This window comes from Mytilus californianus, unplaced genomic scaffold (genome assembly GCF_021869535.1).
Source record: "Mytilus californianus isolate M0D057914Y unplaced genomic scaffold, xbMytCali1.0.p SCAF_6, whole genome shotgun sequence".
Lineage (NCBI taxonomy): Eukaryota > Metazoa > Mollusca > Bivalvia > Mytilida > Mytilidae > Mytilus > Mytilus californianus.
The window spans coordinates 105,326,903-105,392,639 of NW_026262712.1; the positions used below are offsets into that span (position 1 = coordinate 105,326,903).

Genomic DNA, 65,737 nt, shown 5'->3' on the forward strand with positions numbered 1-65,737 from the left:
TTACCTAAGATTGTTGAGGTTCTTTTTTTCCACGATGTAATTAGATTTTTACTCTTTTCATATCTAGTATCGATCCCAATTCAATTTTTCACAACATTTGATATTCTTATTTTATTAAAAAATCCTATTTGTTTTCTTCTGTTTATGTATCATTCTTTATGAGAAATACATGACAGATACAGTGAAAATGGTATTTCAGGATTGGCACTTTTTATACACTGTTAATAATCCTCACTATTGCCAAAAAAATTCAACATCAGGTGTTCCAATTTCTTAAATTAACAATGAAAATGAAAAGACATATACTAAAAAAAAGTCAAGAAAGTAATTATTATATGAGTACCCATTTTGTTTTAATTGTGTAAACAGTTTCATACTAGAAATAAATTTTATTGAAAATATTACAATATATTTTGACATTAAAATGCATATAACTGATGCATTGATAATGTTTATTGGAGCATTTTTGTTATAATTATGTTTATTGGAGCATTTTTGTTATAATTATGTTTATTGGAGAATTTGTAGGAAAACATTATCTGATCTCACGGTTTGTTAACTTATAAGAATATAAGGCAATTTGTTCGAAGTACGGTAAACAATGGACGTAATTAATTGTAATTGGAAATGTCATTGGAATTTCAAATCTGTTTCAGAATATAATTAGTTACATTACACTAACATGTAAATTTGGGTCAATAACATAAATACATTCAATGACATGAACATTTGTAATTAATTTAGGTCAATTACAGTTAGTTTTATTTTAATTACGTCTTTCTAGCTGCCATTTAGTAGTTCATTTTGAATTGAGTATTTTTTTTGCCTCTTCAACCTTTTTGTTGTTACCACAATCATTTAAAAAATTACATCCAGATACAATTTTTTCTAAAACATGGATGCAATTGCCAATCTTTAATTCCATGGCTTTACATCTCATAATGAAAACCTTTGATTTTGTATCATTTGATATTTTACGAAACTTCACGTTTTTTTCAAACTCAGACGTGGGAGAGAATGCACTTGCTTTTTTTATGCAAGCTGCTAAATATTTTGGTAAAGTGTAGAGTTCTGCTTCCAAAATGTCATCTATTAACTTGTCTAATGATTTGTATTCTTTGTCACCTGTACGGATCGCTAATGCCGTGTCAATCTTTACCAACGATAGATTTGTCTGGTACTCATGTGTCAATGGTAAAATGCGACGAGCTGTTGATTCTGTAAAACAAAGTTATGTACATTATTCATGGTGTGCTTAGGATACTTCACAGCACGGTTCAGACTGTAGGAAAATTGAGATGCTCATGATAAATTTATCGGAATACCATCAATCTGATTAATATCAGATCTTTCACTTCGCTCCGATTGTGAAAGAACTGAATACAGTGAAAAAGACGTCATGTTCAGTCACCTTTAAGCATCAATTCAAATTTTATAACAACCAACAATATTAACCTTTTTAAGTAGGTCTGGAGTGCTTCGCAATATCATACATTTGCGCCTTTTGTGTGTATGTGGGTGATTTTTAGGGGGAAAGACAGAATAATTTTGAATCATATTGTTATTTCGTAAGAACTTATTAGTTTTGTACTTTCATTTGAGTTCTAGTTATATATTATAATTAGTAGTTGTATCTGAGTCTCAGTCTCGTGCACAGCGAAAGGTACACATACATGAAATATAAAACAAAATATATTTAAGACAGACTTATGTCATATTAACATTTACGGGATGTATTTTGTTAGAAATATAATAGTTTTTGATTTTCAAATTAAAGGGACAAAAAAGGTGCATTTCCATACCTACTCCTTTTATAGTTTTTCTGAAAGCACATTAGACCACCACAATTGTTTGTCAGGATGGGTATTTGACCCATTTACATCTTTGTATAACAAATTTATTTTAATATAAAAGTGTGGCCAATTTTTTTAAGAAAGAAATCAACCTTGAAATATCGTTTTTCGTAATACTTCCTTTTAATTGTAATAATTATCAAACAATGCAAAGCATAACCATTATTTGGCTATAGAGGTATGAAAATGTATGGTTCTGTATCCTATCGATACCATGTACTTATATTTTGGCATTGTACAAGGTTATGCTTTTCTTAGGCTGTTTATGACTTTATACTACATCGTTGAATGTGTACTGATTGATACTTTTGTCTGATAGAATATGAATCTTTAGTAATTGTGTTTGACCTTGAACTAGCTTTCAGTTACTGCGTGTACTCTTAGATCGGCCCTTTTTTTCTTTTGTATTTATATTAGTGTGTTCTTTTTGTTGCACTTCGTAACACTCTGATGAGTAAAACCATTTAACATTGTTACGTTATGTATGTTTTTATGTTTGAATGTTAAACCGCTGTCTAAGGTTAGGGTTCACAAACATGTTTAATCCCGCCACATTATTCATGTGCCTGCCCAAAGTCAAGAGCCTGTGATTTAGTGGTTTTAGACGGTTTGCTGCTGTTGTATTTGTTTTTTCGTTTATTGTTTTGTCGTAAAACAGGTCCCTTGTTTTCTCGTTTGAATGTTTATTTTTTTAGATCACCTGACCCAAAAGGAGCTAAGTGAGCTTTTCTCAACACTTGGCGCCCGTCGTCCGTCGTCGTCGTACTTTTAGTTAAACATATATAAAAAAGTATTCGATTGAAAAAATAAATAACAGTACGATTGACGCTGATAAATAGTGTACGCGTTCCAAGTCCCAACATTCCATTTGGTACAGATTTTTTCGCATATCATTTGTTTTGGAAGAATGAGATGAAAAAAAAATACTAACAAAAGAACTTCTGTTTTTTTACTGTACTTTTTATGCAATAAAATGAAGATTTACCGGTCAAAAACAATCCCTCGAAACCAGGTAATGTGTGTCTTAGAAAAAGAGCAAATGTTGTTGGGTCTTTATTAGGAATTTTAATCTCACGAGCGTCCTTTTCCTTAAAGTTTCCGGTCAACATTGTCCGGAAAACTGGCGATTCTGTCATTAGCTGTTCTTTGTTGACATAAAGCTTTTCATTGCCAACTTCGATTGTCAAATCCGGGAAATGGAACGCTGATAACGATGTCTTCGACAATCTTTCTTCCTCATTTTCAGTTTCTGGTTTCATTCTTTTGGCTATCTCCATAATGGATGGAATAACTAGAATAAGACAAGGATATATGCCAATAAAACAGACCAGGAAGCAATTAAGTTTAACTGTGAGCCATTGCTATAAGTATTCAATAAACGGGAAGTTGCTAAGAGATTGATGTAAAACCGCACCACACGATATAGCGTACCCAAGATTGATACTAGTACCAGATTTCAGGTAGCTTTGAAATGTAATTCATGAGCATTGTATCCAATCAAATTTGTAACACCTATTCCAACTTTGGACATCATTTGACAGTATAATAAGCGGCTTTAAAGCATCGTTACTACATATAACTGTAAATTCAAAAATTATTGCGTTCGTTTATTATTGCAACTTCTAAAGAATGGATAAAAAAGCGAGATTAATTACTGGGATTTCAGGAAAATCTGCATACAGCTATATGTATCAGATATCAGATTGTGAGTTCTTTTTATTGCAATACTTAAAGGCAATAGTAGTATACCGCTGTTCAATAGTCATAAATCGATTTAACTGAAACAAATCCGGGTCACAAACCAAAACTGAGGGAAACACTTCAACTATAAGAGGAAACAAATCGGAACAACTGAAACACTGAACTGCTACAAAAACAAACGCCAACATACCTAGAAACGGACCATGTGATAACAACTGCCATATTCCTGACTTGGTAGAGGACATTTGAAGAATAAATGGTGGATTGAACCTTGTTTTATGGCTAGCCAAACCGCCCGCTTATATGGCAATGTTAAAAATACCGCAAAAATTACAACATTACGTGACAGGAATACAGTACAAATAAATGCAAGAACATTCAGGACAGAAACATACATAAATAAATAATATAAAAGTACATTTCAACATGTAAACCACCGAATTACAACGAACACCAAAAATTAATTTACGACAGAACACAAATTTTTCTGTATTAACAGATATTCATTTGAAGTTCTTAATCAGATAAGAAACATATTTAATTCGAATAATTTTTGAAAGACAGTTGATGCCCTGGAAATTGCATTCTTCATTAGCATAGGATGCTTCGTAAAAGACATTTTTAGATATCCAAGTGCATACAATGTACGCGACGTTTTAACGACATTAAAAGTTTGATCTTTTTACTTTGATCTGTGTCTCATTTCACTAGAGTCTTTTCTTGGTAAAAGATATGTCGATGCCAGAATCGCAGGATACGATTATCACATCGACGAAACGTAGATCTCCATTCGGAGTGCGACTATCCGTTTTATCCGTTTTGATTGTTTCTATTGATTGATCTCTTCCTTAGAAATTAATACATGTTCTAGTTTAGATTATATAGAATAATATTTCGCCATTAGCAGTCATGCAGTTTGGTTCAATTTCGTCAAAATAAGTTAAAACAACATCTCTGATGTATTATTGGCTTCGAGACAATATTTCAACGCATTTGAATCCGTCGGTTCATTCATTTAAAAGAAAAGAATGTCAACATTGAAAAGTGAAACAAGGGAGACACAATATTTATATTCATATTTTTATCGGGTTATATAACCTCAAGGCAGTCTTGTCTAAAATACGCCCGAAATGTTGTTACATTATTACGAGTCCGTGCATTGTTAATTATTTCTTTTGGACTTTTTGTAATTTGAATATACGTTAAAATAAGTTATAAATCAAATATGAGAATTTGGGTCAAATTGGTGAACATGAATTTGACAGCTAATGTCCTTTTAATATATACTACAAGGACAAAAATGAACTGACTTGTGTAGGACAATATCTAATCACCGTACGGTTTTAAACAGTGAGCAAACCCTGTATCGTATAATAATCTATAAAAAGCTCCGGTATGAAAAAATGGGTAACAATTAAAAAAGAAAACCATCGGCCCGATTTCTTCTACATCAATGAATGATGAATATGAAACACGGCAACCAAAGACAACCACTGGATAACGGAATCCTAGCTTTTTACATACACATAATGTTGCGGGTATAACATGTTTGTGAGAGTTCAATCCTATCCATAACCTTGGGCACTGGGACAGTGGTGAAACAATACGATATACGAACACACTATAAATAATATGTTTGAAAGGACATATCAGATTGGTACATAGCACACAAACAAATCTACAAAAAGCGGAAAATAGAAAATCGATCTAAGAGTATTTTAATTACTGGAAGTAAGTTCAAAGCCTAATATTAACCAATAAATTAAAAATCCAAGTTTAAAAAATTAACCAGTACCAATCCAAATGCCTTTCACAAAACTTTCTAATTTGCGTTTTCAACTATAAATCTGTACGCAGAACTTTTAAAGTTTGGTCACTACTGAGTCTTGTGCACACCAAAGTATGATATTGAAATATTAAAAATGAGAAAATGTGAATAGTTATGTAAACATACAAGGTTTTGGCAAACCTTGAAAGTAATGAGTTATTAATTTTCTGTATAGAAAATTCTCTGTCTTTTTGTTATTTTAGAAGTGGAAAAGCAAAGTTAAGAACACAGGAGCCAGTCACCAGTAAAATAACAACTCATGTTAATTATTCGTTGCTATCACATACCGTTTTTTTTAAATATAAAAAGGAATGAAATGTGCGATTTTTAATAAGAACACTGGAGTGCCATACAATTTTGAACCATTCGTTTACAACTTTTGATTTTGTGCCGACCGAGATCTTAAAGTTGTGCAGACAACACACAACCTTGAATCGTATGTGCACAACTGTCATGGTCATGCGTTTTTATATATATTCCAAATCTATTTGGAAGATTATATTTAACATTTCAACTTATTTATCAAAAACAGAAAGGAGATTGCAGATTTAACTGATACATATTTCAAGAAGCAATGTATATTGTTTTTAAGTAATACTTTAAACCCCAGGTTTGGGCGATCAAATTCCATTGACATAGTAAATTTTCTGTTGCAGTTAGTTGTAAGTACCTTAACAATATCTATTTGTATCGACTTCCATCCCCGTTTTTATCTCTCCTCTATAACGGGGCCATGTGGACGATTTACATCCTTTTGAATCCATCGTCTGTAATCTTTCACATTTACATTCCGGTACCTTTTGATCAATTTATACTTATATACAGGATTTCCGAGTCATGGTTGTTAACAGTGCATGGTTATATTGAAAATTTTATTGTTTAAAAGGTAAAAAGAGAGGTGGACGATACCAAAGTGATAGTCAATTTCTTAAGTCGAAAACGAACTGAAAAAAGCAGTGTGAATTGACTTGAATATGATTTCGACCACCTCATTTCCCTCAAACAATATAATGGTCGTTCCATTATTTATCAACACATTGTATCAAAGTAATTCGATTTTCGATGCGGATGACACGTGTTGCTAAAGAGCGGAATCAAGACGTCAAAATCCTTTTGTTTGAATCAATTGAAAAAGATCTAGAGTAAAAAATGAAATCAGAGCCTTTGTCGTTTCTTTTCCAGAGAAACAAGATCCAGGAGACAAAGCCGTATTTAATTTATAAAAATGCCTATAAGATTTAGTGAACAAACCTATTGCTTGTAATTCGTGTTTTAGAAAAGTATGATTTTCTGATAGGATAAGTTATATATATATATATAGCACGCCATGTACGAAGTCAAATATGTAATGCACGAAAAGACCAGCTGTTTAATCGATTTGGACCCCTCATTTTCAAGATGACACCAAGTTGACATCCATAAGCCAGTACTTTTCTTTTTTTAGAAGTAACCATTTTGAATTAATAACTTTTCACCATTAGAATTTCGAAACATATTTTAGACAAACTGATTTAAATAACTACATTAGTTTAAGTATAGCTTTATGATCTTGTTTTTTTAAATTTTGCAGTTTTGCATTAAATAAAAAAAAAAATTAAAAAACTGAAAACTTGGATCACATATGTAAGAACACTCAAAACTCTAAATTCTAATATCTGTCAGACAAATTTTTACGGACCACTGAATGCTACTGAGCCACTGAACCACCAAAAGGGGTGGAGTGGCAGGTGTTCATTACCTTATACAACAGCTATTTTTTTCTCGATATATTGAAATTGTTAACATGGTTAATGGTTGAAAATTATAAGCTGTCTAATATTTGGATGTTTGGTTTTAGAGAGATACTTTCATTAAAAAATGGTCTTAATGTTTGTTTAAATGATGGAACATAAACCTTACGCAGAAACCAAACTTATTGATTCCTTTGACATTGTCTTGTCTCTGTGTTCTCCACTCCTATCTAATTCAAAGGCTTTTTTTTTTGCTACAAAATGTATTTTATAAACATGTCATTTGGGTAAATCCTCTGCTCATATTTATGTTCCCCAAAAGCTATGTGCAAAATTACCATTTTTAGACATGACCATGACGGTAAAGTGAAATTTATGCACTAAAGTGCCAAGATTATGTTAACCTGTTAATAGATTTTACATAATTTTGAAAGTCTTAAATTAAATAATGTTAATATGTTTTGTAATTACAGTGACCAAATAATGACTCTTTTCATACCTCTTCCTTTAGTTTGAAAATAATTATCTGAAACATACTGTTTGATAACTTTGATTGTGTCAATACCTTTCTGTGCATTAACGTTAAGCATATTTTGAATCTTCAAATACAGTCACGCCAAAAATTAAGCAACGGTTTAATTAGGGTTATGTTTCAAAGAAGAAAGTAAAGAGACGTTATCAGTTGTAACTGAGTTGATAATAATTTTGCACCTTCAGTCAGGAAATGATTTAACAATGAAACAATATCAAAGTAAAATAAGATCACTCGGAGAGAGTCACATAAAACACCATTATTTCAAGTCTCTGTTAAACTCAGACAATTGTAAAATTTTCATTTATTTTTAATAAAAAAACGACTATGCCTTTGTCTTACATCTTTACTTGGATAAGACCTTTGACATGTCTGAGAGCTATCATGAAAATGTTACCAATTTAAGTTTTAAAGGTGTATTTGAAATATAAACAATATGATTGGATCCTTCTATCTTTCCAATAATGAACAGTCAACACGAGGTATAAGATTAAGGTAATTTTCTTCATTACCAACCACTGGGTCGAAGCCACTGTTGGTGGGGGTATCTTCCCCGCGAGTATCACACGTCCAGTAGTCAGCCAGTAATTATCATGAATCATCACTAATATGGTCATAATTATAAATAAAAAGTTAACAATTGAGTTTTTCGAAATACTGAGGATTTTTTTTACCCCAGAAATAGATAACCATTACTGTACTTGGCAAAACCTTTCGGAACTTTATACTTAATTTGGACTTTGTAACTTCGAGCGTCGCTGATGAGTCTTTTGTAGACGAAAGGAGCGTCTATCGTACACAATTTAGACCCTGGTATTTATAATGAGTTTATTTCAACAGTTATATTTGATGCGTTTCCCTCAGTTTTAGTTTGTAACCCGGATTTGTTTTTATCTCTATCGATTTATGAGTTTCGGACAGCGGTATACTACTGTTGCCTGTATTTATTTCAACAGTCATTTTAACCAAAACATTAGGTTCAACAATTATAGTTGTCCGTACTTTGATTTTTTTCATGAATTTTAGTACAAAATCACCTATAACGGTACCACATCAGTAAAAGGATGAACAATTACAACTTAATCGAGTAACTATACCTATAAAGTAAGTAATTCTACATTTGAGAGTTATTGCAGTTTACCGTTACCAGGAACGGCAGCATATTCCAAAATCAGAAATCAATATGGTATAGAAGTTATCATTCCAATAAAAGTATAAAGTTGTCAAGAGCATGTAATGATCAATGTATATTTCACCATTTGAATAAATACTGTAAAAACCTAAAGAGCTGTTTCAGATAAATAAAGCCCTTTCTGTTATTATTGCGAAATGTGTTTCAACATGCATGTACGTACAAAAGACAATAAAAAAACTACAACACCGTCGACAATTACTATATATATCTATTATAATAATAGACTATATGAAAGAACTTATAAGTACTAGAAGAAAGCTCAGTCCAACCTAAAACAAGGACAGAAGAAACAATGAGGCAAACAGAAACATCTTGAATCCAAACAAGACAGTAGCGGCTTTTGCTAATAGAAAAAATAGGCAAACAGACAAACAACAATCTATAAAATACTGGTGACTACAGATTGAGCAACATGAACTCAGTAAAAAACCGTCGATGAACTCATTTAATCCAGAAGGTCAGTATCTCGTCGTCGTGTTACTCTGATAAAAGATATGCGGTTATTATTATATTTAAAATGTGTCTTATCTAACCGTACGACATTACCAAAGTATAGACAAGATAATTAAAAACAAACCTTGAAAATGATATCTTATCAAAATAAGATGAATGCAACACTAACCCCTTTAAAATATATATAGGCACGAACGTAGGTACTCATGGTAGGCAATACATAAAGCTGCTATACACAGTAATGATAACCGTTAGTTTTAGAAGACGATCGTGATTTAAGCAATAAGAATAGAACATAGCACAAAATAATTTTATTATCTAATATTTTTATCATTAAAATACAAACCAAAATCCCGTAATGCCATTATTCTGTCACTAAGTGTCACATCACTGGACTTCTTTCGTTTCCAATGAAAATATACAACATGACGACTTGAATTCACGATAAATACACCAATAATACAGTTGTTTTTCAATGTTTACAATCGATGGTCGTTGAAACAAAAGAAAAATTGAAAAATTAATGTTATGAAATTCTCAAACTAAGACTCAGAGTGACTTTTTGCATTACATTTGGAATTGCTACTTACATTTATTGTCGAAATGCGAATCTGTTGCAGACAAATAGGTACCGTTAATGTTATTACTTGGTCTCTTGTCGACGTGCCACAACAAGGAAGTAAATCGCTTTTTATTGACAAGTTATATAAGAGTTTTATTTTTGCAAATACCTTCTACTTTCAACTGACATTATTATCAAGTATGATATCTATTTAAAAATCCATACACTAGTCATGCAAATCATATGAAATAATTTTAAAAATTTGTCACTAATAACTCATTTTTTTTTCAGGAAGATTATATGAATATCAATGACTTGAATTGGATTTTTTACACTGGTAGTACCCATGTACAGTTCATTGTTGAAAAACAAAGGTAACAATTTGAAAAAAATGTATTGTTCTGGACTTCATTTACGAAGATGCTGACATTGAACTGTTTTACGATGACATTAGTGATATGTTTTTAATATTTCTAAATTGTCCCACTGCATTGTTTCAAACAGATATATGTCCAAAAGGTCTCTTAATTAGTGAATTGTGAATGAAAAGTTACGAGTTATCATTTCTTTTCTCGTAATAGATAAAAACAGATCTTTCTGAAATCTGTGTAGGTTAAAAAAAAATTGATGAAATGAAATAACTCTACATAGTACATATCCTTATATTGATTCTCTTAAACGAATTTGAAAACTCTTTCCCCGAATAGAGTGCTATGTGAAACGAGGAATAAGACATTGAATTTCTCGCACAAGTAAAATATGTAAATCCCATTAGTCTTCTTTTATTTTTACAAATTAAATGATCTACAGGAAAAGCATACACACATACATTTTGTTGTACTAAATTATTTTTCTCAAGAAAAAGAGCGGCGAAAGATACCAGAGGGACATTCAATCTCATATGTCGAAAATAAATACACAACGCCATGGCTAAAAAAGAAAACGAACAATAGACAAACAATAGTACACAAAACACAACATAGAAAACTAAAGACTAAGCAACACGAACCCTACCAAAAACTGGGGGTGATCTCAGGTGCTCCGGAAGGGTAAGCAGATCCTGCTCCACATGTGGCACCCGTCGTGTTGCTCATGTAATTACAAACCCGGTAATAAGTCTAATTCGGTAGGTCACATTCGGGGAAAGGGTACGGGATTGTAGTTACGACATTTGGAACATATCCGTTATCAGCTGTGAAACGGATATTCCATAACGGTCAACCAAATCGTGATGGCGTCCGTAAAACTTACGAAGGGGTGACTTCGTCTTCACCATTTTGAGCTCTTTGTTTAATAGCATCCTTGTGAGCAGCACACCTCTATCAAGGAAATCATGATAGGAAATATAAGCCCTGGAATATCGTATCAACTGGGAGATATATACTCCGTATGCAGGCGCTGCTGGAATGTTGCTACATAGAAATGGAAAGTTCAAAATTGGGAAGCTGAAATCATCTCTTTTGTCGTAAAGTTTTGTTTTCAACTGACCCTCATTGTCAATTTCTAGATGTAAGTCAAGATATGAGGCAGACTTAACTGTATCTGTTGTATCCTTTATCTCAAGTCCGATGGGATAGATTCGTTCAACACAGTCACCAAATTTTGAATTATTTAGTGAGAGAACATCGTCTATATAGCGGAAAGTAAAGTTAAAGGATACTGCTAACGTTCTTTCTTTCCTACACAACAACAGTGAATGTCTCAGAGTGCAGATTTAATATTTGATTTTAATGTTGGACTCTGTCTCGTTATTGAATTTTATGTTTTCATATATATGCATTTATTGTACATTACAAATGTGTCTTAAGTGTCACAGATCTTAAAAAAAATATACAGTTTTAAAGGAAGAGAATTCTAAAAGTCCCTTGATTTCACATTTCATTGTACTCATGTATTTTCACTCATCAGTAGAGTAATAAATAATGATACAGCTAAACACATGTATGAAGGGTGATATACTTAAAATAGTTTACTATAATTGTCAAGGTCTTTATACAAAGGAGAATCGGAGAGATGTTTTGAATTATTTGAAGTCAAAGAATTTTAATATATACTGTCTAGTCACACATTTTATAGAACAAGACGAATTAAACATTAAAAATCAGTGGAAGGGAGATTGCCTTTTCAATTCATTTACATCCAATCAGAGAGGTGTGGCCATCTTTTTTAATGAAAACTTTGATCTTCAAATTCACAAATTTAAAAAAGATGAGAGTGGAAACCTTCTTAGATTGGATATTACAATTGAAGAACAAATAATTACCTTAGTTAATATTTATGGTTAAAATGTAGACACTCCTTGCTTTTATCAAAAGGTGGCAGACATTATTGAGGAATTTGATAACCAGTCTCGTATTCTTTGTGGTGATTTTAACTTAATTCAAAGTTTCAATCTTGACACTCATAATTATGTTTATATCAACAACCCAAAGTCTAGAGAAAAATTATTACAGATAATGAAAGACTTTAATCTAGCTGATCCATTAAGAGAATTATACCCCAATATGAAAGGTTTACTTGCAGAAAAAAAATCCCTTTAAACAATCTCGTTTAGACTTTTTTTCTGATTTCCGATAATATCTTTCACTTTGTTAGTGATGATAAGTTGATATTAGTTACAGGTCTGATCATTCACCAGTGATCTTTTCTTTCAAGATTAATGAATTTATAAAAGGCAGAGGCCTTTAGAAGTTTAATAATTCCCTTCTTCATGATACTGACTATGTTAAAGAGATAAAAAATAAAAACTCACAAGTACAGTAAAAGAACAATATGCCATCAAGATATATAGAAATGAAAATTTACAAAATATTGACAACTCTACCATAGATGACCAGTTATTTTTCGAAACTTTACTAACAGAAATACGTGGTAAAACTATTTCATATGCATCTTATAAAAAAAAGGGAGAGTGTAAAAATAGAAAATGAGATTATTCTAAAATTAAAACAATTAGAAGACAATGCACTAACAGAAGAAAATCTGGAAGAGATTGATCAGAAAAAGGCAGAACTAAACATGTATAGACAAAACAAAAAGGTTTAGTGACAATATCTTAGGTCAAGAAGTCAGTGGATTGAAGAAGGGGAAAAACCTACCATTTTTTTTTTTAAATCTAGAGACTAGAAATTACATTAAAAAGACTATTAAAAAACTTACTTTAGAAAATAGGGTTGTAGTGGAAGAACAAAAAGAAATCTTAAGTCAGACAAAGGTGTTTTATGAGAAACTTTATAAAAAACAAGATTGTTTGAAAAGGGTTGATTTAACACGGGACAATTTTTATGATGATATACCGAAGCTGAGCGAGGACGAAAAGCAGTTATTGGAGGGAAATATTAGTTTTTCTGAATTAACTGCAGCATTAAAGAGAATGAAAAATAACAAGAGTCCAGGATATGATGGTTACACTGCAGATTTTTAAATTTTTTTTTGGATTGATATTGGTAAATTTGTTCTTAGATCTTTAAATTTTGGATATGGGAAGGGTCAAATGTCGGTCATCCAGAGGCAGGGAGTGATTACATGAATTCCAAAAGAAGGTAAACCAAAACAATTTCTTAAAAATTGGAGACCTGTTACTCTTCTAAATTCTACATATAAATTGGCATCAAGCTGTATAGCAGAAAGAATGAAATCTGTTTTGTCAAAACTAATAAGTTCTGATCAAACTGGTTTTATTCCAGGTAGATATATAGGGGAAAATTGTCGATTGATATATGATATTCTACATTTTACTGAAGAAATTAATATTCCAGGAATTCTCTTGTTGATTGATTTTGAGAAGGCATTTGATTCCATATCTTGGTTCTTTCTTTATGATACATTATGATATTTCAATTTTGGCGATTCAGTTATATCCTGGGTTAAAACCTTCAATAATAATATAACAGCTGCAGTGACACAAAACTGTTTTCTGCCAGAATTCTTCACTGTAGAGAGAGGCTGTAGACAAGGCGATACTTTATCCCCTTATATTTTCTTGCTATGTGCAGAAATATTAGGCATTTTAGTAAGAAATAGTAAGGAGATAAAGGGTATTACTATAGATGATACAGAATTTGTACTTTCTCAATATGCAGATGATACATCATTGATATTAGATGACTCGCCAGAATCACTTGAAGCATCTCTTCTTGTTCTCCAATTTTATGCTAAAATCTCGGGACTTTAGATAACTATAGAAAAAACAAATGTTATTTGGATAGGTAGCAAAAAAAAATAGCCAAGATCAAATTTGTGTTAAGTAGGGATTGAAATGGGGCTCCAGTACATTTAGACTCCTTGGAAATTCATTTTCAGTTGACCTAGATAGAATGATTAATTTGAATTATAGGCCAGTGTTAGATAATATAGACAACACTTTGAAAAAATGGTCAAAACAGTATCTCACCCCCTTTGGAAAGATTACCATTTTAAAAACTTTGGTCATTTCTAAATTAAATCATCTGTTTCTATGTATCCAGATGAGACTATGTTACGTAATTTAACAAATAAAATGTATGCGTTTATCTGTGATAATAAACCAGATAAGGTCAAGCGAGATCTTTTATGTCAAAGATTATTATATTGGTGGTTTAAAAATGCTAAATTTAAAAGCATTTATACAGGGACTGAAACTTACATGGATAAGACGGCTGTATAACTCAAAATTCTAAGTGGATGAGATTAGTCTCTATTGTGGAGCAAATAAATTTTATTGAACTAAGTTACATTAGGCCCATGAAAAGGTCATCAAATAAATTTTGGCAAGAGGTTTTGATGCTTGGAAAACCCTTGATCAAATTAGAAAATCAAGATGTATTGATGATTGATGAAGTTCTATCTTATCCTTTATTGGAGGGAGAAACCATTAAAAGTGGTGGTGCAAGTGTCTACTATAAAAACTGGGCTAAAGCTGGAATTTGGACAGTGCATGACTCGTTAGATAATCAGGGCAAAAGAGGGACGAAAGATACCAGAGGGACAGTCAAACTCATAGATCGAAAACAAACTGACAACGTCATGGCCAAAAATAAAAAGACACACAGACAAATAATAGTACAGATGACACAACATAGAAAACTAAAGACTAAGCAACACGAACCCAACCAAAAACTGGGGGTGATCTCAGGTGCTCCAGAAGGGTAAGCAGATCCTGCTCCACATGTGGCACCCGTCGTGTTGCTTATGTTATTACAAATCCGGTAAAAAGTCTAATTCGGTAAGTCACATTCGTGAAAAGGGAAGGGTATTGTAGTTACGACATAAGGCAAAGGCAGTTTCAAAGTTATGTCATTTCAAAATTTCCAACAATTATAGGCCAAATTTTTTACATTATTATGGAATAGCACACTCGCTTAAAGAGTGGTTAAACACGATCAATGTTGAAGTAAAGGAGAAAAAAATTCAAGCAATGCTACCGTTCAATGTAAGTATTGTCTTTGAATAAAAAAAGGTTCAAAGGACATGTACAAAGTATTGAACGAGATATATATTACTTTTCCAGCAAAGGAAAAATGGGAAAACCATCTTAATATGACTGGTATTAACTGGAAAAAAATATACTAGAAGCACTAAGCTTTGCTGGTTCCAATATAGAATTATTCATAGAATTCTAGGAACTAATTCACTACTTTACAAGATGAAAATAAATAGTAGCGACATATGTAAATGTTGCAAAGAAGAACCAGAGACCATAGCACATCTATTTTGGCGCTGTCCTATAGTCTCCAGTCTCTGGCATGCACTAAACAACTGGATTTTTGAAATGAAACTGCCTTTAAATATTAAAATTATTGTATTCGGTAACTATGAAAATATTAAATTGAATTTTGTTAAAAATAAGATTATTTTGCTTACAAAACACTATATTTACCGAACAAAATTACAAGAAGTATTGCCAAATTTAAATGCTCTAAAAAATTATTTAAAGGAACACATGAACTTAGAGAAATACATTTCATTTAAAAACCTCTCTGTAGAGGAATATAACAAATACTGGAGTCCCTGGGTCCCTATTATAGAATAATTTATACATGTCAGATTTTGGTTCACCAATTTTTATTTAAACACCACAAATAGATATTCCAAGAACGAATTAGATTCCATTGTTATTAGATAATTATTTATGTTCAACCTAATGTTGCACCATTATATATTCAATTGTTGTTTTTGATTTAAAACTTCTTTGCTGTGAATATGCCATTCTGTATACCTTTGTTCATACATGTTGTGCTAGTTCATTTGTTACATAAAAGCAAATTCATTATAAAAAAAAAGAAATATATACCAAAAAAAAGATTCTTTTCTTTCTTCCTAAGAAGTTCCTGTATGAAGTCAGCCTCATATGAATAAAGGAACAAGTCGGCAAGAAGAAGGGCAGTTTGTTTCCATGGGTATGCCGATTGTTTGTTGAAAAACACGTCCTCCAAACGTAACAAATATGTTGTCAATCAAGAAATCACCTCTTATGTCGTAAAGTTTTGTTTTCAACTGACCCTCATTGTGAATTTCTAGATGTAAGTCAAGATATGAGGCAGACTTAACTGTATCTGTTGTATCCTTTATCTCAAGTTCGATGGGATAGATTCGTTCAACATAGTCACCAAATTTTGAACTATTTAGTGAGAGAACATCATCTATATAGCGGAAAGTAAAGTTAAAGGATACTGCTAACTTCTTTTCTTTCTTCCTAAGAAGTTCCTGTGTGAGGTCAACCTCATATGAATAAAGGAACAAGTCGGCAAGAAGAGGGGCACAGTTTGTTTCCATGGTTATGTCGATTGTTTGTTGAAAACAATCGACATAACCTCCAAACGTAACAAATATGTTGTCAATGAAGAAATCAAACATCTTGATAATGTCAGTTTCAGAAAATGTTTTGTTAGAATCAGAGTGATTTTTTTTACAAAGTTGGATATTTTCCCTCTCTAAGACAAGATACTTGTATCTACGTTGACCATTCTTTTTTTATGAAACAAAGCAGGACCAACTCTTTCAATTTGCCTGTTTGGAATTTGGAATGGGGAATACTTGTGTAAAGTGTAGAAAAGTCAAATGTTTTAATACTATTGCAAGATGAAAGAGACTTAGATTGTATGTACTCTAAAAGATCTTTTGAATTTTTTTAGTATCCACATCTGATTCACGTCACCTCTAGAATAGTTAGTTTCACAATAACTTTGAAGCCCGGCTTTGATTGTTGATGAAATTGATGTTAATAATTTAGAAAGAGGTTTCATGGAGCACTTGGAAGACCCAGTAATATACTGTTGTTTGAAAGGACACTTAAATAGTTTTGATATCCAATACAGTAATGAAAGATCCAGTTCTTCATCTTTGGTCAAAATTCCAAAGGAACATAGAACAGACCTATGATTATCCAGGATTTCCTCTTTAGTAAGAGTCGTGGGGGTATATATTGTGTTTCCAAGTGAATTATCAATACCTAATTCATTTATCAAGCAGTTTATGTAATGTGATTTACACACAAAAACGATGTTGTTTTGGGCTTTATCTGCGGTGACAACAACATATTTGTCATGGAGGTAGGACATGTGTTTTGCAACATTTGGGTCTTTAAAGATTGATGTTGCATGGGTATTAATAGACCCATTCAGTTTCTTAATTCTGATTTGTATTAACGACCTCACAACCTTAATCCATTCTGAAAGAGTATCTATGTCTTCTTTCTCGCGTTTAGCCCATTGCCTGGCATAATCCTCGACTTAATCTATCAGTATTTTGAAGTTGTGTTTCCAATTGATAGATTTAGGCTCACGATATTTCGGGCCTTTGGATAACACATTTCGCAGATAATAAGTGTTATTGACAATATTTAGGTCACCGGTAATAACATGAACTCTTTTAACTACTGTTTTTAAATCATAATACGTCGACTTATAGCTAGTTGTAAATATATGTTCCAATATATAATAGTAATTTGACGCGAGAAACTACCAAAATTATGCATTAATTATATGTCACTGGCTGGGTTTTGCAATTATCGTGTATTCATTTTTTTTTAAATAGAAATAAGAAGATAAGTTATGAGTGCCAATGAGACAACTCTCCATCCAAGTCACAATGTGTAAAAAGTAATCCATTATAGGTCAAAGTTCGGCCTTCAACACGGAGCCTTGGCTCACACCGAACAGCAAGCTATAAAGGGCCCCAAAATGACTAGTGTAAAACGAGATACGAGAAACACTGATGAACCATATCAACAAACGACAGCCACTGAACAACAGGTTCCTGACTCATGATAATTGTTTGGACTAGTATTGTGAAAATAATTGTATGAATTTCAAGATTATATATTCGTTACAAAAATACGTCACTGTTTGTGATGTCCTGTGTTGTCTGTCGTTAATGGAAGATGTTCGTTGTTATTCTGCGGTTTACATGTTGTATCGACTATTATATCATTTATTTGTGCGTTTTTCTGTGATGCGTGTTCTTGCGTGTGTTTGTGCTGTATTTCTGTCACGTAGTGTAGTCATTTTAGTGATATTTTTTAACATTGCAATATAAGCGGTGGGAGGTTTGGCTAGCCATAAAACCAGGTTGAACCCACCATATTTTCTTAAAATGTCCTGTACCAAGTCAGGAATATGGCAGTTGTTATCAAATAGTTCGTTTCTATGTATGTTGGCGTTTGTTTTATTGCACTTCAGTGTTTCTGTTGTTCCTTTGTTTTCCTCTTAAAACAATGTGTTTCCCTCGGTTTTAGTTTGTAACCCGGATTTGTTTTCTCTCAATCGATTTATGACTTTTGAACAGCGGTATACCACGGTTGCCTTTCTTTATTCAGGACAGGTGCAAACAAATGCAGCGGGTTTAAACGTTTGAACAGGTGCCAACCTTCACCCTAACCTGAAACAGAAATATAACATTTCAACATAGTCCATTAAATTATAACCATGTCAGAGCCTTTTATAGCTTTCTGCAACTGTTTCATATGTTCTCATATATCCCACTGACATGAAATTAAGGATACTACACAAAAGTAGAAGGTCTGCATCATATCTTGATATTTTCCTCGATATTGACAAAGATGAACAACTTCAAAGTAGAATTTATGACAAACGTTGAGTTCAACTTTCCAATTGACAGCTTCCCATTTTCAGTAGTAACATACATTTTCCATCGTATGGCTTTTACATATCTCAGTCAATTCGTTACGATCATGCATGTTCACACTATTCAGACTTCATTAACAAGGACGTGCTCCTTACACAAAACTGATCCAACAGAGTTATGAGGAAGACTGCTTCAACATGAGCAACGGCTTCACTTCGATTAAAGAGTGCTTTTATTTTAAATGTGATTCATCAGAACTGAAAAATTAGCTGTTGTATGGAATAACCTTAATCGGGCACACTCATGACCAAACAGCTGGAACATAAAATGTCTAAGAGCATAGAAAACAATCGTTTCTAAACGGTAGCAAAAACGTGTCAAGATCAATTTTTGTTCAGAGAGTTTCAACTTTAGTTTGATTTCAATGACATAATTATTTTTTAAAGGGGAATTAAGAATTCAGAATGTTATTTAAATCATGTTTGTACTGAAGGACTTATTACTGAGCTGATGGTACTATATGACGCTGATAATCTACCAGCAGTATGTATGACACACTGGGCGAAAAAGAAATACGTATAGTAGAGATTTACGTGGACACTAAAACGTTTTTATGAAGTAACCTTTTCGGGAAATATTCGTATGCGTATGGCTATCTCTTTCTTCATGGATTAAGTACGAACGAAAGCGAATAATTATCATGAAGAAATTAGAATATTGTAAAGTGCTCAGTGATCAATTGACTTCTTATTTGGTTTAAATCAATATTTTTTTGCAAGGTCATTTCAATGTTTATAATTGATACATTACTTTCTTTTGAGGAATTTCATTTATTTCATTTAAGGATTAGTTTTAAAGTTGTAAGGAATTTCCTATAATTTAATTTGTGTTTTAGACCAGTGTTGATAAATTAGTAGGAATTATATGTTTCCTAATTGTGAGTATGCATGTCAATCATGTAATGTTAGTGTGTGTTTTGTTTGTTTGTTTATTTACAGCGCAAATTAATAAAATTCTAAATTTGAGATACAACTACATTTTATTCAACGACCACTCTCCCTTTTTACATCAAATACTACTTAATTATGTAAGTTAATTGAATAACATTCAAATATTCAAATAAAAAGGAAAAGCAATAATCTATGCATTTATATTAAAGTTAATCTATCTTCCTGTTTAAATTGTATTGGAGTATTTGAAATGGCTCAACTTACACACCGCGGACTTAAAAGTAACCTGAATAATAATAACGTAATAGTTCAACATATATGTAATATTTAGTTTATGACATGTTTTCCTATTTGGTATTGCTTTGTTATTTGCTTAGTCTTTAAGGCTTTTAGTAATTTTGAATCTATATTCATATAATAACATAATGATACAAATGTTGCTGCACTGTCAGTGGTAAACTTCAAATTAATTTTAAACCAGTGTCAATAATAATCATATCCTCTCAAGCTGAAAATATGCCTCGGCGCAGTTACAACTCTCCTATAAAATTATTTGTTTTGAACTGTAAGTAAACAACAATAGTATAACTCCTCACTATAACATGTTTTACATACTTCTGTGTTTACATGAATTATCATTGATTTGGTCATAATTATAAATTAACTGTTTACAAAACTTTATAAATTTTTCAAAATACTACGGATCGTCTATCCCAGGGATAGATTACCTTAGCTGTATTTTGCAAAGCCTTTCACAATTTTGGGCCCCAATGCTCTTCAACTTCGTTCTTTATTTTGCCATTTATTTTTTTTTGTATGAGAGTCACTGATGAGTCTTTTGTTAACGAAACGCTCGTGTTGCTAACAAAACTTTAAGCCTAGTATCTATAATGAATTTATAGACATTCTTGAAAATGAAGAAACAATTTCATTGGTCTAGATCACTTTTCTGTATTCAATATGATAAGTACTTAATCACGACGATCTCTGACATAAATTCAGTGGTATTATCATGGCGTATGCAAAATGAAAACATGCTTTAATACATGAAGTATATTGTTGAATTTATAGTACATTATCAGTTGACATCAGATTTAGAAGGTGTGAAGCTTTGGTTAATGGAAATTTAACATCTATTTGCAGAAAAAAAAAACCCAAGATAAACTCGTCTCACGGCCGTAGCGAACTCCTGAAAGAATTGAGGCATACGGGATCCTGGCAGAACACTAAGGGAATGGTTGATGCATTATAACAAGAAATACCATGAACTAACATAAACTATGTGTTTATTTCTAACTATTTGTGTCAACAAAAAGTAATAACAAACTGCCAAGTGTCAATCTGGAAATAAATCTCTTGTCATCTAAAACCTCCCTATTCTACAGAAGCTAGAACTATCAAATTTCAAATACCTATTTCCCTGTTAATTTCATACAAATTTCTATGGACATCGGAGCATAGCAAGCCTACAAACTATATCACCAGCCATTGCAGTTCGTTCCCTGTTTTTTAGGCGCCTTTAACATAATAAGAGTGCTCACAAGAGATATTAGAGAGTGGGTCAAAGACAGAGAAAAAATAAATTTTAAATATATACTATAAAAAACTTTGTATATAAGTCTGTCAGCAATATTTGTTGTTTCTTGAAGACTTCCTACATACCGCATTAGTACTATCTTTTTTCACCTGTGACTAATCTATTGGTTCCTTACTGGAATTCGATAAATCTGTTAAACAATCTCAGTTAAATCTGGAAATTCGAATTTTTAAGGCAACCTCAAAGAGTGTTAAATGCAAGAATGGGATTTCATTGAAACGGTAGATTCATGAATATGCATTTGAGTTCTAAAGAGTACATGTATAAAAAAATTCACAGAGACAGATTGATATTCTATAGCGTTGGGGCGATGAATTTCTATTAATTCAAACTTTCTTGTCAATGTGTTAAAATTCTTTGAAGTAAATGTTTAATAATGAAAACCGGTTTGTTGTTTGTAAGAATACATTAGCAATTGTCTAATCAATTATATAAGAGATGATTGAGTTTTCTTGACAAACTAAGTCTTCCAAGGAAGATGTATGTCGCCAGCCATCTCATTTTTTGGGCGGAATGACATGTGTCAGTACATGGTTTGGGTTTTAGTAAAGTAACCCATAAAATCACTCAGATCAAAAGTTACAATAGCAAGTGCACAACTTCATGTTCTTTATCAGATGCTGTTCAAATTTGTTGGAGTTTCGTTCATCAGTTTTAAAGGAAATAAGGATTAACAAAGTGTAACGCGGTCAAATTTGCAACAGAAGTGATTGTAAGTATTCATAACACATGCTGTAAAATTGCAAAATATGACAGCTAAGTAACAAATCATTTAACTCAATGTTTAGATCGGTAATCCTCATACAGGCGATAGCCTCAAAACATTTTGTTTCAATTTCTCAGTCATTTGGGCCTGGTTTATTTCTGCTTTCTTCTATCTATCAGGCAATTGTGAAACAAAACACAAATATCCCCTTTCCGCATTTTGGTGAATTTGCCAAAAGGAATAGATTACACATACGAAGGCGAATTTGTTCGAACAAACAAATTGGTGAAAGTATACATTTGAGATTTCAAACTGGTTCTATAGATTTTAAAGCAAGGTTGCAACTGTGGATAAATAAGATAAGATTTAATGTTTCCTGAATATGATAGCCAATAATCAAAACGTGTGGTTTGATTGGTCTTCAAATAGCTTTCAGTTTCTTAAAAAAATACTAGTTAGGGCTTTGCAGAATAATTTTCAAACTGCAATAAATTTCTTCATTTCACACAACAAATTCGTCAAATGTAAGTCAACTTTTTTAAAACTGCTAACCCTTTTAAATGAGAGCAAGTTGTCTAATAAAAGAGTCGTCAATGATTCTCTTCAGTGAATCCTTCTTTTTGCAAGTTATGTTTTGTTTTCCACAGGAATGGTATCCGAAACAGTATGTTTATCGGTGACCGGTGTGGGTAAAGCTCTCATTGTTGCTGCTGAATGGAAAAGCATTGTAATAAATGATACTGATGTATTGTTTAAACCTCGTATATTAATAAATTAGTGTACCAAACTTTGTCGAAAATAGATGTTTCTCAAGTTTGATCGTCTTTTCCAAAGTGAGGCATTTGCCTCATTTGCCTCCTTTACGGCTACGGCCTTCACAGTTTCTGTAAGTGTTTTCTTACTAATGATACTAATGCTTCATGTAATATAGGTAAATAGACAGTGGGTGAACAATGGATGTGAAAACGCATCACATACTAAATTTTTTGGAAACCGAAGAAAGTTGCGTCGAACATTTTACACATTGCCATGATGTATTCGAATATATAAGTATTCAGGAATTCAGCGATATATGTGAAAAAAGCATCACGCGGTAAAGCATGCTCATATGAAGCTTGAAAACGATATCTTCAAGCTATATAGAAAAACAAATTGCTGTAATGAGGAATATAATTGCATTTTTTATGAACAGATGTTTATCTGTTTGTTGTTTCTTGTTGGTCATAGTGTTGTCTGTTTTCTTCGACCTTTGATTTTTTAATACCCTCTTTGTATCATCTGTCTCTTTTTATTCTTTTGAACCCTTTTACACTGTTGTTTTTGTCAAACACTCATGGCCTTATTGTGTAATTGATATATGATTATAAATATGATGCTTCTGGGTAGCTGCGGTTCAAATATGTATTTTAGGAATGTGATGTTGACAACGGTTGTTTTAAAAATCAACAATGACTTATTTTTTAAACACAATAGTGTTGATTGGACAAATTCAAGAAAAGTTGAGTAATTGAATGATTTTGACTTCTTTACACTTTATACGAATATATTAATTTTGTAGTCTAGATAACATTATTTTTACATCCGAGCATTGAAGTGATTGAGGACGTCATACATTAAGTATTTTACGCTTTAAATTGAAAAATGCTTTATTTTGTATAACAAGAGTATGGCCATTGTTCTCGCATAATTCACAAATACAAAAATAGAAGCCCATAACGTTTCGCTTCGTGTGGATCATTTTGTTTACTAATATATTTTCCAGCGGTAAATTAGTATGCATTATCATCGTCATTAATCTAATGGTCTGGACTTATTTAACTCCTTTGAGCTCAGTATGTTTCTGATTTCTTCGACCGTTTTTCTATCATCACAATCGAAATATCGAAACTTTGGATATCTTGCCTCCTCTATATTCGCAAGCATTTATCAATCCCTAATTCCAGTTCTTCACATATCATCAATAAAATTTTGACTTAGTATCACCTGAAATAAAATCGAACTTCGGTCTTTTTATAAACACTTTATACAAGAATGTATATACATTTTAATGCATGCTGTTAAATAATTTGGTTGCTTGTATAATATAGCTTTCAGAATATTGTCAATTAACTCATCTGTGGAATTTAATGGATATGTAATTTCTTCAAATTTCTTTTCTGTCATAGCGAACTTTTTGGTCGATTTTTGACAACAATGTGTCAATAAAGTAATTGGTTGCCAATGGCAAATAAGTTGAGCTTCTTCTTCTGTGAAAGGATATTATGTAAATGATTATTGTTGTGTTCATATTCTAGATACAAAAGAGATTATTACTCACGGCAAAGTTCCGGTTGGGAAAGAGAAATATGACCATGAGATTGTGAGAACGCTGATAAAAATTATAATTAAAAAACTGCATGGGTCTATGTAACATATGTTACATCGATCGTTTAAAACCCTAATGATGCTAAGCACTTGTTCTAACTCCATGACAAACATATTGTTGTACCAGTAGATATCCAACAGATAAAGCCCTAAACTACGTCGTTTTGTTTGTAAATCACATTACATTAACTGCTTGATAAAAGAATTATATATTGACGATTCACTAAGAAGCTCAACATATACCCCCACTACGCTGACTAAGGAGGAAATCCTGAATGATCATAGGTCTGTTATACGGTCTTTGGAATTTCAACCAAAATTGAAGAACTTGATCTGCCTTCACTGTATTGGATTCCTAAATTACATATGTGCCCTTTCATGCAACGTTATATTGCTGGGTTTCCAAGTGTTCCACAAAACCTGTTTTTCCACTTTTTTCAATTCTTACTTTGACTCTGATTCAAACAAAAAATTCTCTGAAACTGACATTATCAAGATGATTGATTTTTGGATTGACAACATATTTATTACTGTTGGAGGACGTGTTTTTCAACAAACAGACCCATGGGAACCAACTGTGCTCCTCTTTCTGCCAACTTGTTTTTTTTTTAGGCCGAATTGAAAAGAAGATATCATTATCATTAACTTCACTTTCTGCTATAAAGATGTTTTCCTCTCACTAAATAATTCATAATTCAAAGATCGGTTACTATGTTGAACGCATCTATCCAATCGAACTTAAAAAAAAAGATACAACAGATACTGTTAAGTGTGCCTCATAACTTGAATTTTATCTTGAAATTGACAATGAGGGTCAGTTGAGAACAAAACTTAACGAATAAAGTGATGATTACAGCTCTCTTATTGTGAACATTTTATTTCTATGTAGCAACATTCCAGCAGCGCCTGCATATGGATTATATATCACCAGGTGATTCTATATTCCAGGGCTTGAATATTATATCATGTTTTCTTTGATAGAAGGTTGCTGCTTACAAGGAAGCTATTGAACTAAGAGTCAAAGTAGTGAAGTTAAAAGTTATCCGTTCGAAAAATTTATGGATGCCATCACGAGTTGGATGACCGTTACACTGATGACAAGTGATAAAAGAGAGGTGAAAGACACCAAAGGGATATTCAAACTCAAAAGTCGAAAATTAACTGACGACGCCATGGCAAAAAAAGGAAGAAAAAAAACCGAAAAACAAACATCAGTACACAAAACACAACATATAAAACTAAAGACTGAGTAATACAAACCCCACCAAAAAGCGCGGATTCTCCGGAAGGGGAAATAGATCCTGATCCACATGTGACGATAATGTTTTAATTGCCGTAACCACAATCCGATTTTCTTTTCCGGAATGTGACCTACCGAACTAGACATAATACCGGGTTTGTACTTACACGAGCAACACGACGGGTGCAACATGTGGAGCAGGATTTGCTTATCCTCCCGAAGCACATAAAATCACTGCCGTTGTTGGTTGGGTTCGTGATGCTCATTCTTGTAAGTTTTTTTTGTTGTGTTATGTGTATTGTTTGTCTTTTCGTCGTTTTTCGTTTTTTTGCCATGACATTGTTCGTTTGTTTTCGACTAAAGGGTTTGAATATCCCTTTGGTATCTTTCGACTCTCTTAAAACATAAGACACAATTTGATTAAATTGACATAATTTCTAGTTCATAATTTACAAATTTTGCATTTCAGTATGATTTGTTTTTTTAGATACTATACATGGCATTGTCCGTTTGTTTTTGACTTGTGAGTTTGAATTTACTTATGGTATTTTTCGCCTCTCTTAAAATTAAGACATTATTTTATCAAATTGACATAAGTTCTTGTTCATCATTTTCTGTATGCTTTGCTTTTTCAGATACCATTGTTGTCTTTCTTTCAATTTTATAAATCATCGTAAATGGCAATAATATTTCTTATGATTCATCTAGTATTTAATTCATATCCATAACAAAAATACATGTACATGTATATTAAACTATTATTTACTATTTTATACCAAATATTTACATGTATAACCAGTGGTGGATCTAGAACTTTTCTAAGGAGGGGGCAGCTCCAGTCATGCATTAGTGATTCCCTATACTATCATTTTTCCCCCCATAATTATTTGGACTACAATGATTTAGGCTGTGTCTTTTTGTACAATAGTAAATACAATGTATGTCTGATGAATGTCACTTCAATATGGAAAACAGATGGCGTGACCAAAACATGAAATGACACCTAGTTTTAATTTTAGCATATATTGGTATACCAGTATTCTCATTCCTTAAAAAATAGATTTAAGATATTTATATGTATTAATTAATTTCTTGTAATCATTATATAAAATTAATACTGAAACTTTGAATGTTTAATACAGGATTGCCATTTTACCCATCAGCAGTTTACATTTTTTAGATGCTGGATCATCAACTTACCCTAGCCTTGTGACGGTCAAGTCTAAATTGAAAACAACGTTCAAAACTATGATTGCGTTCGATAAAAATCAGCAACGGATGTTCTTAAACCCTGCTGACTGCCATTGGCGATTGCCAAATAAACGGATCACTCATTTGGTCTTTTTAAAAATGTTGTTTGTGCTGTATTTAGACCCCTCTACCAAGAAATTTGTTTTGCATGCACACGTATAAAAATTGCGGTTTTTATCCAGCGGATTCATAGGTTTGAACGTTGTTTTCAATTAAGACTTGTTTATATTTTTTCGTTTGGGCTTGTATTATATTTGCCTTCGGGTTTATATGATTCGTTCATCCTATTTTGACACTTTCAAAATTCAGGAGTCTATCCTAAATTGAGGTAAACTATATGGCCTTCCAAATACCGTTTCGATTCCTAACATCACTGAAGAGACATTAATTGTCCAATCCGGATATGGTGTACAAATATTTTCACCTCGTGTTTGCGGTATACAATCTTTTCCGCAAGTTTATTGTTTTCTGTTTGGTAATAAATTAATAATAAGATCTATTTTGTTACATCTTGTGATCTGTTTATTTAGGAATCGCCAATGGCAGTCATCAGGGTTTAAGAACATCAGTTGTTCGACCTGCTAGTCAAATGCATTTTGTTAAAATATACTTTTTCACTCATTTGGTCTTTTAGAAAATGTTGTTTGTGCTGTATTTAGAACCCTCTACCAAGAAATTTGTTTTGCATGCACACGTATAAAAACTGCGGTTTTTATCCAACGCAATCATAGGTTTGAACGTTGTTTTCAATTTAGACTTGTTTATATTTTTTCGTTTGGGCTTGTATTATATTTGCCTTCGGGTTTATATGATCCGTTCATCCTATTTTGACTCTTTCACAATTCAAGAGTCTCTCCTTAATTGAGCTAAATTATATGGCCTTCCAAATACCGTTTCGATTCCTAACATCACTGAAGAGACATTAATTGTCGAAATCCGGATATGGTGTACAAAAATTTGCACCCCGTATTTTCGGTATACCATCTTTTCCGCAAGTTTATTGTTTTCTGTTTGGTAATAAATTCATAATAAGATCTATTTTGTTACATCTTGTGATTCGTTTATTTGGCAATCTTCAATGACAGTCAGCAGGGTTTAAGAACATCAGTTGTTCGACCTGCTAGTCAAATGCGTTTTGTTAAAATATACTTTTTCACTCATTTGGTCTTTTAGAAAATGTTGATTGTGCTGTATTTAGACCCCTCTACCAAGAAATTTGTTTTGCATGCACACGTATAAAAATTACGGTTTTTGTCCAACGCAATCATAGGTTTGAACGTGTTTTCAATTTACACTTGTTTATATTTTTTCGTTTGGGCTTGTATTATATTTGCCTTCGGGTTTATATGATCCGTTCATCCTATTTTGACTCTTTCAAAATCAAGAGTCTATCCTAAAATGAGGTAAATTATATGGCCTTCTAAATACCGTTTCGATTCCTAACATGACTGAAGAGACATTAATTGTCGAAATCCGGATATGGTGTACAAATATTTGCACCTCGTGTTTGCGGTATACCATCTTTCCCGCAAGTTTATTGTTTTCTGTTGTTTGGTAATACATTAATAATAAGATCTATTTTTTTACATCTTGTGATCCGTTTATTTGGCAATCTCCACTGGCAGTCAGCAGGGTTTAAGAACATCAGTTGTTCGACCTGCTAGTCAAATGCGTTTTGTTAAAATATACTTTTTCACTCATTTGGTTTTTTGGAAAATGTTGTTTGTGCTATGTATATATATAAACAAGTCTAAATTGAAAACAACGTTCTAACCTATGATTGCGTTGGATAAAAACCGCAATTTTTATACGTGTGCATGCAAAACAAATTTCTTGGTAGAAAGGTCTAAATACAGCACAAACAACATTTTCCAAAAGACCAAATGAGTGAAAAAGTATATTTTAACAAAACGCATTTGACTAGCAGGTCGAACAATTGATGTTCTTAAACCCTGATGACTGCCACTGGCGATTGCCAAATAAACGGATCACAAGATGTAACAAAATAGATCTTATTATCAATTGATTACCAAACAGAAAACAATAAACTTGCGGAAAAGATGGTATAGCGCAATTATGAGGTGCAAAAATTTGTACACCATATCCGGATTTCGACAATTAATGTCTCTTCAGTGATGTTAGGAATCGAAACGGTATTTGGAAGGCCATATAATTTACCTCAATTTAGGATAGACTCTTGAATTTTGAAAGAGTCAAAATAGGATGAACAGATCATATAAACCCGAATGCAAATATAATACAAGCCCAAATGAAAAAATATAAACAAGTCTAAATTGAAAATATATATATATATATATATATAATTCACCTCAAATTTAGTCCAAAACAATGTTAGATCTTCAAATTTGCAATAGCATATTTTAGTTCTTCCCTCAGCGGGATTCGAATCGTTGCTTCTGTGACAGCGTGGCAACACCGTCTGCACCGTGTCCAGCGGCCTTTTTTTTTTATCTTTATTGTAATCACACTTCTATATACATATCACAGGTTACAATTACAATTACACATATATCAAACATTGATATCAATTACTGTCATTTTTTCTGAAAAGAAAAATGTACGAATTGCTCATTTACTGTAACTTTTCAGAATGTCATATTATAAACTTATTGTAAAGATGTATCTTACTTTTTTTTTACATTTTCATTTTTATATATAAAACAATAAAACAACATTTGAACTATTACAAGAAAAAACACAAAATGTAAACATACGCAAATGTTCTATTTAACTAATGTTTTAAGTCCTAACAAAAAGCGGTTGGTTTCCAAACCCAAATGTTGATACATCATAAAAACTATAATTAAAGAATTAATTCACGCATGAAACGGATCTTGTTTTTTTTTCAATAACTGTTCATTCCACAAAACACCACGGTCAAAGTTTGTTAACTTCCGCGTATCTTTCTAGACCACTCGACCAACTAGACTTTATAAAAATATAGCTTTCGTTGGTCGAGTAATGCCTTTCCTCGTCGGCTTTATTTAGGGTTGTAATACAGTACATGATGTATAGTGACAAGTAGATGGTGTACCTTTCAGATCAGCTGTTTTTTTCTGTCGTAATGTTACTTACCATGCCGGACATCACATTTTAATTTTATTATACAAGTCTTAACATGTGACAACTTTATGAGAGACATTCTCCATCGGATAACACGTGGTTTACAGGGCTAACACCATAATGTATATATAATTCGTCTCAAATTTAGCTTAACAATGTTAGATCTTCAAATTTGCATTAGCACATTTTTTTTTTCATCCCTCAGCGGGATTCGAACCCTTGCTTCTGTGAATATATATATAATAGGTATGGAAATTTGCGGAGTCACTTCAACTGAAATATGTGGCATATACCCGGTACTTATTTGTGAAATAATGAATCAAAAAGTTTTGCAATCATCATACAAACAAAATATTCTATCATGGCAGACGATAGTTTCGTGGTAAATAATGGAACATTGGATTAAATGGCTTCACAAGGTTTCTTATTACAATATCTTATACAATAATAAATAATGCAGCACATAAAAAAAGGTTTCTGGTTGGTATTTGTTTTCAAAAATTACATCATAGGACAGTAAAATATTAGAATTTAAACAAAGCATTCAAAAAAACATTGTTTAATTTATTCACAAAAACAAATGCAGTTTCATCAAATCATATCCTATTCCATTAAAGTTTTTACCTTTAAGGTTATGTAAGGGGTCACTTTTTTCAAGACAAAATGCTCATTGCAAAATATTCTTCATTGAAAAGATTAGAAAGGTAAAATCATTTCGTGGTTCTCTGTCATGGTGTATTTCCAACAGTTTTGTCACGAGCATCTTCCCATATTTACAGCCTATACTACGTTATGAATATTTTAAAAGCATGTACAGAACTTCCTTTTACAGAAAAAATAGCTCGTCTTATTTTGCCATTGGCACATGATTACCAGACTGAAACATTGTTGCTGAAAATTGATGAGGAATTAGCGAAGTGCATGAACGAAAAGGAATATTTTAATCCAGATGAGATTATTGGGGAAATTTTGATTTCTAAACTCTACACACTTTCGAAATTTTTAACTGCATGCATTGAAAAGGCTAGTAAATTCAAATATGATACGCTTACAAGAAGACCGAAGTTTCAAAATATATCAACTGATACCAAGGCAAATATTTTCTCGAAAAAATGTGAAAATTAATAATTAGGAATTAAAAATTGCTTGCAGGTGTTTGAAACGTCTTCAATGTTCGGTTATATATGTAATGGTTGTGCTAAAGGAAGAAAGGTCGTCGACGAAGCTAAACAAGTACTCAATGCAATGTCCTGGAGTTGAAAATATAGTAACAAAACTATCAATAGTAGTTCACTTTTGGTATACTTAATACTTTAAAACATCTACGAATTAATACATTAAAGTGCACAGTTTTAGTTCCATTGCGATAAGGGCTACATACGAATTAAGAAAATGTCAAATTTTCTTTAATCACAATACTTAGTTTTTTCCATCTACAAGTCATTTAATGTATCTGAGCAGAGAACAGCAACAGCGTTAGGGGCGGGTCATGTGACAAGGGTAGTGAAGGTCGTGTGTAGTTTTGCGGTGATACAAAAAAACAGTTTGTTGTTGTTTGTAATAATATTTACACGACAAAACTCATAGATGTTCATTCTATTAGGAAGATACAGTATATTGAAAGACTTTCTAAAAACCATCGTTATTTCTTGTTTACCTAGCAAAGGTTAGTTTGTTATCGATCACAAATTTCGAACATTCGAGTACACCCAAACACTGAAGTCAACAATTGATTGTTTACATTGTACCCGTGTCAACATTGTTACTAATTTTTTAGCAGTCTTTGGTATTGAACTTATTTTTTCCAATCTTTGTTAACCTATCAACAGAAACAAGTGCAAATGCAAATAAAAAGAGTAAATTGGAAGATTTGTCAAAAAATGCAGACTCTTCATTTGATTCACCATCACAACAACCTTATAAAAAAGGATCAAAAAAACTTTCAAAAAACTAAAACACTTTCAAAAAACAACACCAGTGTTCATTCTATTCGTCCGAAAAGACACCGGATAACCAGAAACATGCCTACAATATGCAAACCAGTATACCGCATCAATACCCGTACCCGCCCCCCTTTTCCTGCCCCATCCAGCCTCAGACCATATTCGTCGTATAGTTGGCCTCCACCTAGTGGCTGATAACAACGTGCTCAGTCATATTATGCAATATATCATGACGATAGATAGCCGGCAAAGTAATTTAGAAAATATGGACAAAAAAATCGACAAATTGGAAAGTTTTTGTGAAAATATGGAGAACTTGTATAATCGAGTTAAAAAAAAACTGAAACCGGTATTGAAAACTTACTTCTCAAATGACTGAAATTCAAAATACATCCGATTCTCGTAAGATAAAGCTTGACGAGTTATGTGTAGAGAAGGATACCATGTGGGCAGCTATTGCCGCTGGTGGGTCAGGTAGTCCAGGAAAAGGGTCTAAAATAAAGAAAGAACTAGAATATATACAAAACAAAAATGAAGAACTGAAATCAACCGTGACAGATCTGCAATATAAATCTCTGAAACATAACTTGGTGTTCTATGGAGTCGTTGAGCAACCAGGTGAAAACACCGACAGTCTATTAAAAGGGTTTATTCGTTCTGAAATGAACATTAAATTTGAAATTAAATTAGTTAATATCCGACGCATGAACAGCAAATTCAAACCGCGACCCATAATTGCATCTTTTGAAAGGTTGATTGACCGGTGAAAAGAACGCCAATCTGCTTATGAGTTAAAGGGGTCTCCTTTCAGTCTTAGTGAGCAGTATCCATCTGATATACTGGATAAACGAAAAAAGTTGATTCCAATTTAAAAAGGAAGCCCGAAATCAAAATGTCGAGGCGGCGTTGCTCAAGGACAAGCTTTATATTGTGTGGATATTTTCGACCCTTTGAAACATAAAAACAATTTATAAAAGAGGCAACATTTGCATTTCCTAATGGTGCTTGTTCGGGGAAATCAAAGCCGAATGGCATGGTTAGTAGTAACGACAATGGCTCAGCACCCAACTGTAGTATCGGAGATTGACAACGAACAAACCGAGGTCAAATAGATAAAGAACAACAAAGACTAGGATAACGTTGAAGGACTTTCAATTTATGTTTTATCCAACATTTGTACTGATAATTTAAAAATTATCTCTTGCAATGTAAATGGTGGCTTACAAACAAAACTTGATGATAAAGCATTTGTTTATTTTATATGTACAACCTATCTTGTTTTCCTTACGGAATGTTGGTTTGAAAAGGATTTTTTTTAATATACCTATATATTGTCATTTATATCCGAGATTTAAGACTAAATCTATTCAAGAATAGGTAGTGTGATTTCGATTAAAAAATGTTTTTCTACTGTTATTGCTATTGAAACATGTATTTTAGACTCAATGATATGGTTGAATATTAAGAAGGGTATATTAATAAAAGACAAAAATGTATACAGTTTTGTCTTTGGTTAATATACCCTTCTTAAAATTCAACCATATAATAGAGTCTAAAACTTATTATTTGTAACAGCACAGCATAGTATTTAGATTTGATGGGGGCAATGTAAACACAGAACACAGTTGTGTTTACATTGCCCTCACCAAAATCTAAATACTATAAGTTATATGTCTGTGATTTATATAAGGAATTAGAAAACAGTATTGAGTTATACTCTGAACCTGGTCACGTTTTTATTCTTGGCGATATGAATAGTCAAACTGGGACGTTAGCTGAATTTGTGGAAAATTATGATATTCGGTTTACTGTAAAGAACCGAGTTTGTTGCGCTTTTGAATATGTAGCTGTTAGTGTTCCGATACTAGTCAACCCTGATTTGAATACAAACAGTTAGGGACCTAAATTAATTAGTATGTGTAAATGATCAGGCTTGAGGATAATGAATGGTTGGCACACAAACGGATTTTCAAATGACTTCACATACTGTAGCGCAAACGGAATGAGCGATCTGGACTACTCTTTTGTACCTTTATTTTATTTTCCGAATATAAAACGGTTTATTGTGTCAAACTTTACAACTTTTTCGGACCATGCGTTTTCACATGTACAACTAAATCTAAGGTAAACTTCTAACTGTTATTAAATCTATGTATACTACTGTGTCTACTTGTGTGTATGTGTTGATATTTTTATTTCTGATTACTTCACAAATGAATGGGCTTGATGCAGGGAGATGTGTTATCTCCCATACTTTTTTCATTTTATGTTAACGATTATGAAATTGCTTTCATTAATAATAATAGTATTCCATATGAGATAAAAGACTTTAATTTGTTCCTACTTATTTATGCTGATTATATAGTTATTTCCTCAGAATCTGTTTTAGGGTTACAAAATATGCTTCATACATTATTTGAATATACATCACAGTGGTCATTGAGTGTTAATATAAATAAAACTAAAGTTGTAGCATATAGAATAGGTGGTAGAGTTCATGTTGATGAGAAATGGTATTCTGATAATGAAAAAAGTGAAGTTGTTGATAATTGTACCTACCTTAGTTTACTGTTGAATTTTAATAGGAAAAATAATATGTTACAACAGAAACTGTTGGAACAAGGTAGAAAAGCAATGTTTGCTTTAAGAAGAAATGTCAAAAGTATGTATTTAAACTATGTCACTTTGTTATCTCTTTTTGATACTTATATCAATTCTTTATTGAGTTATGCAAGTGAAATATGGGGTGCACACAAAGCCCCGGCCATAGAAAGAGTTCCCATGAACTATTGTAAGAATATACTTGGTGTTAAATTATCTACTAACAATGTTATGGTAAATAAAAAAATAGGTAGATTGCCTCTTATTTTTATGAGAAAATGCAGGATTTTCAAATATTGGTTTAAATAGCTAAATACTTATATAGTTAAAAGCTGTTATAATTATTTATATTGCGAATTACAGAGATGTCCAAATGATAAGTGTAATTGGTTGTGTTTTATAAAAAATGAACTGTTTTTTAATTGGTTTAGGTAATACATGTGTACATGGATCCTGATTGAATCACAGCTGAGCAAATTATATTATTTTTTTATATTAATGACTATCTATACTTAAGACTGTTCTCATTTATAATAATTTGTATTTTTGTTGTGGCACTGCAGGAGTAAAAAAATACAATTATACTGATTTTTGTATATTGTTAAACATGTACACATGCACATTGAATGGAATCTGTATTTAAAGTCTTTTATAGCACACTTCAACATTTCTCATTCGAAAAAGTATGCAGTGTTGTTGTTCAGTTTTATTTATAGAAACCTGAAAACACATTATTATATACAGATGTGCGATAAAAATAAATGAAATAAAGGTAGGACGAAAAAAGGTCACCAGACGTTACAACTTCTGTTTACAAAAAATAAACAATATCTTATTATTACTTTTTTTGTTTTTGATTTTATGTGAAAGAAAAAAGTCCGTGTGTGTGTTGATATAGCGGTAGCAAATAGTTTTGAAGATTCTGCGGGTTAAACAACGATGATTCAATCAATTCATAAACTTACATTGAATAGTGGTCCAGGGTCTCTTCTGATTGCCTGAATCCACGAGCTTCTCCTTGCGCCAGTTTTCTCTGCTTTCAAAATCTTTCTGTTTGAACCCGTCGATCTGGAACTTATCAATTATTGGTAATATTAATTATTTGGAAAACAAACGGGCCTGGAATGGAGTAATTTGTAATCAACAGCATTGTCCTATATAAGTTAAATTTTTGATTCGCCGTTTTTACGTCATGCCGGCTAACAAATTGGAAACTGTACCTATACGCCTTATTTTAAGTCTAGATTTTTAGTTTTCATATTGTATATTATAAAGTCATGCTGATTGAAATACTACAATAGGAAACAATGTGACAATGATTGAATTTAATAGTGTCAACCCTGTGATTATGACCCGTGTTTAAAGCAAATCCTTCATACACCGTTTGGTGGTGAGCCTGTCAGATGCAGAACGTACAGATAAGGTAATAGGTAACAGGTGTTATACTATTGGTATCGGTATCGGATTCGACCCGGAACTTGTTAATTATTGGCAATATTAATTATGTGGAAAACAAAAGTGTCTGGAATGGTGTAATTTTTAATCAACACCATTGTCCTATATTAGCTAAATATAAAGTTGAATTCTTTGATTTGTCGTTTTTACCACATGACGGCTAACAAATTGGACCTCGTTATTTTAGTATTATAGATAGCAGTAAACAGATTGAAAAAATCAACTTAGAAAACACCAAATCTTCCCAGTAATAATAATGTCCGTCTGTGTTTGTCTGTTTGCAAATAAGAACCAGGTGCTTTGTGAGGATAAGTGTTCGCGGCTTCTTATGCGACACTATCCATATGTCAATAGTCACTAAACATCGAATAAACATATACATGTATTCTAGACCTGAATGGGTATTCATATTTGCTACAGAAAAGGTGGAATAACTGTTTTATGACCTGTATATTACAGTTTTGTTGCAGCAGGACTGAGGTATAAGCTCAAGTTGAGGTCTTGAAAAACTCACAAAAAAGAGAAACACAGAAATATAAAATTGTGACTCTTAACGCCATCAGTTTGTATAAGTCCATGTGTGAAGAATGTCAGCTTCATCGCAAAAGTATGACAAAGAAGTGGAAGTTAAACCCATTTTGTCAAAGAGGTGGGAAAGATACAAAAGGGACATTTAGACGCATTTATCGAAAATAAACTGACAACGCCATGGAGGCGTCAGGGGGATTTAACTTATGTCAGAGGACAAGTTGTTCTGAATGATATTGATTGATATGGAGATTTTAATTTTGTTATGAATTATCAAGGTGATTTAACTTGAGAACAGTATATCTTATATGTATACATGTATGTTCCCGATTTTACTAACTTTGGCATAATCGAATGTCTGTCTCCAAAAAGAACTGGCGAAGTTGCTCTTAAAATTCTCACAAATGTATTTCTCATATTTAAATTTATATCCTTGTCTTGCATGTTGCAAATTATTTTTAACCAGTTTCAAAAATTATAAAACAACCATTTTCCAGTTTCAATTTACAAACATAACTTATGAGAATGTATTCTTGAAGGACATATGATTCATTTACTCTAAAGTAGGCCTACAATCCCTAAATCCTTTCACTTTATACCTTATAGATTTTTAATCAATAAAATGCAATCTTAGATTGACTTTTGAAACATAATATTTCAATGTACAAAAACAAACGAACACTCTAGTAAGAAGTAAAATTCACTAAAAAAGAACATTTTTTCGATTTTTTTTTCTACCATACATACAGAGGACTACAAATGCGAATGTAGGACAAAAAATCACAGGACAAAAAGTCACAGACAAAAGGTCACGGACAAAAAGTCACAGGACAAAAAGTCACAATCCACTTTTGAGATTATTTTCCTTTGAAGATAAAACACTTTTCAAAAAAAAATATTTTCGTTTCTTCTTCAACTATTATATATAAAGAAACTTTGTAACTAAAATTCATTCAATAAATATCAATAATGATCAAATAATTGTTATGAAAACAAAATGACAAAGTGGATTGGCCCTTCATGGTGCCAAAAAATATATCCTTTGCATGATTAAAATTTAATAGTTTTTCATTTATCAAGGCATATGAACAACTTCCTAAGCCAAACAATTAATATATGTACTAAAAATGCACATGGAGGTATACACAGACGGTAGCTGGAGTGGGTCCTTATGTCAATTGCACCAGATGAAATGCCATGGGTTCCATTTTTAACCAAGAGTTCCAAATGGTGAAGTTGAAATCATCACTTCAATAATTTTACAGATGCCATCACGAGTTGGTTGACCGTTATGAAATATCCGTTTCACAGATGATATCGAATATGTTCCTTATGTCGTTACTACAATCCCGTTCCCTTTTCACGAATGTGACCTACCGATTAAACTATTTACCGGCTTTGTATTAACATACAACACGATGTGGAACGGGATCTACTTGCCCTTCCGGAGCACCTGAGATCACCCCTAGTTTTTGGTGGTGTTCGTGAAGCTATTGTACCCCTATTTGTGACATTTTGACCTAAAGTGTTTGTTTTGTTCACACATCTTTGTCAATATAATCGAATTTGATGCGACTGTCATACAAGTGAGAGGTTTAGTGCTTTAAAACCAGGTTCAATCCAACATTTTCTACATAAGAAAATGCTTGTACCAAGTCAGGAATATGACAGTTGTTATTCATTCGTTTGATGTGTTTGAGCCTTTGATTTTGCCATTTGATTAGGGACTTTCCGTTTTGAATTTTACTCGGAGTTCAGTATTCTTGTGATTTTACTTTTTAGCCTGCTTGCATGTGATTAAATCTGGTAATAATTGTTTACTTAAAAATCTATAGATTTCAAACACGTAATTAACCAATGGATTTCAAAAACAGATTTCTGAAATAAGAAAATGTTGGTAGGCAACATTTTTTTAAGATATTAAACTTAATACAATAAGGTATTTATACATACTTTCTTTTATAAAACATTATGCTTTAAAATTGCATAATTTTTAAATTATCTTAGTCTTGGACAGGAAGAATAAATAATTGAATTATCACAGTTTAGACAATGTACATAAGAAGAGAACTAATGTTATCCGAATTTGCATAGAATACATAATACACATAACCAAGGACTCTTAACTGTCCATATCCAAATTCGGATAGGAAGAATACATGACCTACCTCACATAGTTAAGTATTCAATGACGATCCTTATCCAAATTCGGAAAAGTACATCTATATTCAATATTAAGTCGTCTTGGTCGTTTCTCGAATTCGGATAAGAAGGGAAAATGAATTGTACATAGGAGTACTTTTTTATGGTTTCCTTTTCCGAATTCGGATAAAAAAATAAATGTACCAAAAAAGAAATGTATATATCAAGCAACTGCCTTATTAGGAAAAAATATGTACAGTTACTTGCTACATTAATTTTTTCACATGTTTGGGAAAATCATGATACTATTTCAAAAAGGCGATTATTAATTTATATGCACTTGAAACCAAACTTAATAATGAATTAGGATTATTGGAAAAAAAAATTTTTTTGTGATGATAAATCTTTGTATGGTAATAAGCACAGAACATATAGACAGCTTAAACACAGGTGTCATTCGGGTAAAAGAAAGAAATGATCGTGAAAGAATAACTAACGATGGGCAAACATTGTGATCAGATCGCGAAAGACCTGGCATAGGAGCTTGAATGAAATATTTTCGAGAAGACACTTGCTTCTTCAGTAAATAATCTTAACCAATGATTATGAAGAATATTGGAAAAAAAAACTTTATGTCCGTCTGGGAATTATTAGCTGACCATGACCTCATTTTCATGGTTCTTTGATCAATCTTAAGTTTTCCTGGTTAAGTTTGTTTCTTCGATTAGCAATTGGGCAACTATATTTAAAGTATATTTGGTGTATGGAATGATTGTAAGGTGTTCATGTCTTTCCATATAAAAAAGAAGATGTTGTATAATTGCCAATGAGACATCTCTCCACAAGAGACCAAATGACACAGACATTAACAACTATAGGTCACCGTACGGCCTTCAACAATGAGCAAAGCCCATACCGCATAGTCAGCTATAAAAGGCTCCGAAATGACAAATGTAAAACAATTCAAACAAGAAAACTAAAGGCCTAATTTATGTACAAAAAATGAACGAAAAACAAAAATGTAACATATCAACAAACGACAACCACTGAATTACAGGCTCCTGACTTGGGACAGGCACATACATACAGAATGTGGCGGGGTTAAACATGTTAGCGGGATCCCAATCCTCCCCTAACCTTGGACAGTGGTGTAACATTACAACAATAAGAATGAACTATAAAAATCAGTTGAAAAAGGCTTAACTCATCAAATGGATACAAATAGAAATACAACACAGAGTGAAAATGGCCGGGTCCAATTTGGCTTTTCTGACCTTGACCACATTTTCTTGGATCAAATTAAATTAATGTGATAGTTGTAGTAAACCTTTATATTTAGGACTATCAACATAATATCAATGGTTAGAAAAGAAGGCGAGACATTTCAGCGTGAGCACTGTTGTCTTTATATCTACTTTTTAACATAGTTATCATTTTACGAATTCTTTTAAATATCTATTTTCTATCATTACTACATGAGAAATTTAGAAATTTGAACCGGGTTCTGGTGGCCGGGCGGATATTTATACCGAATAACGAATAACGAACCGGCCGCTAACATCACATACAAGAGAGACGAAAATACAGAAGAGACATTCAAACTCACAAGTAAAAAATAAACTGAAAACCACATGGCTAAAAAAGAAAAAGACCAACAGACACACAACAGAATACAAAACTCAACATAGAAAACGAAAGAATGAGTAACCGGAACCCCTACAAAAATTAGAGGGTTCAGTAAGATAAAAAAAAACTGTTTTAAACTTTACTAATAAGAATCAGACACAAATCAATCAATAAATCAATCTATCGAAAATTTGAGGGAAAATTACGGATTTTGAATCTACAATGATCTTGCATAAACCGTCAGTACTAATGTATAACTCCTATAAAAATGTATGTATGCAATTTAATAGTTCTTATGTAACCAATTGTAAACCCTTGGGCCAATCATATTTTAACACATGATCGAAAACAGCAGTATACAAAACATAACATAATTACAAAAGACTGAGCAACACGAACCTCTTAAAAACTGTGGTAACTTCAGGTACTCCGAAAGGTAAGTAACTTTGGTCTATATTTGTCTCCCGTCGTCTTGCTCATGTAAGTCAAAACACGATGATAATTCGGTAGATTCCATTCGGTGAAATGAAATGGAGGACGGGAATGTTGTTACGGTGATTGGAACATTTTTGTCGTCATCTGTAAAAATAACAGTTATTCGATACCGTGTCGATGTACTCATGATGGCGTGTGTTAAATTTCAAAGGGATCATAACAACTTTACAGTGACTGTTTACATGAAATTTGTTATTACTACTTACTTGGTCACTTGAGAACGTACCATAACAAGGAAGTAAATATCTGTTTGTTTAAGAGTCTAACATGGTTAATAATAGATTGTTGTTCGCAATAATCCTTTACTTTAAATAAATATTTTTGGGAAGGCAGTATCGTGCCCTATTGCGTTCTGAAATTTTAATACAGAGCAGGCCAAAATTCCATATTTTAATTAACTATGATAAGAAAACGACCATTTGATATTTCGGGGAAGGTAGTTAAAATTAATATTCTTGTTTGGTTAGAACAAAAGATTAATACATTGTAACCTTGCCAAAAACAGAATGAAAAGGAAAATTTGAATGTGTACAAAATAATAATAAACAAAAGCGAGATTTGCAAAACACATTATTGAAAACAAATACCATGTTTCCATATAGCATGATGTTTTCCAATGAAATCCAAAGAAGAAAAACAGAAGGGGTAAAAAACCCAGAAGTCATAATAGTAAGATGAAATATTTAATACTTGAAACTTTTATTTCTCAAGACCCCATCAGGGGTATGTGAATATAAACAGTAATAACACCAATAACATATTTACAATGAGATAAATGGAATGACATGGTTGCATACACAGTTGTATGAACAAAGTAAATGATTAATGAAATTTATAGTGGAAGGCAATACTAATTTACATTGTATATCCGACAAAATTAATCTAATTAATAACAACAAGGATTTATATAGTATACAAATACTTGATAACGACCCACAATTTTACAAAATTTGGCATGTTTGACAACTAAGCTGTAGTCATCAGAACAAACACGTTCACAATATTTGATAGTATTTGTCTGTTTATACACATTGCACGGCAAACAATAGGGTTTTATAATATCAGTCAGATACAGTTAACGTTAAGTGAAAGATTGTATATATATAATGTTTTTGCTTGCTAGTCTACATTTACTTGCCAATGACTACCTGATTATTTCGCCGTACAGGAAGCTTGAAAACAAATTGTAAAGCAATTTATTATTATCATTGGTTTTCAGTTAATATTATTAGTTACATAGTGTGCTAGTGACCTAATACGATATATATGGGGTCAGTAAACTTTCGGGAAGTTTCGGTACTCATTGCTTTTCAACTCAGTACTTTATTTGGCTTTCTTAACTTCTTTTATTCAAGCGTCACTGATGAGTCTTTTGTAGACGAAACGCTAGTCTGGCGCAAATACAAAAATTCAATCCTGGAATCTATTATGAGTTTATTCCACATATATGTGGTGAGAGCGAGGAATACCCATATGAAACTTACTGACCCCATATATAACGTATAAGGTCACTTTCATACTATGTAACGAATTTATCTTACCGACTATCTTAAACATGTGTTATTTAGACTAGTAGCTTATCAAAGTGATCAAGCCTTCAATACCGTTAGTATTGAGAACCTACTACCATTGGTCTTTACAAAACAAATGACAACAATAACAACTTGTTAACTTTAAATGTGATTTATGAATTTATTTCAATCTTTCATCATCAATTTTTTCGTCTGTTGAAACCTTAAAGACTTTTCCTCAACACTGTGTTGTTTTTATAAAGGGACGTTACACCAATAATAACCGTGACCGGCGTATTGAAATAAACCCCACCTACTTATCTAATATGGAACAAACACGGTCTCCACGCGGTTGCTTTTAACAAATACTATTCCTAGAAATGTATAGTAGGTAAGATGAAATTGAATATCTGATTCAACTCCAAATTTTATAGTTTGAATATTATTAAAAATCGTTGGTGTGAGTTTTTCTGGTTAAGAGATATATATTTGCATGCGTGTATAAACGAATTGTATCATATATTAATGATCTCAATTGGTATTTCAATCAAAACCGTTATTGTTGACACAAATGTAATATTTCAGTAAAAGTAATCTGAGAAAAGATTTTTGTTCCTGTATTCAACTTATTAAACTTTTTTTTGGTTAACCGAAACCAGTACCACTGATACAAAAATTCACAAAGAGTATTTGTAATTTTTAATGTCTTTCAGGATTATAATTAGCATGCTAGGGGAAAGTGATGTTATAATGTATTCATTAAATATATGCACAAAGGTCTTTCGTAATAAATTTGCATCGTACAATCCGACAAACATATTTTTCATGTTCGATTAAAAGGCACTTAAATGGTATTAATGTTTTTTTTTTTCCTGAAAGCTTACTTGCATCTTTATGTTTGTAAATAATGAATTGTGAATTAGCAATGGTGTACTGAAGAGAAATTAGGTGGTGGAATCTGTGTCTGTAATGATTTTTAACAAAAATAGACAATATACAGTCAAATTTAATCCTTCCTTTGAAATGATCTGCAAAAATAAAAATGTTCTTTTTATGTGACGTCATCAGGCATGATCACATTTTTTCATGCCATCAAAATGGGAATTTCAGAGAAGATTTCAAGTATGACGTCATAATCGACTTTTGACCAAATCAAGAACTGAGATCAAACAAACCATATGTTGATTAAATATAAATAATCAATAGGACAGGAAAAGGTGAAATAGAAAAATATAGATTCAACCACTGTATCGTGTGTGATACGATATTCATCCACTCGAGACAGTTACATTTTACATTAAAAAGGCGAGGCTTGCCAAGCGTTTAAAATATTTTAAAATTTACTGTCGAGATAAATATTGTATTGCACAAGATTTGGTGGTGGAATCTCTTTCTCTAATGATTTATTAACTATATGCAGACAACTTCAATCCTTCCTTTCGATGTGGTTTTTTTATGTGACGTTATCAGGCATGGTTGCCTTTTTTTCAAGAAAATTTGACGTCATAATTGAATTTCAATCAATGAAAAACTGAGATCAAACGAACCACACGTCGAATAAATAAAAGTAATCAACAAGTCAGGATAAATCGTGTTAGAATTAGAGAAATGATTATATAGCCTTTGTTTGGTTGGTTTTGATTTGAGAAATCCACAGCACTACCTCTATATATCCCCTGTCCATTAGTTATCATTATATTTTAGAAAAAAAATGATGTTATGTATACGTACAGTATATGTTATAAAAAAATAAAGTTATCCTTTTTTTAACATTGTTTAAGGAATGTGTATTTTTAATTTTTTCTGCTATAGCTGCAATCTATTTGATAAGGTCCATAAATAATTTTATTTGTATCTCCAAACCAAATTGACAAGAAGTACTAAAATAGCTTAGAGAGAGAGAGAGAGCTTTAAACAATTTTAAAACTTAAGTAATGCAATTGAAAAAATAATCATTGATTTAATTAAACTAACTACCACCAAAAAGACAAGCAAGCACGGGTATCTTTCAGAAACTGTAGTTGTGCTATCATATCCTTTAGTAATAGGGCAGGTGCAACTATGGAGTTAGAAACTTCAGTTGGAATCAATTTACTCCAGCTTTTGGATGGGTTTGGTGTTGCTCATTCCAGTTTCTGTGAAGTGTTTTTAGACCATTTTTCTTGTTTTTTTTGTTTGTTCTGTTTTGGCCATGCTGTTAACTAGTAGTTAATGACTTATGTTTTTTTAGTTCATCTGGCCATAAAGCCTTTGGAAGAAAATTAATAACTCTAAAGTCGATCAATCATTGTTGTCTGTTGTCGGAAACTTTAAAACCAAGATCATCCCTTGGGAAATAACAAGGCAAAATTATTAACTAAACACACATTTTTTTTGCGAATCTAGTATAAACAATTGTATTGTGGGATTAGATTCATAAAAAAAGATAGACGCGAAGGTTCCTAAAATAAACTATAGTTTATTGGCTTATATCTCAATAATAAAGCAGTAAGAGCGAAACTGTCATGGGAAATTGTGATCAGCAGGATAAAGTTTATCTATTTCATGCGGATGTTTTTGAAAAATCGGACCACCAGTTTTACTATTACTGCCCCTGAATTGTCTATATTGAGCAAATTTCCATGCTTTTGGTAACGATCTTGAACATAATTGTAGTCTGTAGAGAAAGTGAAAATTATCATTTAAATGACACGAACTATAAGATCAAAAATTACTATAAGGCCGTTATCTTTAAAAGACTTCCTATAGCAGTTATTGCCCTTATTCGAAGAGAAGATTTGTATTCATATTCCTCTAATGCGGAAACTTTAGTAGAGATAAATTGTAAAATACGAAAATGTTCAGTAAAAATTGATTCCGTATAGGTATATTTCTATTTGAAGACAATTCCAGTGTCACTGATGAGTCTTTTGTAGACGAAACGCGCGTCTGGCGTACAAAATTAAACCCTGGTATCTATTATGAGTTTATTTACAGCCACTGGGTGGAAACTTCTGCTGGTGGATGTTTCATCCTCAAGGGCATCACAAGCCCAGTAGCAAGTCAGCACTCATGAAATGCGCTAGATAATCATTCATATGGTCATAACTATAGATAATCTGTTTATATAACTTTTAATGTTTTTCTTGATTGTCTTCCCCCTGAATAAATAACCTTAGCTACTTATGGCAATACATGTACGTTTTGGAATTTTATATCGGTTTTGTTGAGGGTCTGAATTATTCTGCTCTTTATGCCACATTGAAAAAATAACAACACATTTGAAATTAATCAGAAAGTACGATTTTGTTGCAGCATAGGTATTTGTGATTCGACCTTCAATGATTATCATAGTGTTTTTACGGAGGATTCATATGATTGGACTCTAATCACTTACAATGAAAGATAATAAGATGTTTTTTTTATTTTATTTATTAAGGGGAACAACACGTTGATTGATATTCATACTATAACAGTGAGGTGTAACACCAATAGTGATCAGTTCGTCGACGAAGGACAATCCAGAAAAGCACTTCGGACGCATGATAATGACAGTGTTGTTTTAATTTGTTATACAATAATTTGCGCAAAAGTATAATTATCCATTATCATTGCATTACTAATCATTTATTCATCTAATAAAACAACACAAAAGCCATCGTATTGATATTCAAATTCAAATTCAAAAACATTCAAACCAAGGTTAAAATAAGGTTTGATAAAAAAGCATTTCCTGATTAAAAGCACTTTTAACAATCCAAATGGCTACTAAACCAGGTTTAACCCATCACTGTCTACAAATAATGCCTGTAACAAGTCAGATATATGACAATTGTTTTATATTCGTTCCGTTAGTTGATAAAGTTTAACATTTGATGGACCTATCCCCTTTTGAAATTAACTTACACATGTTGGAGTACGGTATCTTTTAAAAAAAAAATTGGTAAAATTTGTCCTACAACCTGAACACAACAAAAATATGACAAGCAGAGTATGTTTAAAACAGGTAAACTAGATAATTGTTGGTTGGTTAAACAGACTGTTGTTTATGAACCAAGTGCACGCTTAAATCAAAGTTGTTGTTATATTCATGGAACACGGTTTAGGAGGTAATAATCACTAAATGTTAAAAACATGAAAAATAATAAGATGCGTGCAGCTGAAGCACAATACACATGACACAACTGGGTCATGTCATATAGATGTACTTGCCTTAAATTAGTTCCATAAAAAACAAAAAACAAAAAAAAACACAATGATATTGTAAAGTCCAGCAAATATTATATAAAAATTCAACCTAAAAAATATATGAATACGAAAAGGTGAATAAATGTTAAAGAAATATTATTAAGGAAATATATTTACAGTCTTGAATAAACATTAAATAGCAAGGGAATTTACCACATCTACGATGTTTCTTTCCCTTAAAGACAAATGTTTATGAAAAAACATCAAAATTCTGCCTCAAATATATAGTACCTCTTATAAATGATGTGTTTTCATCGGTTTGGGTTTGTGACTCGGATTTATTTCGCTTAATCGATTTATTACTATTGAACAGCGGTAAACCACTGTTGCCTTAATAAACTGTAATTTTTTTAAAAAAATACCTTAATTTAACGTAAATTTCAAAATACATAACACAGTAAAACAAATCACACCACGGGTTGGTTAAACTACAACTTCTGGGCTGCAGGGGTATAAAAATATGAAAGTTTCTTTAAATGCCCTATGGACGTTTTACCAGGCAAGGTTCACAAATGAAGATCTCACGATAGTAAAATGACATGTATCACATATATATGAAAATAAGTGCGCAGGATTAAAACTTTATATTTAGGCAAAAACAACAGATATTTGGCTGTTAATGACCATACAAATATTAGCTGAAGTTGAATCAAACACTTGAATTTTGGACTATTTGCTTTGGTTTACTTCTTTGAATATATTGATAATATTTGATTTGAAGAAATTCTGGAACTTGTCTTTGCAATGATAACATACTACGTCGTCAACATTTTCACCACCTTCATGCATTTGTCAATTGTCAAATCTATATCTTTACATCTCAGCAAGAAAAGTTTTGACTTTGCATTATCTGATATACAATGAAACTTTGGATTTCTTATAAACGCTTTATGGGAGAATTTTGATGCCTTTTCAATACACACTTCTAAATATGATAGTAGATTGTAAGTTTCAGCTGTTAAGATTTCATCAGTCAACTCGTCTGCAGATGGATATGCCTTTCGTTCCGCAAGTTCCGCCAATACCCGATCTATTTTTAATAATGATGTATTGGTCTGATACTCATCTGCCAATGGTAGAATAAGGCGGGCTGTCATATCTGTAAAAGAATGTTATGATCATACTGTGATAGCGTGCTTATTTTAGACAAAAACAAATTATTTCCATCAAATCGTAGAATGTTAGAAAACAAGGATGCTTGTGAACTGATCTTATAAACAACCCAAGAAACCATTGCTTCATTTTTACGATACGTATAGCTTTTTCAAAGAATCAATAATTTCACTGAACAATACATAAATTATTTTTATTAAAACTAATCGGGACTACTGTCATTCAAAATAGTTTTCTTAATCATTTGTTGACATAGCTACACATTAAGCAATTATAGATTGATTTGTCAAATAGAAATCTTTAAAAAAAAAAAACACTTGATAAATGCCATTGAGTCATAAGCGCTTTTCTAGATTTACTGTCTCAACAACGTTTTAAACCGAATATCTGATTGCCGGTGATGTACAAGAACGGAAACCGATGAATAGCTATATGACCAAAAGTGATCTACAATAAATCCGAAACCTATCTAAGGTCAACTTCGCCGAAGAGTATTCATAATTTATAAATTTATATACGGACAATTTATTATTGATAGTTATAAATCTTATCAGTACCTACGTACTGTCAATTGAGCTTGTGAATATGATAACCGCGGTGACTGATGGTCCAAGAGCAGAGGTATCTATTCAGTGCCATAAAAAAGTAAAACAACACTTTCTGAGTCATCGTCATAGAAAACACCCAAAGCCAAATATTTAAGTCCATGATGTAAAAAGATCGAAACACAGTTTAAGAGATATATAACAAAAAAAAGGCAATAAAAATAGCCAAATCCATCTAAAGTAAAACTTGCCCTAGACACTTGACACACTTGTTTATAATTCATAAATGAACAATTTTAGATGGTTTTTTTTATAAATCATGTCAGTACTACATGTAAATGACTGACTACTGAGCAGATAATACTCTCGGAGACTGGTAGTCTCTCAAAAGCGGCATTGACTCATCTGCTGTAAAAATTTAAAACTGAACTTGATTCCTTTCATACTCCAAAAGAACTTTTCCGGATCTAGACATTTGATGAAAATAGTATCTTTCTTATTAAGAAATAAGATTTTTTTCTTTAATCATGATTTGATTTCAGTTTTGATTTTTTTCAATGGTAACCTTCTTTATCCAAGAACTGTCCGAAGGTAGAACTATCAGATCTGTATAAATGTACGAGTCAGTCTTTTGATATCACTGTCAGGGTCAATTTCAAATGTCGAAATATATATTCTTGGGTAGATCTGTCAGAAGGACAATTAATTAAGGCAGGTGTAATCCATAATAGGTATTGTAATTCGGGTTCAACACGGTATATAATCTAATATTGTATAACCCTTCTGAAACCTTAATTACTGATTTAATTCATTCAACGTGAGGACAATTACAATACCAACATTTCAGCCAGTCAAATGGATTACGTCATCAATCAAGGAAAGAAAACGATTATTTCATAAGAATACGTAAACAGTTGAAAAAAACGAAAAGCTATCTAATTAAAATTTAGATCTATCGAACTTCGCTTACTAGAACTCGTGGAAGTAATAGGCAACCACATGTCACATGTCTTTAGCTCAAAAAGATTAGATTTCAGTAAGATTAAATGATTGCAGACAATAATTATGAGAGCAAAATTATTAACTAACGATTGATAGCTTTTGATGTCAATGTTTCAAATTGTTAAAATATGAATATAATATATTCAGTTATTGGCAATGCCATGAATGTTTTGGGCTATTCCCATCATACTCCTATGTCGTATGTTTTTTTTTCTGAATTAGTTACCCGAAGTCAATCGGTGTAGATGAGGTTATTGAAAGATGACGTGATATATATATAAACATTCTACATAAAAGAATGTACAAATTTCATCAAATCACAAAAAAAAACCAACCAAAAAATACAACGATGACAAATATTTATCCTAAATAACAGCAAGTAATTATGAACAGTTTAGTTCAAATGAAAATAACACGTTATAAACTTCATGCAACCAAAGTTTTTGTTTGAATTTTCCCTCATCAAGAACGCTAAAAGCTAAATATTTGAAGGCAATGACATATAAGAACTGATATAGTTGAAGAGCTATATGACCAAAAAAAAAAAGACCTAAAAATAGAAAAATCCATGTGAGATTAACTTTACCTGAGGAAGTTCCCGTCGACGAATGTTATTGTAAATCGTTTAAGCATGACTTTTTTGTCATTAATTCAGTTTTCTTTGTCTTTACGTCAATATTTATAGTATGTTTAATTACTGGAAAAGCAAATATTTGCCTTCACCTAATGCGCTTTGATCCAAACGAATTACCATAATTAACCAATTAGAATATACATATTTTACGCCGAGAGATAGCGCGAGGTAAAAAAAATTATCGGAATCAAGGGCAAACATTTGGCAAAATCAGTATAATTCAAATCTCTATGAATTGTTTTTATATTATATTGATTAACAAGACTTTGTCTTTAATTCTATAGTAATACCTGTCAATATCAACCCTTCAAAACCAGGTAATGTATGCCTGAGAAAAAGAGCAAATGCTTTTGGATCTTTATCAGGAAGGTGAATCTGGATTGCGTTCTTCTCTTTAAACTTTCCTGTTAGCATTGTCTGGAAAACTGGCGACACTTCCATTAATTGGTCTCTGTTGACATGAAGTATTTCATTTCCAATTTTAATTTTTAAATCCGGAAGATTGAACGGAGATAATATATGCTTTGGTTGGATGTCTTTCTCAGCTTCCTCAGCTTTCTCTGTTTTCTTTTTTTTGCTGTTATCTCCATGGATATGGTACCTTAAAAGCCTACAATAAAAAGACAATATATAAATCAGTGTCTCTCGTTTCGAAACATGATTAATTGATTTATTTATTGATTGGTTGGTTGATTTATTGCTCGGCTGCCTGTGAAAAAAAAATCTATCAACTTCAACTTATAAAATTAATGTTCGTTATTGTCTATAGAACCTAGTACTTCATGACTAATATACTTGTTGTGTGCATTTTCTTGTCAGTTTTGTAAGAACATTCGGACTTGGATCTATACTGAATGTTTAATGAAGATGTACATTAATTTTGTTATTCTATTCTAATGTGAAAACCCTCCGTTTTAATTCAAGTAGAACTCGATGTGACGTCAAGAAGCACATATTCTCACTCTGATTTAATTCTTTTGTCAAGAGGGGGCACGTGTGTAAACATTTAAAACATGTCGTTGACCTTTAATCTGGACTACTCATTTTCTTTCTAAGGACGATGCAACAGTTTCGCGGACTTTTTAATTCATTGCATTTTTCAGCCAAAATATTTATTAAATGGAATTTATTTTAATATGTGGCATTAGAATGGAGATTACTGTATTGCATTTTAAGCTTGGCCTTTCGTACATCTTGATTTCACTGTCGCAAATATCCGTTTACCTAGCTCCCCTCCGCATCGCTAGGTAAACTCAATTTGCGACAGTAAAATCTAATGATTTTAACATAGAATTCTTTCAGACGATATACATGTAATTTTTATTTGAAATCTGTTTTTTTTTTACAAATTTAAGACAAATATAATACCATTGTACGCGATAAACTTTGCTGCAAATTGAGAATATCTATGAAATATGAAAATATCGGTTGATTTAAAAAAAAAAGTAAAACATCTTTCTCGAAATTAAAATTTTGAAAAAAATACTTAATCGAGGAAGGTATCTATAACGTTCAGATGGGCACTCATACCACATCTTTTCATTTATATTATTTATACTTATGTTTCTCTATACATTAAACACGATCAAATGGTATAATATTTCGCCAAAAATTACATTGTTTTTCATATTCATATGGCTCAAGTTTGATATAGAAACATCAAAATATTACAAGACGAACTAAATAAATAGTAAAGTACAAGATTATCGTCATAGTTACAAATCGTTGTTAGCAAAATTATATTTCTTATTTATAGACTTTATATTTAAGTTTTAAATTTCGATCGTTTAGAGTTTATCAAAATACAGCTCACTGAAAGGCATATAATCGAACAAAAATGAAACAAGTCGGGCATTCCTTGGTAAAACAGTCAAACCACTTACGACAGAGTACAAGGGGAAAGAACTAACTCATCATTACTACCAGGAATCAAGTTTAAGTTGAACACGTTGTTTTCGCGATGTTGATAATAATATGCAGCAAAACATATCAAGAAAAGCATACAGGTGTTTTCAAATCAGTTGTGTGAATTTGAAAGCAGTTACTAATGAAAGCAAAGATGCTGTTTATCGAAATACATACAAATTATTTTGAGACATAATAATCGATTTTAAGGGATCTGTTTCTATTTTGTCCCGTAATATTTTTAAATTAATGTATAATGTGTCTATGGGCCACAAATGCCTCCACTTGTAAATATTCGTGCCTACCCTTCCGGAGCACCTGAGATCACCCCTAGTTTTTGGTGGGGTTCGTGTTGCTTAGTCTTTAGTTTTCTATGTTGTGTCATCTGTACTATTTTTTGTCTGTTTGTCTTTTTATTTTTGACCATGGCGTTGTCAGTTTGTTTTCGATCTATGAGTTTGACTGTCCCTCTGGTATCTTTCGTCCCTCTTTCAAAGTACTGATTGTTTTTGTGACGCCATCCATTTTCGAACTTGATTTGTGTTTTGTGGTTATAATATGCATTGTGTAAAAAGTAAAATAAAAAAAAATCTGAACTCCGAGGAAAATCCAAAACGGAAAGTCCCTTATTAAATGTCAAAGCACAAACACATCAAACGAATGGAAAACTGTCATAAGTTTTATAGCATTCGTTTAAGGCAAATTAAAAGCAAACAATAGAATAGAGAACGAAAACGGATAGATTTAGCAACTTTTCCATTTATAATGCGCATAACTCAAGAACAGTAAAAGTTACCCAACACAATTTCGAACTCGATCTGTGTTTTGTGGTAATAAACATTGGGTACAAGTTTCATATCATATGGCTCAGGCAAACAGGTAAAAAAAACCAGAAACTAAAAATTCAGCAGTTTATAAAGTGTGTTGCAGCTCAAACGCAAGTATACAAAAGAGACGCCTCATTCAATAGAAGAAATAAAAGGTAAGACACTTTAATAGAAAAAAAAACATAAGCAGTCTGTTCTTGTATTGATTTTCGCCTAATTTTGATGTTTATAGATATCGCTTGTAATGCAGACATGCTGCAGGAAATATCATATTCAAATTAAAATACACAGATAGTTTAAAAATTAAATACACGTCGTCCATAACGATTAGCCGTTATTGTGATGACATCCTATTGATTATACTCATAAATCAATATAAATAAAATTAATTACCGTATCTTACGTCAATTTAATTCAACAAGATCATTAATGAAAAACAAAAACGACTTTCAAAGATAAAATACATACCTGTGTTCTCTGTTTGAATTCTTTAAATCTTCAAAATGTTTCCCTATTGTTTTTAATACTTTAAAAATTTGTGTTCAGCAGTTTTGTCTTTAATAAAAGTTCATGCCTATTGGCTGTCTATATTGAATAGGTAATTCACACAATCAAACCGATATAGAGGGAGATATCTATGCTATGGTAAATAAATAAAAACAAGCAAAATCATTCATTCAAACACAAAGGAAACACCGTGACTAGTTGATCTCAACTCATATTTAAATTGTGCAGAAGATAACAATTGACATATTGCTGTCAAAGTCAATTCATTCATTCCGTACCTTTAATTACATACTAGTAGTCAATCTAATTTTCAATATTATATCTAAAAGACAGTTATTTAATTACCTTACCTAAACAAAAAGTCATTTTTTTTTTATAGATAAATAAAAAATAAGAAATAAGAAACGTAATTTGCTAATCTGATTTTTTAATAATTTATACTTCAAACGGATTTAATCCACAATGTGATGGAAATTTCGGACTAAAACGAATTAAATGAAATTACCGCTTCAAAAGTAACTAAAACAAGAAAAAGACAATGACAGGATTGAAATTATATGACCCCATTTAGTTGAATCAAATTTATAGATTAATACAACTTTAATGTAAGATCTAGTGGCTTTATTAATGATAACAAATATATATCATCTATAACGCTTTAATGCTTAAATACATCACATGAAGATAGCTTTATCATGATCTTAAAATTTCTGAACAATAGATTTAGGTCAGTATTACAGTCTTTTAAAATAAAACAGTTTAACAATTATAATTCACCTTATCTTGATTTGTATTTTTAAAATACATGTTAAGGACCCATGATCAAAATCAGTGCAGTGATTAGATACAAACAGAGTACACAGTAACTTAAAGGATTAGTATTGACAAAGTAATCTACCAAACTAAATGATCGAGTAATTATACCTGCACATGTACAGCAACAAATTATATATTTTCGTTGTAAATCTAGTTAATTGTTATCCCAAAAGGCATCCAAATCCAAATCAAAATTTAATATGGTATAGATGTAGTCTTCCCATGAAAAAAAATTGTGTAGCTAGGTTATAAAGTTGTTCTTTAACATTTATCCAGGTACAGTTATCAACAAGAGCGGGTGTTACAAGTCTCTCAACTAAATAAAAGTACAGCGATAAGAAAAACAAATAAAAACATAGGGTACCAGCTTGATTTATAAAATTCTTTTCTAAAATAGTCCGCGTATAAATTACTAAATACATTAAAACCAACTACTTAAAGAAAAGCACAACACAAACGTAATTTGTTTGTTGACTAGCTCGAGTACTGCATAGTGTGAGACAAATGATCAATACAAACATATACACTAAACACCATACAACGTGATTTTAATACATAGAAAAAAAATCTCATAATAACCCTTTGTATTTCTATCTGTCATACTTTTCTTATAATCTAAGATAACAATTTAGCCAGTTATTTCCCATTGCCACTTTTGTGAGAAAATTTATATTGCTTCTGTAACGTCAAAATTGCACCGAGTACCCAAATTGCACCTATTTAGTAAAATTATCAGCAAAAAACCTAGTTTACATAGGGACTAAACGATTTGTATTTTTTAATTCCACATTATGCTCGTCTTTCAAATATGTAAATATATTTAAATATTCACAAAACGTTTACAGTACATATATCAACAGATGAAGTATTCACTGGAAAAGGTAAATTCTACGGAAACGTCGCCATATGCATGCAACGTCTACTAAAGTCAAAAAATATGTTACGACCGCCCAATTTAAAAAAAAATAAATGAATAGTAAGCATGGACACATGTCAAATTGTTCTAAATGTTTGAAGAAATAAACCTAAAACATCTATTATTCGGATTTTGAGGATGTAAATTTAAGTATGGATGCAATTTGGTTACTCCTCATTTCAGAATGATGGATCGTTTCGAGGTCGGTTCAAACCTATTTTTCTATGATTCAATAAGAATTCAAAATTATATGTGTGTAACCATATAGTAAATAAGAAGGGGCGAAAGATACCAGAGGGACATTCAAAGTATGTGTCGAAAATGAACAGACAACACCATGGCTAAAAAAGGAAAAAAGACCAATAGAACTATAGTACACGAAACACAACATAGAAAACTACAGACGGAGCAACACAAACCCCACCAATAAATGGGGTGATCTCAGGTGATCTGGAAGACTAAGCAGATACTGTTCCACATGTGGCACAAGTCGTGTTGCTCATGTTATTGCAAACCCGGTATGGGTATGGGATTGAAGTTACTACATTAGGAACATATCCGTTATCCGTGAAACTGATATTCCATAACGTTCAACCAACTAGTAATGGCGTCCGGATGACTTCAACTTCACCTGGAACTCTTGGTTTAATAGGAATACATTAATATACATCTACAAAACAAATACAAAATGGAAACCATTGTCTGGATCAAAAATAAATGTAGTGGAAAAAAACTGTCAAAATAGGTGCAATTTAGATACCCTCGCGATACCTTTGCACCAACATTTTAACTTTATCCTAAAACATTTACTACTGCAATCAGTATCAAGTCTATCTATGCGCACAATTAATCTAAATGGCATGCAATCTCTTGAAGCTCGGTCTTTTTGCTATCATTCTTGATTATGCTGGTACCGTTTTTACCTTGAATATTCAGGCTCTCTCCATGTTGAGCTTTAAACACATTACGAACAGTTACTAGACACAGTTATTTTCATACGGTGTTTATATATCACAACACGTTCGCTATGCCCGTGTTTGTAGGGATGTTATGAATTTCATTTAGAGTAATCTATGTATAACTGGGGATTTCGCTGCCACAAATTTCTTAAAATCTTTAATAATTTTTTCCATAGATACAAATATTTGGTATGCAAGTTTGATTTTACATGTAAAAAAACCTAATTTCAAAGGGAATAGCACATTATAATTTTGGCGGGAATATTGTTGCCGAAACCAGCAATTAAGATACGATCTGGTTAAACCTATCAATCTTTTTAATAAAGTTATTCTAGAAGATTACCAATTCAGAACTGTAACTACATCTTTGAATGTTGTTTCTATTGGTATGAACATTGATTTTCTTATCAGTAGATTAAAACCATACTGAATGTTATTGTTATATACATATGCATATTGAATGTACTACAAATGAGGGGCGAAAGATACCAGAGGGAAATTCAAACTCATAGATCGAAAATAAACTGACATCACCATGGCTAAAATAGAAAAAGACAAACAGACAGCTAATAGTACACACGACCCAACATAGAAACTTTTAGACTAAGCAACACAAACCCCACCAAAAACTGGGGGTGATCACAGTTGCTCCGGAAGGGTAAGCAGGTCCTGCTCCACATGTGATACCCTTCGTGTTGCTCATGTGATTACAAACCCGGTAAATAATCAGTTCGGTAGGTCACATTTGTGAAAAGGGAACGGGATTGTAGTAACGACATACGACGTATCCGATATCATCTGTGAAACAGATATTCCATAAAGGTCAACCAACTCGTGATGGCGTCCGTAAAATTTACGAAGGGATGATTTCAACTTTTTTGGAATTCTTGGTTTAATAGCTTCCTAATGAGCAGCAATCCCCTATCATTGAAATCATGGTAGGAAAGACAAGCCTGGGAATATCAATTGTGAGATATATACTCCGTATGCAGGCGATGCTGGAATGTTGCTAAATAAAAATGGAAAATTCACAATTGGGAAGCTGAAATCATCTCTTTTGTCGTAAAGTTTTGTTTTTAATCGACCCTCAATGTCAATCTCTAGATGTAAGTCAAGATATGAGACAGACTTAACTGTATCTGTTGTATCCTTTATCTCTAGTTCGACGGGATAGATGCGTTCAACATAGTCACCAAATTTTGAATTATTTAGTGAGGGAACATCATCTATAAAGCGGAAAGTAAAGTTAAAGGATATTGCTTACTTCTGTTGTTTCTTCCTTACAAGTTTCTGTATTAAGCCAGCCTCATAAGAATAAAGGAACAAGACAGCAAGATGAGGGGCACGATTGGTTCCATGGGAATGCCGATAGTTTGTTGAAAAATACGTCCTCCAAACGTAACAAATATGTTGTTAATCAAGAAATGAAGTATCTTGATAATGTCTGTTTCAGCGAATTTTTTGTTTGAATCAGAGTGATTCTTTTCAAAGTAGGATTTATTCCTCCCTAAGACAAGACACTTGTATCTACATTGGTCATTCTTTTTTATGAAATAAAGCAATACCAACTCTTTCAATCTGTCAAAAACTTTTTTTTGGCATTGCACAATATCATGTTTTTCTATGACTATGAATGACGTTTTTACACTGAATCCATTAGATGTTGGATGTGTCCTGATTAATATTTTAGTCCAAGATATATGATTTTATTAGTTGTTATTGGTTTTGAACTAGCTGTCAGGAACTGCGAGTATTCTCAGATCTGTATTTAGTGTCTGTTTTGTTGTGGGGTAAATATACCAGCAAACTAGTTTTACCCCGCCACATTTTCTATGTTAATGTCCCAATCAGGAGCCTTTAGTTCTGTTGTTTTCGTTGATTCATGTCCATCGTATTTGTTTTCCGTAAATTGTTTTGTTATAAATTAGGCTTTTATTTTCTTAATTTAATTGTTTAAAATTTTTCATGTCGGGGCACTTTATAGCCAAACATACGCTATTGAACTTTCTAAAAGACAATTATGATTCACGTTAGTTATTTATTTGATCTGCTAAATTTATTTTCTGTTTTCTTTGATTTAGAAAGTTTTAGCGTCGTTCAGTTTAATTTTACGGAGCAGACATACATTTAATGGAAATAATCATTCAAGTAACTAATGATTGATATAGTTTACAAAATATAATATAGCACAATTAGTTTTGAAACGACTGAAATCTTAAATCATTGTAAAGTTCTGATATAGCACGTGATGCAAATTTTCGAAAACGTTTGTATTCTTTGTTGATTTGATAAAAATGTTCAAATGATTTCTGAAATTGGTATTCTTTTGCATGATCGGTTACAAGCACTATTGATGTTCTATTTTTCTGAAAATCTATATCTTTTTATAGACAATCTACTTTCGTAAATAATGTAACCATACAGCATGGTGACTTGATTTTACCTAAGAAATTCAAAAATGAAAACATGGTTACATTTACAATCTAGTAGAAAAATAATGGATATAGGGGTATCTATCCATGACAAAAAAATCAGTACATGCAGAAAAACAAAAAAACACAAAAAGCAAAGAAACAGCGCATTTATTGCTGTTCTTCTTCTCAAAGTCACACTCAGTCCTTCAACACGGAGCAACACCTCACTGCCAGTTTAAGACGTTCCTAGCACCGGCTTGAGTGGAATTCTTTACAAAAATTATGTGGATTGACTTTGTAAGATGTAACACCATGTAATCGGGCCCGGTCAAAAAGGTACATACTGGAAAGTAGTACATTGTCAAAACAAAACAGTTCCTACGCACAGGTGTAAATTTTTGAACTATTTAGCAGACCAGTGACTGAGCAGAAAGGTGATGGACTAGGGGTATGTCAAAGAACGTCTCGTCCTTTTTCTAAAAAAAAGTTCACCGAAAGGTACCAAGACATTGTTGATAAATTTTCCGTATCAGCTATACAAATAATACACCATGGTCTTTAAGTATAGATTCTTAGTACTGACGTTGTTAATCATCTTGATAACATGTTATAGTATTTTTTTATTTGTCTTTATGAATATTACTTTTACTGTTCTGGTGGTATCCATTTGACGTGCCTCTGTACTTTTACATCCCGTCATTGTGTTATTGTTCTATGATAATTTTGTTATTTGTGGGTTTGTGACGAAATACAAAAATAGTTTGAGAATTATTGTAATGGAATTATTTCTGTATCTAATAGCACACTTGTCCTTCAATTCGGATTAGAAAAAAAACTTAATGGGTAAAGGGCGAGCCAGATGAACAAAAACTGAACACTTTGTCCGAATGGGTCAAAGCTATTCGATCATGTATTCAGAAACGTATACAGAAACTGCAATGTACTATTAGCACAAGGGTTTCTAATCCATTCAAGAACCCGGAGGTTGTGGATGCTTTATCCTCTTTGAATGACAAATATGTTGTTGTTCCAGCAGATAAAGCCTCTGATAATATCTATATATGTTAAAACCATGACTTGGAATGTATAATAAAATAACTTGGAATAAACCGCAAAACTGGTAATCCTACATGCTGTTGAACATTATTTACAAAGAATGAAATTTTACAAAATCACAAATCTGTCCTTCCTTCTTTTGGTATAAACATAATAGAATAAAAAGAAAATCTACTGTCATTATACTGGATACCAAAATTTCACAAAACTCCTTATAAAGAACGATACATAGCTGGATCATCAAGATGTTCGACTAAACATCTTTCTAAAGTCCTGATAAATATTCGTTCGACAGTAAAAGATGGCTTTCAAAAATATTGTGACGAAATGTATTCAACCAGCAGTGTAAATCAGATATAATTCTTTAGCTCTAATGCTATATCCTAGATCACAATCTCTGAAATTTTGAAGCAACATTAAAACTTTTGATTTTTCTACGATTACACTACTATTCCCCATTCTCATATACGACTGTTTTGTCATGTGTAAATTTGCATAGCTATTAGACGTGTCTTGGTATTTATACATCAACTATTCATGTATTTAGTTAGGATGTTTCTTTTGTTAGTCTTGTTAGAAATTGTGTTATCTCTTACCGTTTGTGGTTTGAACTCCATTTTCATTTTCTATATGTATGTAAAAGTTAAGATAATGATTCAGCTAGTTCATTTATATGATTTTTTAGTTTAAAGCAGTTATATGCACAAATTTAATTGTTTTTATACAGTTTTTATTATTTATAAGAAAAAAACGACATTGTGACAAAATACAAATATTAACACAATTATAAACACAATTCTATATTATTATTCTAGATGTTTTAATGGAAGAATATGGCAGTTGTTAATAAACAGTCCGTTTCTATGTACGTTGACGTTTGTTTTTGTAGCAGTTCAGTGTTTCTGTTGTTCCGTTGTTTTTCTCTTGTAGTTCATGATCATGTGTTCCCCTCATTTTCGGTTTGTGTCCCAGATTTGTTTTCGCTTAATCGATTGATAACTATTTAACAGAATATAAGGAATATTTTGCTGGACTGTTAATTTTATGAGAAAGTGTTTGGGCATAACAGCAAAACCCTACCATTCAGATATTGTCTCCATTTAGATTTCAATTTAGTAGATAGGTTTATAAAATTCCGTTATTGACAAATACAAGCAAACCGAATTGAGAAAGACAAAACGATAAAGGCAATAACTAAATTCCACATCATAATTGTTTAGCTATTTCTTAGATTATTAGATTATCATATTCTAGATTTGAATCAATCCATCTCCGATTGAAAATCTTAATATATTAGATCGTTCAATTTTCAAAATTTTAATACTGCGATACACTCCGTGTAGATTAACAAGACGATGCTTTTTAAATAAGATGTAGGATTGAACGAATTTGTCAGATTTTGATGTCTTTTGCTGTTTATAAAACAACGCGTATTTAAGAATGCCTTATATATGAGATAACCAATTATTCGTTTTCATTATATGGCTGACGGATTTTAAAATTAATTTTTTGTCAAGAATCCTATAATGAGATAAAGAATAATAAATATACAATAACAGATACTAAATTTAGGCAGCAATGATACTGACGTTATTTATCATCTTAATAACGTGTTATATTGTTCTTTCATTTGTCTTTGTTCTATTATTAATATTACTTTTACTGTTTGGTCTGTTTTTCTGTGATATCCATTTGACGTGACTCGGTACTTATGCATCCCGTCAATGTGTTGTCTGTATTATCTTCCATTTTGGCTGGTGTGCTTTGTACTAGTGATTTTTTGTGTTTTTTTGGTACATATGTCGTGGCTCTGTACTTTTAAACATCCCGCCATTATGTTATTGTTCTATAATAATGCCATTATATTATTGTTCTATTATAATTTTGAAAAAACTTTGAACGATAAAATTATTTTATATCTCTACCTGTGTGACGTTTACATTCTGACGTCAAACACACGATTCTAAACCAGAGTTGATGTGAACCTAGCCATTCAGTAACAGGACTTCAAATATTTCAACCCTTTAATGGGTTGATTTAAAATACAAAAATAAGTAAGCAATGAACGTGGTTGTTAAAAAAGAGGGACGAAAGATACCAGAGGGACAGTCAAACTCATAGATCGAAAACAAACTGACAACGCCATGGCCAAAAATAAAAAGACAAACAGACAAATAATAGTACAGATGACATTACATAGAAAACTAAAGACTAAGCAACACGAACCCCACCAAAAACTGGGGGTGATCTCAGGTGCTCCGGAAGGGTAAGCAGATCCTGCTCCACATGTGGCACCCGTCGTGTTGCTTATGTTATTACAATTCCGGTAAATAGTCTAATTCAGTAAGTCACATTCGTGAAAAGGGAAGGGTATTGTAGTTACGACATAAGGAACATATCCGATATCATCTATAAATTTGATATATGCTTTTCTGTGCTTCTTTGCTATATAATTGTTTGTTTTTGTTCTGATTGAGATTGTGACACGGTGATGACTGCTGTATCCCTATTTTGACAATTTTACCTATCATGTCTGTTTGTTTTGTTCACGCATCGTTGTTAATATAATGGAATTTGATGCGACTGTCATACAAGAGAAAGGTTAAGCGCTATAAAACCAGGATCAATCCACCATTTTCTACATTTAAAAATGCCTATACCAAGTCAGGAATATGACAGTTGTTGTCCTTTCGTTTGATGTGTTTTATCATTTGATTTTGCTATTTGATTAGGGACTTTCCGTTATGAATTTTCTTCGGAGTTCAGTATTTTTGTGATTATTTTTTGTTATTTATCAGAAAAATGTATATCCGCCAACTTCGGTGCAGAAGTATAATTGTAGTTTAACCCTAAAATTTAATGTGGTCAAAGGCCATTTAGAATTAAGAACAAAAAATTGTATCACACAGTAACAGTTAGGTAGTAATCTTAGCACTGAAGCCGCGATTCAGGGAGCATGTAAAAAGAAAATGTAAGGTTGGTTAATCCTCCCTTCCTGAAGGAATTTCTCTATGCATTATTAGGACGTCATCATGATTTGAATGACCTTTATGGAATATCCGTATAATATTATATCCTCGATTGTAACACCGAAAGCGACTTCACAGGGAATATGTAATTGCCACTACAGACAAGATGAGTTCACCCCGGTGTTTGCTAGTTTTCGTGTGTCCTAATCTTTTAATGCAATTTGTATGTATTGTTGTTTGTCTCTTCGTAGTTAATTGTTGATCATGATTTTGTTCGTTTTTCTTTAACATTCTGCCTCTTTTTGTTTCTTTTTAAATATTTGTCAATTATATGTTCTTCCTTGATTCTTTATAGCGCACTAATGTGCATTCCCTTTGACCTTGAAGTAAATTTTATTTAAACTGTGTGTCTCATCAACATGTATTTTTTTTTATTTTGGAAACTGATTATGGCAACATTCGTTTTACAAATCAAAACATTTGTCCAATTAAAGTTCTGTAATAATATAAAAACATGAGTAATTCAATAAATTTTGACTTAAAAAAAAAGGCTTACAACAGTCACTTTCAAACTCATGAGTCAAAAATAAACTCATAACGTCATGGTGAACAAAAAGACGAAAAGACAAACAACAGTACAAAACAAAACACAACATATAGAAAACAAAACAAATAATTATAAGGTATACCTATTAAACAGAAATGTCCATTATGAATTCTGGAAAACATTTTCTTTGAACTCGAGAGTATGTTAATACATTATATCGTCATAAGTCTAACGATCTGGACTTATTTAACTCGTTGGAATTCAGTATGCTTCTTGCTTCTTCCACCCTTTTTCTATCATCACAACTTTTACATCGACCATATAAATCCGTTCTCCCTAAAACTCTTAAACATTTTTCAATTCCTAATTCTAACTCTTCACATCTCATCAATAACAATTTTGATTTTGTATCGCTTGAAATACGATGAAACTTCGGGCTTTTTATACACACCTTATACGACAATTTATACGCATTCTTTAAGCATTCTGTTAAAAAATTTGGTAAATTGAAGAGTTCAGCTTTCAAAATATCATCCATTAATTTCTCAGTAGCAAGTTTGCTATGTGAATTCTCTAGATATTTATTTTCCTTCACATAGACTGACAAACTCTGGTCGATTTTTGACACTAATGTGTTCATGAGGTACTTGTGTGCCAATGGTAAAATAAGATGAGCTTCATTTTCTGTAAAAGGATATAATGTAAACGATTATTGTCCAGACAATATTTATTATGCAAAACAAATTAGTAATCATTCACAGCAAACAATTTCTTTTTGAAATGTAATATGCTCCTGACATGTTCTTAAGAAAACCACTAGATAATTTTACTGTAAATAATAAAAATTATTTCAAAGATGCAATAACCGAGGTGTTGAAACCTAAATTTGGGAATCGCTTGCTTTTATACCATTTGTTCTGTTCTAAAATCGTTATACAAGTCAAAGCTCTTATGAACATAGGACATCATTTGATTAGATTACCCCTGTTCCGGTGAATACATTACAATTTTGTTTTTTATGAGGATTTAATATTCTAAAACGCTATAAATATGCCTTCTCTATATGCAGTAAATCACTGTAGATTTTAATAAATATACACCTAGCACTCAAGTTTTATGTGCCTCTGTACATTTTTTATACCCCATTATACCAACAGAAAAAACGTGTAAGTTGGTCAGAAGGTATTTTTTCACCATTATTATTTCAGTCAGTTAAAAGCATTTAGGCACTAAAGCGGGTTCATTTAAGTTTGTTTAAACTTGAGCACTTTTTTAAAACACAAAATGATGAATTAGAGTTACAATGGTGGGACAACAATTTAATAGTAAACGATGTCAATGTCTCACATTTGCCCTCTGAAACAGATGACATCTGACATAAATACCAATTATATGAACAAACATAGTACTTAAAGTTATCTTTTTATTCTTTATCTGAAAATACCTGTTAGTTTAAGCAATTCAAAACCAGGCAATGTGTGTCGTAGAAAAAGAGCAAATGTTGTTGGGTTTTCATCTGGAAGTTCAATTTCACTGGCGTCTTTCTCTTTAAAGTCTCCGGTTAGCATTTTTAGGAAAACTGGTGACACTTCCATTAAATGGTATTTGTTAATATAAAGCTTTTCATTACCAATTTTGATGGTTAAATCAGGGAAATTAAATGGAGATAACGAATGGTTCGGCGGTGTGCCTTCCTGTGCTTGTTCTTCTGTTCTCAATTTTTTTGCTGCCTGCTCCATGATAAAGTATCTTAATAATACCGGATTATCTACCAATTAAAGCATACATATTGACTAATTACTCGTGTACCTATATAATCACTAGACTGATATGCATTGTTCCCTTCCATGTTAATACCCAGTAGATATAAATGAAAGATGTGGTATGATATATAAATGCATAAGAGTGTAACGTTGACACGATAATGAGTGTTATTAACATCGGATGCCTTAAAAAAAATTGTAGCTTAATTATCGTACATGACGGATTGTCCTTTAAATATATTTTTTTGCAACTTATTGTACATTGCGATTTTTAGATTCAAAACAAATAATTGTGTTAGTTCAATACTATGTTAACGATTTATTCCTTTGCTTTTAGCATGTGGTGTTCATTAATCAAATGCTAAAATCTAGTGAATTTAAAAATTTCCAAACCCTTTAAATGATGTCAAAATAAAAAAAGGTAAAACAACACGAACCGTTTTAAAATACAAGTTCCTGTACCACTGGTGGCACTATTTACAGCTGCTATAACAAAAAATGATAGCAGTCGTTTTTTCAGTAAACGAGCGAAAATAAAGTAAGAGAAATAACCCCAATTATGATTTGAATTATAAATCTGTAACATACAACAAGACAAATTCAGTAAAATCTTGTCGGTCGCTAAATGATGAAAAGAACGGAGATGTTCATTTACCTATTGAACTTTTCATGGTTCATATAAGTCGAACATGTCAATAAAATGTCTAAATCCATATAGCAGATCCAGAATTTTTTTCTAAGGGAGCTCATGGTCAGAGATAAAATAAAAAACCGAATTCAGTTAGATTTTGAGAGTCAGTAGGTGTATTTCGAAACGAATGCCGCCGAGGGTACACCGATATATAGAAATATACCCTATTTCTCTTTTTTTTCTCTTACGTAAGCCGTCGTTCTTCTTGGCTACATTGATTCATTAATACGCAGTAATTCTTAATGCGTATTGTTTGTTAAACATGTCGCTTTAAGAAATTGTCGCTCTTTCTGCACATTTAAGAATGGCTTCAGCAACTATTTCAGTTAAATTATCATTTGCCTTACTTAGTTGGAAATCTTTTGGAACGATTGGATACAGCACCTTCCGGGAGTGACTTTTGTAGATGTCTTTAATTATTGATGTTGTTCACTGG

The 65,737-nt window shown here is 32.0% G+C and overlaps 1 protein-coding gene and 2 long non-coding RNA genes across 3 annotated transcripts in view; all 3 read right to left on the minus strand.

The window, feature by feature from the left end:
- Positions 1-23,798: 23,798 nt before the first annotated feature.
- Positions 23,799-41,146, minus strand: LOC127706301 (uncharacterized). The gene is made up of 5 exons (XR_007984403.1): positions 41,106-41,146; positions 35,619-35,727; positions 32,417-32,544; positions 29,355-29,589; positions 23,799-24,153 (listed from the first exon to the last, which is right to left on the minus strand). It is a non-coding gene; the product is annotated as an uncharacterized LOC127706301 (long non-coding RNA).
- A 4,854-nt stretch (positions 41,147-46,000) lies between these two features.
- Positions 46,001-53,536, minus strand: LOC127706711 (uncharacterized). The gene is made up of 4 exons (XM_052211367.1): positions 53,521-53,536; positions 53,132-53,189; positions 50,222-50,541; positions 46,001-47,736 (listed from the first exon to the last, which is right to left on the minus strand). Exons 1-4 carry the CDS (start codon positions 53,534-53,536, stop codon positions 47,393-47,395), a joined length of 738 nt encoding a protein of 245 aa, XP_052067327.1. The 3' UTR covers positions 46,001-47,392.
- A 9,243-nt stretch (positions 53,537-62,779) lies between these two features.
- LOC127706300 (uncharacterized) overlaps positions 62,780-65,737 on the minus strand; it is a 3,222-nt gene continuing 264 nt past the window's right edge. The window contains exons 2-3 of the long non-coding RNA XR_007984402.1: positions 64,292-64,615; positions 62,780-63,531 (exon numbers count right to left, since the gene is read on the minus strand). This is a non-coding gene — a long non-coding RNA (uncharacterized LOC127706300). The remainder of the gene's footprint in view (positions 63,532-64,291; positions 64,616-65,737) is intronic.

What these genes read in the sequence shown, in the direction of transcription:
- LOC127706711 (XM_052211367.1), bottom strand. An exon ending in AATTCAAACAGAGAACACAG is followed by an intron (nt 50,542 to 53,131) that starts GTATGTATTTTA and finishes TTTTTATTGTAG; the next exon opens with GCTTTTAAGGTACCATATCC. An exon ending in TGAAGGGTTGATATTGACAG is followed by an intron (nt 47,737 to 50,221) that starts GTATTACTATAG and finishes ATTCTTTTACAG; the next exon opens with ATATGACAGCCCGCCTTATT.